The sequence below is a fragment of the Mixophyes fleayi genome, chromosome 4 (assembly GCF_038048845.1).
Source record: "Mixophyes fleayi isolate aMixFle1 chromosome 4, aMixFle1.hap1, whole genome shotgun sequence".
NCBI lineage: Eukaryota > Metazoa > Chordata > Amphibia > Anura > Limnodynastidae > Mixophyes > Mixophyes fleayi.
In genome coordinates this window covers 3,697,415-3,769,503 of record NC_134405.1, presented here as the reverse complement: position 1 = coordinate 3,769,503, position 72,089 = coordinate 3,697,415, and the positions used below count along the sequence as shown (strand labels likewise).

The window sequence follows — 72,089 nt, the reverse complement described above, 5'->3', positions numbered from 1 at the left end:
CATGATCATAATACAATTCTATTACACTATATACAGACATAGGACACTACACCCCAACATGACCTGATCACTGGACATGATCATAATAAAATTCTATTACACTCTATACATACATAGGACACTACATCCCCAACATGACCTGATCACTGGACATGATCATAATACAATTCTATTACACACTATACAGACATAGGACACTACACCCCCAACATGACCTGACCACTGGACATGATCATAATACAATTCTATTACTCTATACAGACATAGGACACTACACCCCAACATGACCTGACCACTGGACATGATCATAATACAATTCTATTACACTGTATACAGACATAGGACACTACACCCCAACATGACCTGACCACTGGACATGATCATAATACAATTCTATTACACTGTATACAGACATAGGACACTACACCTCCAACATGACCTGACCACTGGACATGATCATAATACAATTCTATTACACTGTATACAGACATAGGACACTACACCTCCAACATGACCTGACCACTGGACATGATCATAATACAATTCTATTACACTGTATACAGACATAGGACACTACACCCCCAACATGACCTGACCACTGGGCATGATCATAATACAATTCTATTACACTCTATACAGACATAGGACACTACACCCCCAACATGACCTGATCACTGGACATGATCATAATACAATTCTATTACACTGTATACAGACATAGGACACTACACCCCAACATGACCTGACCACTGGACATGATCATAACACAATTCTATTACACTGTATACAGACATAGGACACTACACCCCCAACATGACCTGACCACTGGACATGATCATAATACAATTCTATTATACTATATACATACATAGGACACTACACCCCCAACATGACCTGATCACTGGACATGATCATAATACAATTCTATTACACACTATACAGACATAGGACACTACACCTCCAACATGACCTGACCACTGGACATGATCATAATACAATTATATTACACTCTATACAGATATAGGACACTACACCCTCAACATGACCTGACCACTGGACATGATCATAATACAATTCTATTACACTATATACAGACATAAGACACTACACCCCCAACATGAACTGACCACTGGATATGATCATAATACAATTCTATTACACTCTATACAGACATAGGACACTACACCTCCAACATGACCTGACCACTGGACATGATCATAATACAATTCTATTACACTGTATACAGACATAGGACACTACACCCCCAACATGACCTGACCACTGGACATGATCATAATACAATTATATTACACTCTATACAGATATAGGACACTACACCCCCAACATGACCTGACCACTGGACATGATCATAATACAATTCTATTACACTATATACAGACATAAGACACTACACCCCCAACATGAACTGACCACTGGATATGATCATAATACAATTCTATTACACTCTATACAGACATAGGACACTACACCTCCAACATGACCTGACCACTGGACATGATCATAATACAATTCTATTACACTCTATACAGACATAGGACACTACACCCCCAACATGACCTGACCACTGGACATGATCATAATACAATTCTATTACACTATATACATAGGACACTACACCTCCAACATGACCTGATCACTGGACATGATCATAATACAATTCTATTACACTCTATACAGACATAGGAAACTACACCACCAACATGACCTGACCACTGGACATGATCATAATAAAATTATATTACACTGTATACAGACATAGGACACTACACCCCCAACATGACCTGACCACTGGACATGATCATAATACAATTCTATTACACTATATACAGACATAGGACACTACACCCCCACCATGAACTGACCACTGGACATGATCATAATAAAATTATATTACACTGTATACAGACATAGGACACTACACCCCCAACATGACCTGACCACTGGACATGATCATAATAAAATTATATTACACTGTATACAGACATAGGACACTACACCCCCAACATGACCTGACCACTGGACATGATCATAATAAAATTATATTACACTGTATACAGACATAGGACACTACACCCCCAACATGACCTGACCACTGGACATGATCATAATACAATTCTATTACACTATATACAGACATAGGACACTACACCCCCAACATGACCTGATCACTGGACATGATCATAATACAATTCTATTACACTATATACAGACATAGGACACTACACCCCCAACATGACCTGACCACTGGACATGATCATAATACAATTCTATTACACTGTATACAGACATAGGACACTACACCCCCAACATGAACTGACCACTGGACATGATCATAATACAATTCTATTACACTGTATACAGACATAGGACACTACACCCCCAACATGACCTGATCACTGGACATGATCATAATACAATTCTATTACACTGTATACAGACATAGGACACTACACCCCCAACATGACCTGACCACTGGACATGATCATAATACAATTCTATTACACTGTATACAGACATAGGACACTACACCTCCAACATGACCTGACCACTGGACATGATCATAATACAATTCTATTACACTGTATACAGACATAGGATACTACACCCCCAACATGACCTGACCACTGGACATGATCATAATACAATTCTATTACACTGTATACAGACATAGGATACTACACCTCCAACATGACCTGACCACTGGACATGATCATAATACAATTCTATTACACTGTATACAGACATAGGACACTACACCCCCAACATGACCTGACCACTGGACATGACCATAATATGATTCTACCCTTTTCCCTCTACTCGAAGGACTTATTACACCTCTGTGCACTGGGGCAGGGCTTAGGAATTTACAAAGTTTGCTTTGAACACCTGAATGGTGTATCCAGACTGAGACACAAGGAGTTTCTAGCATTTATTGTGATGGTCTCAGTCTGCACTTATGGAGCGTTGACCGAGAGATGATAAGACAGCAGTGGACGTGAAACTGCCCCACAGCAAGATGACCCTGGACTTTATTAAATGCCCCGAAACCAGTTTTACTGGCTCAGCTGGTGCAGAAAGAGATTCAGGATTTAATTTAGTAACATGAACAGGAAAATTAGCAGCTTAAATACAGGCTAATTACAACAATCGTTCTCCGGCCTCGGGGTGGTCATCTTGTCTTTACCAGCACTTAGAGATTCATGTCCTGGATGTCAATAGTGGTTGTAACAACTGCATTCTATGAAATCCCTCCTCGGCTTATACGAACATATACAGAAACCTCCATGGACATGTGCACTGCTTTGTAGGCTGTATAATAGGGATCTGCGGCTTCTATGGAGCCGATCTTACAGATGTTGCATCTATTTATGGCTCTATACACGAGCCTATTTCATGTTACTCACCAGCTTCAAAAATCATAATGTTACTACTATAGCTTGAGCCTCTTGCAAGGGAACTTTTAGACACCACTGTTCTATTTGCTCATAATTAGCGTTATTTGAAAATGTGCGTTTTTTATTTTTGGAATAAAGCGCAGGGGTCTTAGGGTCCCCTGTCTGTTATAATAGGACCTCTGGGATTACAAGGGGTCCCAACCATGTCAATGACCTAATCCCACAACCCAGAGTGCACTATACATAGTCAGTATTTATTACCGGGGGTGAGTGTGCCGGCTTCTCCCCTGAGAAATATGTTTTAAGCGATAAAAAATTATAAACAGTATTTTTTTTGTAGGATAACGTAGAAAATATTACTCGGTTAATAGCGGTGGTTCTACCGTGGGTGACGGTCGGACTCTGATGTCACATCTGTACCTTTCCACAGAGCAGCTCACCAAGATGTTTCTGCTTCTCCAGTGATTGCTCCCAAATGTGAGGATACATACAGACTGAGGTGTATGCAGCGGTCCGCTGAGGCGCATCGTTGCAAACCCAAGGTGTTTTTGTGGTTCGCATCAGGTGTTCTTTGTGACTTGTCAAGGTCAATAAATAGTGATTTTCTATCATCTAAACTAGGTGAAGCACTAGTTTAAGGAGTGATTCCTTAGGTGAGGCCCTAGACGGAGTGACTCTTCAGTTGAGGCTCTATAAGGAATGACTCAGGTTAGGTTCCATAAGTAGTGTTCCTCAGGTTCGGTTCTATAGGGAGAGAGACTACTCAGATGAGGCTCTGTAGGGAGTGACTCCTCAGATGAGGCTCGGTAGGGAGTGACTCCTCAGATGAGGCTCTGTAGGGAGTGACTCCTCAGTTGAGGCTCTGTAGGGAGTGACTCCTCAGTTGAGGCTCTGTAGGGAGTGACTCCTCAGTTGAGGCTCGGTAGGGAGTGACTCCTCAGTTGAGGCTCTGTAGGGAGTGACTCCTCAGTTGAGGTTCTGTGTAGAGTGACTCCTCAGGTGAGGCTCTGTAGGGAGTGACTCCTCAGTTGAGGCTCTGTAGGGAGTGACTCCTCAGTTGAGGCTCTGTAGGGAGTGACTCCTCAGATGAGGCTCTGTAGGGAGTGACTCCTCAGTTGAGGCTCTGTAGGGAGTGACTCCTCAGTTGAGGCTCTGTAGGGAGTGACTCCTCAGTTAAGGCTCTGTAGGGAGTGACTGCTCAGTTGAGGCTCTGTGTAGAGTGACTGCTCAGTTGAGGCTCTGTGTAGAGTGACTGCTCAGTTGAGGCTCTGTGTAGAGTGACTCCTCAGTTGAGGCTCTGTAGGGAGTGACTCCTCAGGTGAGGCTCTGTGTAGAGTGACTCCTCAGATGAGGCTCTGTAGGGAGTGACTCCTCAGATGAGGCTCTGTATGAAGTGACTCCTCAGATGAGGCTCTCTAGGCAGTGACTCCTCAGATGAGGCTCTGTGTGGAGTGACTGCTCAGTTGAGGCTCTGTGTAGAGTGACTGCTCAGTTGAGGCTCTGTGTAGAGTGACTGCTCAGTTGAGGCTCTGTAGGGAGTGACTGCTCAGTTGAGGTTCTGTGTAGAGTGACTCCTCAGTTGAGGCTCTGTGTAGAGTGACTGCTCAGTTGAGGCTCTGTAGGGAGTGACTCCTCAGTTGAGGTTCTGTGTAGAGTGACTGCTCAGTTGAGGCTCTGTAGGGAGTGACTCCTCAGTTAAGGCTCTGTAGGGAGTGACTCCTCAGTTAAGGCTCTGTAGGGAGTGACTCCTCAGTTAAGGCTCTGTAGGGAGTGACTCCTCAGGTGAGGCTCTGTAGGGAGTGACCCCTCAGATGAGGCTCCGTGTAGAGTGACTCCTCAGTTGAGGCTCTGTGTAGAGTGACTGCTCAGTTGAGGCTCTGTAGGGAGTGACTGCTCAGTTGAGGCTCTGTAGGGAGTGACTCCTCAGTTGAGGCTCTGTAGGGAGTGACCCCTCAGATGAGGCTCCGTGTAGAGTGACTCCTCAGTTGAGGCTCTGTAGGGAGTGACTCCTCAGTTAAGGTTCTGTGTAGAGTGACTGCTCAGTTGAGGCTCTGTAGGGAGTGACTGCTCAGTTGAGGCTCTGTGTAGAGTGACTCCTCAGGTGAGGCTCTGTAGGGAGTGACTCCTCAGGTGAGGCTCTGTATGAAGTGACTCCTCAGATGAGACTCTGTGTGGAGTGACTGCTCAGTTGAGGCTCTGTAGGGAGTGACTCCTCAGTTAAGGCTCTGTAGGGAGTGACTCCTCAGGTGAGGCTCTGTGTAGAGTGACTCCTCAGTTGAGGCTCTGTAGGGAGTGACTCCTCAGTTAAGGTTCTGTGTAGAGTGACTGCTCAGTTGAGGCTCTGTAGGGAGTGACTGCTCAGTTGAGGCTCTGTGTAGAGTGACTCCTCAGGTGAGGCTCTGTAGGGAGTGACTCCTCAGATGAGGCTCTGTGTGGAGTGACTGCTCAGTTGAGGCTCTGTAGGGAGTGACTCCTCAGTTAAGGCTCTGTAGGGAGTGACTCCTCAGTTAAGGCTCTGTGTAGAGTGACTGCTCAGTTGAGGCTCTGTGTAGAGTGACTCCTCAGGTGAGGCTCTGTAGGGAGTGACTCCTCAGATGAGGCTCTGTGTAGAGTGACTCCTCAGATGAGGCTCTGTGTAGAGTGACTCCTCAGGTGAGGCTCTGTAGGGAGTGACTCCTCAGTTAAGGCTCTGTAGGGAGTGACTGCTCAGTTGAGGCTCTGTGTAGAGTGACTGCTCAGTTGAGGCTCTGTAGGGAGTGACTCCTCAGTTAAGGCTCTGTAGGGAGTGACTCCTCAGTTAAGGCTCTGTGTAGAGTGACTGCTCAGTTGAGGCTCTGTGTAGAGTGACTCCTCAGATGAGGCTCTGTAGGGAGTGACTCCTCAGGTGAGGCTCTGTAGGGAGTGACTCCTCAGATGAGGCTCTGTGTAGAGTGACTCCTCAGGTGAGGCTCTGTAGGGAGTGACTCCTCAGTTAAGGCTCTGTAGGGAGTGACTGCTCAGTTGAGGCTCTGTGTAGAGTGACTGCTCAGTTGAGGCTCTGTAGGGAGTGACTCCTCAGGTGAGGCTCTGTAGGGAGTGACTAATTAGGTGAATAATATAATGTGTAACAAGGGGATCTGGTAACAAATGACCACCTGAGCGAGTGGATGGGTAAACATGGATGTATCTCTGTATAACACGTAGCCACTACCACCATTGTCCTGCTCAGCACTGGAGATAACACTGGAGCTAGTAGTATAGAATATTGTGTCACCTCCCGTGGATAGATTTGTCATGTGGTGTAAATGTCGGACACGACACCACGTATTTTACCATTACACGTAACCAGGCCACTGTATGACACGTCTCACTAATATACAGATAGACGGACGTGCACAGTACATTAGTGTCATGCACCCATTGTCTGAGCTTCCCGTGCCTCTCCTCAGGATGCGACCTCCCCACAGGCTGGAAAAACAACTCCCTTACACCGCTGCGGTCTGTGCACAAGTCAGCGAGCGGGGTGGAAGGACAATGAGGCGTCTCTGTCATGTGTGGTTATGTGACAGCCTGAACTATTGCTAGTGTAAATATTACATACACATGCGTGTAATTTATGTATGACGCTACACGTGTCCTGTCATTACCTGGCCTTTATGATTGGAGTCATTTCCAGCGTACATTGCACCATGGGACCTACATATATGTGTCCTTAAGACACTTCAGCATGGTCATGTAACGTAGTCATACGTATGGCGGTCATCATACGATTCATAAACTGTCCTCTGCAGTGATTGCAGCCACGGGATACTGGCATATGTGGGACATATGTGGTGGACTGTGTGCACGGACATATGTGGTGGACTGTGTGCACGGACATATGTGGTGGACTGTGTGCACGGACATATGTGGTGGACTGTGTGCACGGACATATGTGGTGGACTGTGTGCACGGACATATGTGGTGGACTGTGTGCACGGACATATGTGGTGGACTGTGTGCACAGACATACGCAGACGTGACGTCTGGTTTCCAACCAGCCCGTTAACCCGGTCAGAAGTTGTCTACACACAAAGGCAACCAGTGGTCATCTTCTGATAGAGTATTGATCCTGCTATCCAGTCCCATAGTCCCAGACAGGACCATACATCCCTAGGCTGAGTACACACTACAAGGTATTCAGAAGATTATCAGGCCAATCACATATAAACGACCGCTCGGCCCAATATCACATTAGTGTGTACACTGCACCGATGAACAATTATCGTTCCAAAGTTCATAGTATTGTTTCATTTGATATATAAACCGGACTACAACTCTTGTTCAACGATGGAACGGTGTTGTCCCAATCCTGCAGTGTCCATAGATCTCTACGGAGTGTGCAGAGTCACCATCTTTTCAGCAGATGGTGATGACAGATGAAGGGGACAGATCTGAAGGTCAATCTTGTAAAACGTGTATAGTGTGCACACAAGGATCGGCTGCTGATCGGGACTTTTGCTTTGGTCATTGGTAAAATCGTTAACAATATTTGCATTGGGAAAACTTTTCTTTAGTGTGTACCCAGCCTTACTCACAAAGCTTCATCTTCCCATTTACTTCACGATAGTCCCAGGGTTTGGGACTGTAGCTAAGGGTTGTGTGAACCTATGACTGAGATATATCTAAGGTCGTAAAGATTTGTCCAATGAACCTTTCATACCAAAGACCATATAGGGGACACAGACTCATCAGTTCGAGTGGAAGAAAGAATGTTTTTCCATAAGCCTTTGGAAAGGGTTCTTTACTGTAAGGGCATTAAAGATTCCTCTCCATATGAGGTGTTGATGGGAAATTCACCTGCTGAATGTAGAGATGGATTGAGTATAAGTAGAGGAGATTAGAGGAAGCTCTGCTATGTGGGGACTATAAGTTTCTGCCTGATACAAGATTATTGGTTGATATCACACAAGGGGCCAGTAGATGTGATTGTATCAGATGTCAGCAGTAACAGGCCAAAAACTGTCCCTCCCCAGTTTGTGAGCTGAAATGGAGTTATTGTGGAAGTGAGCACAGGATAAAAGACTAAAGGCTGTGATTTCACCCTGTGAATGAGGGTCCTGACAGCCAAACAAAACGTTAGACAAAGCTGGCAGGAAAATGCTAATCAGAGCGGCTGCCATCGTATCAAAGAGCGGCAGCAGGACAGGAAGACCGTCTCTCCTCATCAGTGTAGCAGCACAGAAGAAAGTGTTATCGCTCCTTTACACCCCTCACAGGGACCCTGGGCACCCACATGCGGGAATCTCTGCAGACCAGTTGAAGGGTGAGGACATTATATTTTAGGGGCCCAGAAATACGTCAAAGGGGCCCATTCTAGTCTGGATGAATAGAAGAGCACAATAAAATACCCCAAATACAATACTTAGAATTCAGCTTCTGTGTATATTACCTCTATTACAGACACATTACAGCTATTAGGCCTGTGTGCTTCGTTTGCGCAGCTATGACAAGAAATCCGGCAACGCAAGTTGGGTTAGAGGAGCAGAGTGGGGAGGAGCTTGGAGCTGGCGCTCCTCTGTACCTCGTTTTACGGAGCAGAAACCAGATATCACACAGAGATGATACTGAACCAGGATAAGGGGTGTAGAGAGCACGTGTTTACAGCGCTCCCGCGTTCTATGAGCTCCGAGGTGCTAACGCTCACTCTCTGCGCCATCCAGTTGCACTTTGGCGATAAAGCGCATTTGTCCGGCACAATAAATCATAATACAGCGTCTCGCTGTCACCTCACTCTCAGGATGATGATAACCGAGCAGTGTTTTAGGGGCATATGGAAATATCTAAAGCTGGGTACACACTACAGAATTTGCCAACAACTTTTTATGCCGAGCGATTTTACATGCGATCGATGGTCCGATCGCTCGGTCCATGGACTGCATACACACAGCCTTGTTTAGGACGATAAAGGGAAGAGCGGACGTCCCTATAGCGACTTTTTACAGCCATGTTGTCGTGAGCAATGACTGTAATTTCATACTCACTGTTGTGGATCGGTGGGAAGTTTATACACACTACACAGCGGAAACCAGATTGGAATGAAAATATTAAACGGTACGACCAACCAAATGAGGCGACAATCGTCCATTTGGGGAGACTTTCCACAATCGTGTCACTGTACACACTGACCCGACTTTTGAACGAGCGGTCGTATGTCGGCTGATTGAGCCGATTATTGTACGAAAACCCTGTAGTGTGTACCCAGCTTTACATGATGAAAGTAATGGTCCTAAACTGTCAGAAGGTTGCTGATGTAGTGACACAGGAATAGCAGAGAGGTGTACTGCAGGACAGAGATGTAGTCATACAGGAATAGCAGAGAGAGCTGTACTGTAGGACAGATGTAGTGATACAGGAATAGCAGAGAGAGCTGTACTGCAGGACAGAGATGTAGTGATACAGGAATAGTAGAGAGCTGTACTGTAGGACAGATGTAGTGACACAGGAATAGTAGAGAGAGCTGTACTGCAGGACAGATGTAGTGATACAGGAATACAGAGAGAGGTGTACTGTAGGACAGATGTAGTGATACAGGAATAGCAGAGAGAGGTGTACTGTAGGACAGATGTAGTGATACAGGAATAGCAGAGAGCTGTACTGTAGGACAGATGTAGTGATACAGGAATTGCAGAGAGAGGTGTACTGCAGGGCAGAGATGTAGTGATACAGGAATAGCAGAGCGAGCTGTACTGCAGGACAGATGTAGTGATACAGGAATAGCAGAGAAAGCTGTACTGCAGGACAGATGTAGTGATACAGGAATAGCAGAGAGATGTGTACTGCAGGACAGATGTAGTGATACAGGAATAGCAGAGAGAGGTGTACTGTAGGACAGATGTAGTGATACAGGAATAGCAGAGAGAGCTGTACTGCAGGACAGATGTAGTGATACAGGAATAGCAGAGAGCTGTACTGTAGGACAGAGATGTAGTTATACAGGAATAGCAGAGAGAGCTGTACTGCAGGACAGATGAAGTGATACAGGAATAGCAGAGAGATGTGTACTGCAGGACAGATGTAGTGATACAGGAATAGCAGAGAGAGCTGTACTGCAGGACAGATGTAGTGATACAGGAATAGTAGAGAGCTGTACTGTAGGACAGATGTAGTGATACAGGAATTACAGAGAGATGTGTACTGTAGGACAGAGATGTAGTGATACAGGAATAGCAGAGCGAGTTGTACTGTAGGACAGATGTAGTGATACAGGAATAGCAGAGAGAGCTGCACTGCAGGACAGAGATGTAGTGATACAGGAATAGCAGAGAGATGTGTACTGCAGGACAGAGATGTAGTGATACAGGAATAGCAGAGTGAGCTGCACTGCAGGACAGATGTAGTGATACAAGAATAGCAGAGAGATGTGTACTGCAGGACAGATGTAGTGATACAGGAATAGCAGAGAGAGCTGTACTGCAGGACAGATGTAGTGATACAGGAATAGCAGAGAGATGTGTACTGCAGGACAGAGATGTAGTGATACAGGAATAGCAGAGCGAGCTGTACTGCAGGACAGATGTAGTGATACAGGAATAGCAGAGAGAGGTGTACTGCAGGACAGAGATGTAGTGATACAGGAATAGCAGAGAGTTGTACAGTAGTTCAGAGATGTAGTGATACAGGAATAGCAGAGAGCTGCACTGCAGGATAGAGATGTAGTGATACAGGAATAGCAGAGCAAGCTGTAATGTAGGACAGATGTAGTGATACAGGAATAGCAGAGCAAGCTGTACTGTAGGACAGATGTAGTGATACAGGAATAGCAGAGAGATGTGTACTGCAGGACAGAGATGTAGTGATACAGGAATAGCAGAGAGATGTGTACTGTAGGACAGATGTAGTGATACAGGAATAGCAGAGCAAGCTGTAATGTAGGACAGATGTAGTGATACAGGAATAGCAGAGCGAGTTGTACTGTAGGACAGATGTAGTGATACAGGAATAGCAGAGCATGTGTACATTTATACAGTATATGAGAGGACAGATTATGTCATTGTTTCTCTCCTTCCCTTCGGTGGCCGCTGTCTCCCTGCTGGTTCCTGTCTGATTAGCTCATTTCACCAACACATTCCATGGATGACCCCTCTCACACTCTCTATCCTGCACCCTCTCCTCTAGGACTGGGACACACTGACACCTCTAGGACTGGGACACACTGACACCTCTAGGACTGGGACACACTGACACCTCTAGGACTGGTGCATACTGGCACCTCTAGGACTGGTGCACACTGACACCTCTAGGACTGGTGCACACTGACACCTCTAGGACTGGTGCACACTGGCACCTCTAGGACTGGGACACACTGACACCTCTAGGACTGGGACACACTGACACCTCTAGGACTGGTGCACACTGGCACCTCTAGGACTGGGACACACTGACACCTCTAGGACTGGGACACACTGACACCTCTAGGACTGGGACACACTGACACCTCTAGGACTGGTGCACACTGGCACCTCTAGGACTGGTGCACACTGACACCTCTAGGACTGGTGCACACTGACACCTCTAGGACTGGTGCACACTGGCACCTCTAGGACTGGTGCATACTGGCACCTCTAGGACTGGTGCACACTGACACCTCTAGGACTGGTGCACACTGACACCTCTAGGACTGGTGCACACTGGCACCTCTAGGACTGGTGCACACTGGCACCTCTAGGACTGGTGCATACTGGCACCTCTAGGACTGGTGCACACTGACACCTCTAGGACTGGGACACACTGACACCTCTAGGACTGGTGCACACTGGCACCTCTAGGACTGGTGCACACTGACACCTCTAGGACTGGTGCACACTGGCACCTCTAGGACTGGTGCACACTGGCACCTCTAGGATTGGTGCATACTGGCACCTCTAGGACTGGTGCACACTGGCACCTCTAGGATTGGTGCATACTGGCATCTCTAGGATTGGTGCACACTGACACCTCTAGGATTGGTGCACACTGGTACCTCTAGGATTGGTGCACACTGACACCTCTAGGACTGGTGCACACTGGCACCTCTAGGATTGGTGCACACTGGCACCTCTAGGACTGGGACACACTGGCACCTCTAGGACTGGGACAGCAGTTTGGGTCTCTAATAAAGAATAAGTGAAATCTGGAATGACTGAATAACTGTCACTGACACTGAATGACCCCAGGAAGCCTGTACGGTGCCCCCTCCCCTCACAGTGTCCGGACTCTGACATTCCAAATCCTGGGATTTCCTATCACACCACCCTGTGACATCCTGATCACTGACAGAGAGAGACAGAGAGGGATACAGAGATAGGGACTGAGGGACAGAGAGAAAGTCAGAGAGAGAGATAGAGAGGGACACAGAGATAGGGACTGAGGGACAGAGAGAGAGACAGAGAGAGAGATAGAGAGGGACAGAGACAGAGAGGGACACAGAGATAGGGACTGAGAGACAGACAGAGAGAGACAGAGAGAGAGGGACACAGATAGGGACTGAGGGACAGCAGAGAGAGACAGAGAGAGAGGGACACAGAGATAGGGACTGAGAGACAGACAGAGAGAGAGGGACACAGATAGGGACTGAGGGACAGACAGAGAGAGAGACACAGATAGGGACTGAGAGACAGACAGAGTGACAGACAGAGAGAGAGGGACACAGATAGGGACTGAGAGATAGACAGAGAGAGGACAGGAGATAGGGACTGAGGGACAGACAGAGAGGGGACAGGAGAATGGGACAGAGGGAAAGACAGAGAGAGGACAGGAGATAGGGACTGAGGGACAGACAGAGAGACAGAGAGAGGACAGGAGATAGGAACTGAAGGACAGACAGAGAGACAGAGAGAGGACAGGAGATAGGGACTGAGAGACAGACAGAGAGAGGGGGACACAGATAGGGACTGAGGGACAGACAGAGAGAGAGACACAGATAGGGACTGAGAGACAGACAGAGTGACAGACAGAGAGAGAGGGACACAGATAGGGACTGAGAGATAGACAGAGAGAGGACAGGAGATAGGGACTGAGGGACAGACAGAGAGGGGACAGGAGAATGGGACAGAGGGAAAGACAGAGAGAGGACAGGAGATAGGGACTGAGGGACAGACAGAGAAACAGAGAGAGGACTGAGCGACAGACAGAGAGAGGACAAGAGATAGGGACTGAGGGACAGACAGAGAGGGGACAGGAGAATGGGACTGAGGGACAGACAGACAGAGAGGGGACAGGAGATAGGGACTGAGGGAGAGACAGAGAGTGGAAAGGATATAGGGACTGAGGGACTGAAAGAGAGACAGAGAGAGGACAGGAGATATGGACTGAGGGACTGAGAGAGATGGAGAGAGGACAGGAGATAGGGACTGAGGGACAGACAGAGGGAGAACAGGAGATAGGGACTGAGGGATAGACAGAGAGAGGACAGGAGATAGAGACTGAGGGACAGACAGAGAGACAGAGAGAGGACAGGAGATAGGGACTGAGGGACAGGAAGAGAGGACAGGAGATAGTGGTTGAGGGACAGACAGAGAAGGGACAGGAGATAGGGACTGAGGGACAGACAGACAGAGAGAGGACAGGGGATAGGGACTGAGGGACTGAGAGAGAGACAGAGAGAGGACAGGATATAGGGACTGAGGGACAGACAGAGAGAGGACAGGATATAGGGACTGAGGGACAGACAGAAGGGACAGGAGATAGGGACTGAGGAACAGACAGAAAGAGGACAGGAGATAGGGACCGAGGAACTGAGAGAGAGACAGAGAGAGGACAGGAGATAGAGACTGAGGGACAGACAGAGAGGACAGGAGATAGGGACTGAGTGACAGAGAGACAGACAGACAGAGAGAGGACAGGAGATAGGGACTGAGGGACAGAGAGACAGAGAGAGGACAGGAGATAGGGACTGAGGGACAGACAGAGAGACAGAGAGAGGACAGGAGATAGGGACTGAGGGACTGAGAGATAGAGAGAGGACAGGAGATAGGGACTGAGGGACAGACAGAGAGACAGAGGGAGGACAGGAGGTAGGGACTGAGGATCAGACAGAGAGACAGAGAGAGGACAGGAGATAGGGACTGAGGGACAGACAGAGAGAGAGAGGACAGGAGAGAGTGACAGAGAGAGGACAGGAGATAGGGACTGAGGGACAGATAGAGAGATGACAGGAGATAGGGACTGAGGGACAGAGAGAGAGAGAGAGAGTGGACAGGAGATAGGGACTGAGGGACAGACAGAGAGAGGACAGGAGATAGGGCCTGAGGGACAGAGAGAGAGACAGAGAGAGGACAGGAGATAGGGACTGAGGGACAGACAGAGAGACAGTGAGAGGACAGGAGATAGGGACTGAGGGACAGACAGAGAGACAGTGAGAGGACAGGAGATAGGGACTGAGGGACAAGAAGAGAGAGACAGAGAGAGGACAGGAGATAGGGACTGAGGGACAGACAGAGAGACAGAGAGAGGACAGGAGATAGGGACTGAGGGACTGAGAGATAGAGAGAGGACAGGAGATAGGGACTGAGGGACAGACAGAGAGACAGAGAGAGGACAGGAGATAGGGACTGAGGGACAGACAGAGAGACAGAGAGAGGACAGGAGATAGGGACTGAGGGACTGAGAGATAGAGAGAGGACAGGAGATAAGGACTGAGGGACAGACAGAGAGACAGAGGGAGGACAGGAGGTAGGGACTGAGGATCAGACAGAGAGACAGAGAGAGGACAGGAGATAGGGACTGAGAGACAGACAGAGAGAGAGAGGACAGGAGAGAGTGACAGAGAGAGGTCAGGAGATAGGGACTGAGGGACAGATAGAGAGATGACAGGAGATAGGGACTGAGGGACAGAGAGAGAGAGGACAGGAGATAGGGCCTGAGGGACAGAGAGAGAGACAGTGAGAGGACAGGAGATAGGGACTGAGGGACAGGAAGAGGAGACAGAGAGAGGACAGGAGATAGGGACTGAGGGACAGACAGAGAGAGGACAGGAGATAGGGACTGAGGGACAGACAGGGAGACAGTGAGAGGACAGGAGATCGGGACTGAGGGACAGACAGAGAGACAGTGAGAGGACAGGAGATAGGGACTGAGGGACAAGAAGAGAGAGACAGAGAGGACAGGAGATAGGGACTGAGGGACAGGAAGAGAGAGACAGAGAGAGGACAGGAGATAGGGACTGAGGGACAGACAGAGAGAGGACAGGAGATAGGGACTGAGGGACAGACAGAGAGACAGAGAGAGGACATGAGATAGGGACTGAGGGACAGACAGAGGGACAGAGAGAGGACAGGAGATAGGGACTGAGGGACAGACAGAGAGAGGACAGGAGATAGGGACTGAGGGACTGAGAGATAGAGAGAGGACAGGAGATAGGGACTGAGGGACAGACAGAGAGACAGAGAGAGGACAGGAGATAGGGACTGAGGGACAGACAGAGAGACAGAGAGAGGACAGGAGATAGGGACTGAGGGACTGAGAGATAGAGAGAGGACAGGAGATAGGGACTGAGGGACAGACAGAGAGACAGAGGGAGGACAGGAGGTAGGGACTGAGGATCAGACAGAGAGACAGAGAGTGGACAGGAGATAGGGACTGAGAGACAGACAGAGAGAGAGAAGACAGGAGAGAGTGACAGAGAGAGGACAGGAGATAGGGACTGAGGGACAGATAGAGAGATGACAGGAGATAGGGACTGAGGGACAGAGAGAGAGAGAGAGTGGACAGGAGATAGGGACTGAGGGACAGACAGAGAGAGGACAGGAGATAGGGACTGAGGGACAGAGAGACAGAGAGAGGACAGGAGATAGGGACTGAGGGACAGAGAGACAGAGAGAGGACAGGATATAGAGATTGAGGGACAGAGAGAGGACAGGAGATAGGGACTGAGGGACAGCCAGAGAGAGGATAGGAGATAGGGACTGAGGGACAGCCAGAGAGAGGATAGGAGATAGGGACTGAGGGACAGACAGAGAGGGGACAGGAGATAGGGAATGAGGGACAGACAGAGAGAGGACAGGAGATAGGGACTGAGGGACAGAGAGACAGGGAGAGGACAGGATATAGAGATTGAGTGACAGAGAGACAGAGAGAGGACAGGAGATAGGGACTGAGGGACAGCCAGAGAGACAGAGAGAGGACAGGAGATAGGGACTGAGGGACCGTCAGAGTGACAGAGAGAGAGGACAGGAGATAGGGATTGAGGGACAGGAAGAGAGAGACAGAGAGGACAGGAGATAGGGACTGAGGGACCGTCAGAGAGACAGAGAGAGAGGACAGGAGATAGGGACTGAGGGACAGGAAGAGAGAGACAGAGAGGACAGGAGATAGGGACTGAGGGACAGGAAGAGAGAGACAGAGAGGACAGGAGATAGGGACTGAGGGACAGGAAGAGAGAGACAGAGAGGACAGGAGATAGGGACTGAGGGACAGCCAGAGAGAGGATAGGAGATAGGGACTGAGGGACAGACAGAGAGGGGACAGGAGATAGGGACTGAGGGACAGGAAGAGAGAGACAGAGAGGACAGGAGATAGGGACTGAGGGACAGGAAGAGAGAGACAGAGAGGACAGGAGATAGGGACTGAGGGACAGCCAGAGAGAGGATAGGAGATAGGGACTGAGGGACAGACAGAGAGGGGACAGGAGATAGGGAATGAGGGACAGACAGAGAGAGGACAGGAGATAGGGACTGAGGGACAGAGAGAGGACAGGAGATAGGGACTGAGGGACAGAGAGACAGGGAGAGGACAGGATATAGAGATTGAGTGACAGAGAGACAGAGAGAGGACAGGAGATAGGGACTGAAGGACAGACAGAGAGGGGACAGGAGGTAGGGACTGAGGGACAGACAGAGAGAGGACAGGAGATAGGGACTGAGGGACAGAGAGACAGAGAGAGGACAGGAGATAGGGACTGAGGGACAGAGAGACAGAGAGAGGACAGGAGATAGAGATTGAGGGACAGAGAGAGGACAGGAGATAGGGACTGAAGGACAGCCAGAGAGACAGAGAGAGGACAGGAGATAGGGACTGAGGGACAGTCAGAGAGACAGAGAGAGAGGACAGGAGATAGGGACTGAGGGACAGACAGAGAGACAGAGAGAGGACAGGAGATAGGGACTGAGGGACAGTCAGAGAGACAGAGAGAGAGAGGACAGGAGATAGGGACTGAGGGACAGACAGAGAGACAGAGAGAGGACAGGATAGGGACTGAAGGACAGACAGAGAGACAGAGAGAGAGGACAGGAGATAGGGACTGAGGGACAGACAGAGAGACAGAGAGAGGACAGGATAGGGACTGAAGGACAGACAGAGAGACAGAGAGAGAGGACAGGAGATAGGGACTGAGAGAAAGACCGAGAGAGGACAGGAGATAGATGGACTGAGGGCAGAGAGTGCGGGACAGGATGTACAGAGAGAGGCTCAGGGTAGACAGACACAAACTAGGGGAGAGGGGTAGTGCTGCACCTGCAGTGTGTATAATGTCCAGTAGGAGGCTCTGTGTACACGTCTGACAGCACAGGGATGAGGAAGACATTTTGTGTTTTCTTAATATAACATCTAGCTCTCTTACTGGCATACTTTACTATACTGTTACCCCAGCTCTCACCCACCATCCCTCTCCTGTACCCCTGGACCCCTCTATCTCCTATACACCCTGCACCCCTCCTCCTCCTGCACCCCTCTATCTCCTATACCCCCTGCACCCCTCCTCCTCCTGCACCCCTCTATCTCCTATACCCAGGGGAGGGCTGGCAAAGTTTAGCAGCCCGAGGGGCAAAACTCGACTCAGCAGCCTATTTTAAAGAGAAAAAAATGCAGGTGGCCCAGTGACCCAGCCCAAGTTAGACCACTAAGGGAGCGGCCCGGGGGGGCAGATGCCCCCTTGCCCCCCAGCCCAGCCTGCCTCTGCCTATACCTCCTGCACCCCTCCTCCTTCTGTACCCATGTACCCCTCTGTCTTCTCCACCCTTCCTTCTCCTGTACCCCTCTATCTCCTGTACCCCCTGTACCCCTCCTCCTATGATACCCCTGCACCCCTCCTCCTCCTGTACCCCCTGTACCCCTCCTCCTATGATACCCCTGCACCCCTCTATCTCCTATACCTCCTGCACCTTCCTCCTCCTGTACCCCTCTATCTCCTGTACCCCCTGCACCCCTCCTCCGATACCCCTGCACCCCTCTTTATCCAGTTTTATCTATCTCTCAGCAGTAGCCCCCGTCTGCCTAGATAGTAAGCTCTGCAGGATAGACAGTACCATGTATATATTTCTGGAATCCGTGTTAGGAGCTGTAGGACGGACTCCAGTCCAGGGATCAGGAATGTCATACCCAGTATATTGTTATAGGCCTCAACTCGTTCATACGCCCCATGGGGGTGTCTGATTAGTGACACAGTGAGCCCCCAATCCACCTCAGCTACTGAGAATGTAACCAGAATACTATTAAGTGACACAGTTTAAAATCAATTAGTGTTTGAAGCCTGGGGGGGCCGTGTCATGGTGTGACATGTAAAATAACCCTACACCCCCCGTGTACACCTGGCCCACCGTGACCAAGTGGTACAGACTGACCAGCTCCCCCGATGGGCCGAACTGTAAAAGGAAACCTCCCAAATCAGCCAGACCAGACCCACCGAGACAAGTGACAAGTCTTTAACGATGGGGCGCCCCTCTCCCCTGCAAAACACACAGTAAAATGAGCTTACACAAATATCCAGAGGGATCGCATGAAACACAACTGACTAATCCGGAACATGTCTCTAAAGGCCGTTCCCAGGGTCCCGCTCACCCCCGCATGTTCTACCAGAACCTGCCCCAGTCCCGATAGACTCGCCAATCGCTTCCAGGACAGTTATATAGGACCCCCCAAGTATCACTGCTCCCCTCAGTGATAGGAATACTCTCAGTGACAGAACAGGCCGTCAGCTACATGATATATTTATAATACACCTAACGCCTGTGGCTGCAGAGCTCACACTCAAACGCTATAAATCTGCAGGCACAACAGCTTGATAAACACTGAGTCAGTGTGGTCCCAACTCCCAGCACCTATCATACAACATGGTGCCAGTTACATGTATATAAACCCCTGTAAATTATAGCTGCACAGTCGGTGAGCGCTGATAACGAGTGTATTATAAGGAATAAGGCGCCATCTAGCGCATATTATATATGGGCATTATAAGTCACCTCCGTGACCTGTATAGAGGGTCTCCCCCTACTCCTTGGTGATGTCTAATAACCATATAATGTACAGTAGGGAACGCATTACCTGGATATTATATTACAGAGTCACCTAGTCTGCGGCACAGGCGCTGAACAGATATATTAGATTTGTGGCCACACGACTGTTGTGTAATGTTCTGCAAAAATGTGGAAAATGTCACCTCACTGAGTTTCCCACCAGATCTAGGCTCATGTTACGCACGTTTCAGGCGTATTCCTCTTTGTGTCATTGCTGCAGAAATCTCAGCGTCCCCTCTAAGCTGAGCGGCCTGGACAGGACAGAGTTAAAAGCTCAGTCCGCAGAGGACCCCCGATGGGGGCTGCACTCACAATCTGCAGGGTTTGCCCAGCAAGCTCCATGTTTAACACTCTCATCTCCAGATGGCTCAGCTTAGAGGGGCACTTACAGTAGGAGCACATGTTAGATATTGTGTGTGCCTTTGTGAGGTACCACTCTGCACTCTCATGTCTCCTGGTGACAGCCGGTTTCCTTCCCCCCAGTGTGCACTCCCCCGAGATGGAAGCCTTACCTGAAACAGGTTCTTGTAATGTCCCTAACAGCCTACACTTTAAGTTGTGTGGCTGTAACAGTTCATAAGTACACAGCAGAGTTTATAGAAGTTTATGATAAAAAAGAATTGCTGATGACAGCACACAGGTCTGTGGCCTGTCCTGCTCCCCAGTTGCGTTATTGCCTGTCCTGTTCCTCTGTTGTATAATTGCTGGTCCTGCTCCTCGGTTATGTATTCACCTGTTCTTCTCCCCAGTTGTGTAGCCCTCTGTACTGCTCCTCAGTTGGGTAATCGCCTGCCCTGCTCTATAGTGATGTAATGGCCTGTCCTGCTTCCTAAGGGTGTATTCGCCTGTCCTGCTTCTCAGTTGTGTAATCACCTAGTCTGCTCCCTAGTAATGTAATCTCTTGTGCTGCTTCCCAGAGGTATATAATCGCCTGTTCTGTACCCCAGTTGTTTAGTTGCCTGTCCTGCCCCTCAGTTATGTAATCTCCTGCCCCGCCCCTCAGTAGTATAATCGCCTGTCCTGCTCCCCAGTGGTAAAATCATCTGTCCTGCTCCCCAGTGGTGTAATCGCATGTCCTGCTCCCCAGTGGTGTAATCGCCTGTCCTGCTCCCCAGTGGTGTAATCGCCTGTCCTGCTCCCCAGTGGTGTAATCGCATGTCCTGCTCCCCAGTGGTGTAATCTCCTGCCCTGCCCCTCAGTAATATAATCGCCTGTCCTGCTCCCCAGTGGTGTAATCGCCTGTCCTGCTCCCCAGTGGTGTAATCGCCTGTCCTGCTCCCCAGTGGTGTAATCGCCTGTCCTGCTCCCCAGTGGTGTAATCGCCTGTCCTGCTCCCCAGTGGTGTAATCGCCTGTCCTGCTTCCCAGTTGTATAATTGCCTGTCGGGCTCCCCAGTCATGTAATCGCTTGTCCTGCTCTTCCGTTGTGTAATCGCCTGTCCTGATCACCAATTGTGTAATCACCTATACTGCTCCCTAGTGGTGTAATCTCCTCAGGTGTATAACTGCCTGTCCTGCTCCCCAGATGTGTAGTCACCTATACTGCTCCCTAGTGGTGTAATCTCCTCAGGTGTATAACTGCCTGTCCTGCTCCCCAGATGTGTAGTCACCTATACTGCTCCCTAGTGGTGTAATCTCCTCAGGTGTATAACCGCCTGTCCTGCTCCCCAGATGTGTAATCACCTATACTGCTCCCTAGTGGTGTAATCTCCTCAGGTGTATAACCGCCTGTCCTGCTCCCCAGATGTGTAGTCACCTATACTGCTCCCTAGTGGTGTAATCTCCTGAGCTGTATAACTGCCTGTCCTGCTCCCCAGATGTGTAGTCACCTATACTGCTCCCTAGTGGTGTAATCTCCTCAGGTGTATAACCGCCTGTCCTGCTCCCTAAATGTGTAGTCACCTATACTGCTCCCTAGTGGTGTAATCTCCTCAAGTGTATAACCGCCTGTCCTGCTCCTCTACCTCACACCAGCTCTGTAGATTCCATGAGAGCACCTGTCCCATATGAGGTCCTCACACAGAGGTGGATACAGAGCTGGACTGACTGGCAGGGTCTCAGTATCAGGATATGAGAGCTGGGTGGGGCAATGTCATGACATAGACAGAGGGAGAGGTTGGAGCACTGTGGGATGGTCTGTCTTATAGTATTCACACACAGGGCATGCTGGTACCTGTAGTTCCCCTGGACACAGTATATATAGTGTATACACAATGTTATACAGGGAACATGCACAGGGTATGCTGGTACCTGTAGTTCTCCTGCACACAGTATATATAAGTGGTATACAGAGTTATAGAAGGACCATACACAAGGCATGCTGGTACCTGTAGTTCCCCTGAGGGGTACACACACAGGACATGCTGGTACCTGTAGTTCCCCTGAGGGGTACACACACAGGACATGCTGGTACCTGTAGTTCCCCTGAGGGGTACACACACAGGGCATGCTGGTACCTGTAGTTCCCCTGAGGGGTATACACACACACACACACACACACAGCATCCTGGTACCTGTAGTTCCCCTGAGGGGAACACACACAGGACATGCTGGTACCTGTAGTTCCCCTGAGGGGTACACACACACACACACACACACACACACACAGGACATGCTGGTACCTGTAGTTCCCCTGAGGGGTACACACACAGGGCATGCTGGTACCTGTAGTTCCCTTGAGGGGTACACACACAGGACATGCTGGTACCTGTAGTTCCCCTGAGGGGTACACACACAGGACATGCTGGTAGCTGTAGTTCCCCTGAGGGGTACACACACAGGACATGCTGGTACCTGTAGTTCTCCTGCACACAGTATATATGAGGGGTATACAGAGTTATAGAAGCACCATACACAGGGCATGCTGGTACCTGTAGTTCCCCTGGAGACAGTACATATGAGGGTTATACAGAGTTATACAGGGACCATACACAGGGCATGCTGGTACCTGTAGTTCCCCTGAGGGGTACACACACAGGGCATGCTGGTACCTGTAGTTCTCCTGCACACAGTACATATGAGGGTTATACAGAGTTATACAGGGACCATACACAGGGCATGCTGGTACCTGTAGTTCCCCTGAGGGGTACACACACAGGGCATGCTGGTACCTGTAGTTACCCTGGACACAGTACATATGAGGGGTATACAGAGTTATAGAATGACCATACACAGGACTTGCTGGTACCTGTAGTTCCCCTGAGGGGTACACACACAGGACTTGCTGGTACCTGTAGTTCCCCTGAGGGGTACACACACAGGACTTGCTAGTACCTGTAGTTCCCCTGAGGGGTACACACACAGGACTTGCTGGTACCTGTAGTTCCCCTGAGGGGTACACACACAGGGCATGCTGGTACCTGTAGTTCTCCTGCACACAGTATATATGAGGGGTATACAGAGTTATAGAAGCACCATACACAGGGCATGCTGGTACCTGTAGTTCCCCTGAGGGGTACACACACACAGGACATGCTGGTACCTGTAGTTCCCCTGAGGGGTACACACACAGGACTTGCTGGTACCTGTAGTTCCCCTGAGGGGTACACACACAGAGCTGACACTGTACCATGAATGAAGCTGCAGCCAATCAGCGGCGGGGGCGGGGCCTGCAGGGGGTGCACAGACTTATGCAGGATGAGTGCAGCGAGTTCTCACATCCAGGAAAGTTTCTTCCAGGAGTCCCGGGGCCCCCACTGACCACCTCGGGACCCCAGCTGCCCCCCAGGGCCACAGTGCAGCCCCCCAGTCCCAGGAAGGCGCCCCCCAGCGGCCAGGACAGGACCCTCACACCGGCTCCTTTGTCTGTACTCAGGGGCCCCGGAGTTACTGTGCCGGGGGCCCCCGGATTACTGGATGTGTAATGTGTCTGCGGGTGTTACTGGTGTGGGTGCCCCTGAGCCTGGGGCTGGAAGGTCAGTGTGATATATATATATATAATATAATATATAATATAATGTATAATATAATATAATGTGTATAATATAATGTGTATAATATAATGTATAATATAATGTGCGCATCGCTGGAAGGGAACAGGGTGATACAGTATCATGTGTATGATATAAAGTATACAGCGCTGGATACAATGTATACATAATATATATATTATAATGTACACAGTACAGGGCATAGATCGCAGCCTGCTGCTTCCATAGCTGCTTATGTGACTCATATATAATGTCTGTAACAATAATAATAATAATAATATATAATATATACACTTTCTCTATAACTATTATATATTGCGTTATATATATATATATATATATATATATATATATATATATATATATATATATATATATATATAGTGTCTGTAACTCTTAAATACACAGTCTATAACACATATATACACTGTTTCTATAACTCTTATATATACTGTGTCTATAACTGTTATATATACACTATGTGTATAAGTACAGTTGTTATATATACAGTGTGTATAATTGTTATACTGTCTGTATACTATAGAGATAGCTGCTTACACTGGGTATATAGTATAGATGTATTGGGGTATAGTTTGGGAGGTGGGAGAGAGAAGTAGCCAAAATCTGGGAGACTCCCCAAGTTCCCTCTACTGCTCCCACTGGAGTACTGCAATTGTTTATGTGTGTGTGTATATAATGTATGTGTGTATGTAGGGGGTATATATAAATACACACATATATATATATATATATATATATATATATATATATATATATATCTATATCTATATCTCCTGTCCCCTTTCACCACATTCTCATCACTGGACTTGTTACCCATTCTGCCCCTTTGTCCTCTGTCTACCAGTTCCCGTCACCTGTCCATCATCTCCTCTGCTTACCTGTGACCCCGTCCCCTATGCCCTATTCCTTGTCTCTACCTGGGTCTCCCCAATTCCTGCCACATCTGAGTGTCCTGTATCCAAGTAACAATGTCTGAGTCTGGCTCCCAATAATCATTCACTTCCTAAACCTGTACCCCCAGCCCCTCACCTCCTCCTTCCCTCAAATCATTCACCCCTATACCTGTACCCCCAGCCCCTCACCCCCCCCCCTCAAATCATTCAATCCTTGGCCCTATTATACCACACTCCCCCTAACTCCTCCATCTGCCCCTGCCCCTATATTTCTGTGTCCCCCACCTCCCCATATAACTGTTCCCCACTTCTAGTATCCCTCTCTGACTCTCTTCCAGTGCCAGCTAAGTGTAAGCTCTGCAGTCCAGCCCTCCTTTGTACACAGCTATTAATATCTTATATACAAGAGCTTTGCCTCTCAGGATTGTTTAAAAACAATGGCAGTCTCTCCTCTCCCCTCCTTCCTGTCTCCCCCTCCCTTCCTCCCCCCTTTCCTCACTCTCCCTCCCCCCTCTCTTTCATCTTCCTCTCTCCTTTCACTTTCTCCTCCCCCCATTCCTAACTTTTTTCCAGTCTTCCCTCTCTGCCTCCTTAATCTGGCCGAGTTCTGCGATCCTTTCCACCCCACGTTGTCCCCACAGCCCCCCATGTCTGCCCCTGCACCCCCCCTTACCGGGGGCATACTGCAGAGAGCTGAACGTTTGTATCCAGGTGGCTAATTACAGTGTGATATTGTACAAGGCTGTTACTGCTGAATGTCACCCTCTCTCCCTGCACACCCTACCCTTATCGTGCTATGCCCGGCTTCTGCTTTTCCCACTTATTTTTTTACCAACCTGAGCTGAGCTAATCACTGTAAAGTCTACCCCCTATCTGACCCGGGCACCGGGTGCTGCCCGTTTTTCTGAGCCATTTACATGCTGTGTGTATATATGGCATGGTGTAGCAGAGCCTGCATACATGTCATGCTATAGTAGTATATGTACTGGTTGCTATGTATATATGGCATGGTGTAGTAGTGTCTGTATACGGGCAGCACGGTGGCTAAGTGGTTAGCACTTCTATCTTACAGCACTGGGATCATGAGTTCTATTTCTGACCATGGCCTTATCTGTGAGGAGTTTGTATGTTCGCCCCGTGTTTGCGTGGGTTTCCTCATATTGGCAGGTTAATTGGCTGCTATCAAAAATGGACCCTAGTCTCTCTCTCTCTCTCTCTCTCTCTCTCTCTCTCTCTCTCTCTGTATGTTAGGGAATTTAGACTGTAAGCTTCAATGAGTGAGTTCTCTGTACAGCGCTGTGGAATTAGTGGTGCTATATAAATAAATGGTGATAATGATGTATACATGTCATGCTATAGTAGTATATGTACTGGTCGCTGTGTATATATGGCATGGTGTAGTAGTGTCTGTAATGGGCTGTGTGTATATATGGCATTGTGTAGTAGTGTCTATTTACATGTCATGTTATAGAAGTATATATAATGGGCACTGTGTATATATGGCATGGTGTAGTAGTGTCTGTTTCTGTACTGGTTGCAGTTTATATATGTCTGGCTGTGTGTATGACATAGTGTAGTAGTGTCTGTTTTCTTGTCATGGTATAGTAGCATATGTAATAGGTGCTGTGTATATATGGCATGGGGTAGTAGTGTCTGTTCTGGGAGCTGTGTATATATGGCATGATGTAGTAGTGTCTGTTCTGGGAGGTGTGTATATATGGCATGGTCTAGTAGTGTCTGTTTACATGTCATGTTATAGAAGTATATATAATGGGCACTGTGTATATATGGCATGGTGTAGTGTGGTCTGTACTGGGCGCTGTGTATATATTGTAGTAGTGTCTGTACTGGGCGCTGTGTATATATGTCATAGTGCAGTAGTGTCTGTACTGGGAGCTGTGTATATATGGCATGGTGTAGGAGTGTCTGTATACAGATGTCATTGTGTCCTGGTAAATTAGAGAAGGGGGTTGGCGCTGTTATATTAACTGAACCTTATAACGTGTTAGAGTACTTCTCCTCCCATTCAATTTGCCCCCTGGGTGAAGTCACACCCCCGCCCCTCTCAGGGGATTTCCCATTCACAAAGGATTAAGGCGAGATCAGACATAAGCCCCCCTCAGACTCTGTCCTCCCCCCCTGCACAGTGGCCGGTGTGTTCTGCTTCAGCCACTAAGTTAATGACCCCCCCACTGAGGTGGTCACCTAACCTGCCAGGTGCCTCTCTGCTCCTCACTGCGTCATGAAACGGCGGTACTCCAGCTGGTGGGAGTCCTGGAATGTCCCTAATATCTGATACCCCCCTGTCGTTCTCAGCGCCCCAGGCTGCCCATTGTACCCGCCGTACCACTGAAAGCCGAGCCGGTAACACAACTCCTTGGTATCGTCTGTGTGAAAGTTCTCAGTAAAACGACACTGGAGCCGCACTGAGAACAATTCACTTCTTCTTACTTAAAGAATAGTCGCTCGTACAAGTACCAGGGCGTAGACCCGGCTCTGTTACCCGCAGCCCAACCGTTTGTCCTAAACTTGCCCTTCCCATGTATGTGTCTGTTGGAGAAGTGATAGCATCTGTCAGATAACTGAGGTTACAGCCTTGTTTCCTCACGTCTGTGGAGGTGTCCAGGTACCGTGACTAGCCGTGTGCCAATGGGGCCGCCTTTATACGGCCCTTCAATTCACCGAGGACCTGGTGCCTCGTGCCTCAGAGTACACCAATATATGATGATGGCTTAGTCTCTCTGTCTGCACCCAGGGCCCAGCAATCCCAGGCTCCTTCTCACCCCAGTGTGTTCATTCATCCTCATAATCTAGCAGCTGGGACTTGTAGTTCTACAGCCTGTGGTGAGCCCAGCTTGGTCTAAAACAAGGGGGTGAGGGGCAGGAAATATTACTGAGGGTAGTAGTGGGTGCCTGCCCCCAGCAGGACATTCTGTGAATGAACCATTGGAGATTATAGTATTCCTCCCTGGTAGATATAAGGGGGTGGCGTTGTATTGGTGCTGGGAGAAGCCCCCGGGGGGGATGGGGTGGTCTTTATACGTTGCTATCAGTGTTTACATGGGAATATGAAGCATTATCACTGTTTACATTAAACGTTGTGACATTCCTGGACCTTTGAGCGCAGTCCCAGTAACGCTCTGTAATATGGGGGGGGGGATATAATGTGGTCATCGGGGGGGTCACACTTCCTATGTTACTGTGCGGCTTCCACACAAACAAAGATATATTCTCCTGGCTGCTTCCTGGGAATCCACATAAGGAGCATATAGTACTGCTGTACTATTACACTGGGGGCTTCCCTTCCCCCGTCCTGTGATATACAGAGTACAGTGATATACAGAGTACAGTGATGTACAGCCAGAGTACAGTGATGTACAGCCGGAATACAGTGATGTATAGCCGGAATACAGTGATGTACAGTGATATACAGTGAGGTACATAGTACAGTAATGTACAGCCGGAATACAGTGATATACAGAGTACAGTGATGTATAAAGGGGGTACTGTGATATAGAGAGTAAAGTGATGTATAGCCGGAATACAGCGATGTACAGAGTACAGTGATATAAAGTGATGTAGCGCCTTGTGGTGGTGCCCCCGGGTGTAGCTCCTTGTGGTGGTGCGCCCGGGTGTAGCGCCTTGCGGTGGTGCCCCCGGGTGTAGCGCCTTGTGGTGGTGCCCCCGGGTGTAGCGCCTTGCGGTGGTGCCCCCGGGTGTAGCGCCTTGCGGTGGTGCCCCCGGGTGTAGCGCCTTGCGGTGGTGCCCAGGGTGTAGCGCCTTGTGGTGGTGCCCCTGGGTGTAGCGCCTTGTGGTGGTGCCCCTGGGTGTAGCGCCTTGTGGTGGTGCCCCTGGGTGTAGCGCCTTGTGGTGGTGCCCAGGGTGTAGCACCTTGCAGCGGAGCAGCGAGGACATGTCTGATCCTGCAGGTTAAATGAAGGGACTGGTTCCTGTGTCTTACAGAGGACGGGGTGTCATTAGGCCCCTGCACCCCTGGGGCGATCTCCATGTAAAGTAACTCTAGAACCTGCGCTGTGCTGAGCTATGCGGACTGACTTCCCCTCCCGTCATGTCTGTCCTCACCCCCTCCAGCGCCCTCCGTGGTTCTACATTCCTGTGTATTCCCATCACCTGTCTGCGGCCCGGGGCTGTCTGACATCAGACATGACCTGTCCTTCCTCATGAGCTGGCACATGTAATGTATTCTGCTTCTCCCACTTGTTTTCCATCTGCACTAACCTGGGTGGAGATTATTAGCTGAATGAAAACACTTTATTTTTAACACCATTGAACTGTTTCAGCCGAGTTATTGTGGTTGGAAAATAAGTGGGAAAAGCAGTTAATAACACAACTTATCTCAGCCTGTATAGGTGCTCTGCTCCTGACCATCATCATCATCATCACCATCACCATTTATTTATATAGCGCCACTGATTCCGCAGCGCTGTACAGAGAACTCCCTCACATCAGTCCCTGCCCCATTGGAGCTTACAGTCTAAATCCCCTAATATATACACACACACAGAGACAGACAGAGAGAGAGACTAGGGTCAATTATTTATTTTTGAGAGCAGCCAACTAACCTAGTAGTATATTTTGGAGTGTGGGAGGAAACCGGAGCACCCGGAGGAAACCCACGCAAACACGGGGAGAACATACAAACTCCACACAGATAAGGCCAAGGTCGGGAATTGAACTCATGACCCCAGCGCTGTGAGGCAGAAGTGCTAGCCACTTCGCCACCGTGCTGCTCATTAGTCCCTACAGCAGTTACCACACTCATCAGTTAGGTCAGACCAGGTTCTTGATAACTGTGAAAATCAGGATCAGGCTGAACGTTTGGTTGTGGTAACAGATGTCTGGTCGCTGTTGGTGACTGCGCACCCTGATGAGTATTATCTAACGTCTGAGCACCGAGTCTGGGCCGTATTAGCTGCTGGAGGAAATCTGCTCTCCTGGTTATGGATAAAATTAGGGAATTTACTCAGCGCTTCTGGATGCAGTCATGTTCCTGTTATGTGGTTATCAATAATTATCTTATGGGGCAACGTAATCATTATGTTAATAATCTGTATGGTTCAGATGTCTCTCGAATCGTAAAGGAGGTCTCTAAATGTTAATAATTGCGGTGGAATCTCCATTTACAAACATTTGTGATACAAGATGTGTCGTTCTGAAGAGCTGGGTGACTACAAGCGTGGTACTGTGATAGAATGTGTGGTACTGTGATAGGATGTGTGGTACTGTGATAGGATGTGTGGTACTGTGATAGGATGTGTGGTACTGTGATAGGATGTGTGGTACTGTGATAGGATGTGTGGTACTGTGATAGAATGTGTGGTACTGTGATAGGATGTGTGGTACTGTGGTACTGTGATAGGATGTGTGGTACTGTGGTACTGTGATAGAATGTGTGGTACTGGGATAGGATGTGTGGTACTGTGATAGGATGTGTGGTGCTGTGATAGGATGTGTGGTACTGTGATAGGATGTGCGATACTGTGATAGGATGTGCGGTACTGTGATAGGATGTGCGGTACTGTGATAGGATGTGCGGTACTGTGATAGGATGTGTGGTACTGTGATAGGATATGTGGTACTGTGATAGGATGTGTGATACTGTGATAGGATGTGTGGTACTGTGATAGGATGTGTGATACTGTGATAGGATGTGCGGTACTGTGATAGGATGTGTGGTACTGTGGTACTGTGATAGGATGTGTGGTACTGTGGTACTGTGATAGAATGTGTGGTACTGGGATAGGATGTGTGGTACTGTGATAGGATGTGTGGTGCTGTGATAGGATGTGTGGTACTGTGATAGGATGTGCGATACTGTGATAGGATGTGCGGTACTGTGATAGGATGTGCGGTACTGTGATAGGATGTGCGGTACTGTGATAGGATGTGTGGTACTGTGATAGGATGTGTGGTACTGTGATAGGATGTGTGATACTGTGATAGGATGTGTGGTACTGTGATAGGATGTGTGATACTGTGATAGGATGTGCGGTACTGTGATAGGATGTGTGGTACTGTGATAGGATGTGTGGTACTGTGATAGGATGTGCGGTACTGTGATAGGATGTGCGGTACTGTGATAAGATGTGCGGTGCTGTGATAGGATGTGCGGTGCTGTGATAGGATGTGTGGTACTGTGATAGGATGTGTGGTACTGTGATAGGATGTGTGGTACTGTGATAGGATGTGTGGTACTGTGATAGGATGTGTGGTGCTGTGATAGGATGTGTGGTACTGTGATAGGATGTGTGGTACTGTGATAGGATGTGTGATACTGTGATAGGATGTGTGGTACTGTGATAGGATGTGTGGTACTGTGATAGGATGTGTGGTACTGTGATAGGATGTGTGGTACTGTGATAGGATGTGCGGTGCTGTGATAGGATGTGCGGTGCTGTGATAGGATGTGCGGTGCTGTGATAGGATGTGTGGTACTGTGATAGGATGTGCGGTACTGTGATAGGATGTGCGGTGCTGTGATAGGATGTGCGGTACTGTGATAGGATGTGTGGTACTGTGATAGGATGTGCGGTGCTGTGATAGGATGTGCGGTGCTGTGATAGGATGTGCGGTGCTGTGATAGGATGTGCGGTACTGTGATAGATGCCACCTCTGTAATAAGACTGTTCGTGATATTTCATCCCTGCTGGATATTCCACGGTCACCTGTAAGTGATATTATTAGACAGTGGAAGCGTTTAGGAACAACAACAACTCAGCCATGAAGCAGAAGACCACGTAAAATCACAGAGCGGGGTCAACGACTGCTAAGGCGCATGGCGTGTAAAAGTCACCAACGATCTGCTGATTCCATAGCTGAAGAGTTCTGAACTTCCACTGACATTAATGTAAGCACAAAAACTGTGCGGCGGGGGGGTAATGGATGGGTTTCCATGGCCGAGCAGCTGCATGCAGCCTCACATCACCAAGACCAATGCCCAGCGTCGGATGGAGTGGTGTAAAGCACACCGACACTGGACTGTGGAGCAGTGGAAACGTGTTCTGTGGAGTGATGAATCCCACTTCTCTGTTTAGCAGTCAGATGGGCGAGTCTGGCGGATTCCGGGAGGACGTTACCTGCCTGACTGCATTATGCCAACTGTGAAGTTCGGTGGAGGAGGGTAATGGTATGGGGCTGTTTTTCAGGGTTTGGGCTAGGCCCCTTATCTCCACTGAAGGGCAATCTTAATGCTTCAGCACCAAGTCATGGACAATGCTATGCTTCCAACTTTGTGAAAACAGTTTGGGGAATTCCAACATGACTGTGCCCCGGTGCACAAAGCAAGGACTACAAAGACAGGGTTTGATGAGTTCGGTGTGGTAGAACTTGACTGACCCGTACAAAGCCCTGACCTCAACCCCATCAAATACCTTGGAGATGAATTGGAACGGATATTGCGTGCCAGACCTACTCGTCCAACATCAGTCTCTGACCTCATAAATGCTCTACAGAATGAATGGAATGAAATTCCCACAGAAACACTCCAACATCTTGTGGAGCCTTCCAGGAAGAGTGGAAGCTGTTATCGCTGCAATAGGGGGACCAACTCCATATTACAGTATATGTATTTGTATACAATGTCATTACAGTCCCTGTTGGTGTACTGGTCAAGCGTCTGAATACTTTTGTCCACATAGAGTGGATGTATGTATTTATTTGTATATATACATATATAATTTATTTATATAGCGCCAGCAAAATCCATAGTGCTTTACAATTGGGGACAAACGCAATAATAATCAAACTGGGTAAAACAGACCAGGAGGACCCTGCTCGCAGCTTACAGTCTATGATGTTTATAATAAAACTTGCTGCAAATATAGTCTAGGGTCACTGACGTAATCCGATAGTACCAGGTATGAAACCTATGTGTCATGAGAACATATAAATACAACAATGAAGTATAATGTTGTATTTTGTCACTATGAGTTGTATGTCGTTGAAGTTAAATGTATCGGGTGACTTTTGTCCCAGAACTGGTTTCATGTCGATATTACGGCGCTTTGGTGACTTGAAGCTATAAATCCAGCTTATGTCTTCTGTTTATGTTTCTCAGTTCTTGTCCAGCTGTGTGTTTGCTTGAAACTTAAAACCCTTCAGGGTGACGTTCATGTGACTGGTTGAAGTGTTGTGATACGTTTTGTGTAAGGGGTAACCCTTAGTTGTGTTGTGTACAAGTTCACTACTTCTCCTCTCTCATCTTATGATAGTCCATCCTACGTACTGCAGATTGCTCAGGGATTACAACAGATATATAACGTTGGTCACATGTGCGAAATTGTGGAATAATGATTTAATTGTTGGTTGCATTTGATTTGAATTTGTGAATGGGTTTCGTGCTTGTATAGCCCAATTTCCTGCAACGGATACATTTCCCATAGTAGTAGAACCACTTTGCTTTTGTCCAACGTCTATCCAGGTGTTTGTGTTATGTCTTATTGGAATATGGTTTTGGATACATTTTGAGGTTAATTTGGGAGCTTTTCTGAACACTCTTTTGGGTTGTGGTTGAGTATGTGCCAGTGTTCCTAGAGAATTTTGGTCATCTGGTTTTCTACTGTAGAGTATTGTGTAATATACATCGGTGTGTTCATCTCTCTTGTTCCTGGTTTTGTAGGTAAGGATTGTTGTGCTCTCTCTCTCTCCACTTATTTTTAATAAGTCTTTATTGCTATTTTGTTTTTGTCTATGTAGATGTTCAGATCTAGAAATTCTATGTGTTCCCTGCTAATTTTGGTGGTGAATATGAGATTCCTATCATTGCCATTGAGATATGTCAGAAGGCTCTGCAATGAATCTTGGTCCCCTCTCCAAATAGAGAGGATGTTGTCTATATACCTTCTCCATAGCACTAGATTCGCCCCGAGATTGCAACCAGTCCAGTCTTCCTGCCATTTGCTTGTGAACAGACTGGCATAAGTCGGTGCAAGTCTAGTGCCCATTGCTGTCCCGCATTTTTGCAAGCAGTATTGGCCCTCAAATCACATGTAACTGTGATCAAGAACGAATTTAATTCCTTTAAGTATGAAGTTAACGGTGGAATTCAATTGGCTGCATTACTGTAAAAAGTAACCCGGCCTGCGCACTATTACCGGTATTACGGTAGTTTCAACGCTGGCTTTTTGCTCGCAGCAGAAAGCTGGGTTAATAACGGTAATAGGTTTAGCGCGGCGATACTCTGGGGAGAATTCAATTCCCCCCAATCTGTTTGTTTTCTAGTGTTAGACTTCCCATCTCGTGATCAGTTATTGTGTACAAGGATGTGACGTCGCTCGATGCTAACCACATTCTCCACACTCATTCTTCAGTGTCTTCATCGCTTCTGTCTCCTCTTTTTTTAATCCGTTCTCTCTAGTTCGTTGGTGACATTTTTTCAAATGTTTCTATGACATCTTTTATCTGCCACGGGTATAAGATGGTTGTCTTAAGTCTGAGTGTTTGTGTTTAATGTTGGGTGGATTGTTGAGATTGTGACAATATATTGTTTTATACAGATTTTCCTGCTGACATTCTGAACATCTCGGTATGTTTTGAACTTATTAAGCCGGCGAGTTCTAAATGTTTCTGATACAAGAGATCCGCGATTAACCCCTCGTCCTCCTAACTAGTTGTCGTGTAGCTGAGCTGATAATAACATGACCGGGGATGAGTCACAGATATGTTAATTACCCGTCTTCCTAATGGCAGCGTTATGTATCTGCATAAGGTATTCCCAGCTCTGTACAGACAACAGGGTAATAACCTGGGATACCTGGTATTGTGCCATGAACACAGATCCAGGTTGTTAGTGAAAGTTACCTGTCTGCTCCGTCACAGTCACTCAATCCAACCCCCCGGGGGCAATGCTCTCATCGCCTGCCAAGCCTGTAATTACCCTGCCTCCTCCTCCGCTGCTCCCCAGGCACCTGGAAACAGACACACCCGGACTGTGTCATGTCCTTTGTCTGCTCATCATCCGAGAGAGCGAAATTCAGGGTCACTCAGCACGTCTGCCCCCCATCCCCCCTCGTGGAGCATCTGTCCCCCCTCGTGGAGCGGCGTCTGTCCTCCGTTCCCCCTTGTGGAGCGGCGTCTGTCCCCCGTCCCCCCTCATGTAGCAGCGTCTGTCCCCCGTCCCCCCTCGTGGAGCGGCGTCTGTCCTCCGTCCCCTCTCATGTAGCAGCGTCTGTCCCCCGTCCCCTCTCATGTAGCAGCGTCTGTCCCCCGTCCCCCCTCGTGGAGCGGCGTCTGTCCCCCCTCGTGGAGCATCTGTCCCCCCTCGTGGAGCGGTGTCTGTCCCCCGTCCCCCCTCGTGGAGCGGCGTCTGTCCCCCCTCGTGGATCGGCGTCTGTCCCCCGTCTCCCCTCGTGGAGCGGCGTCTGTCCCCTGTCCCCCCTCGTGGAGCATCTGTCTCCCCTCGTGGATCGGCGTCTGTCCCCCGTCCCCCCTCATGTAGCGGCGTCTGGCCCCCTTTTCCCCATCGTGGAGCGGCCTCTGTCCCCCGTTCCCCCATCGCGCAGCGGCTTCTGGCCCCCGTCCCCCATCGTGGAGCGGCCTCTGTCCGCCGCCCCCCCTCGTGGAGCGGCGTCTTTCTCCCATCTCCCCTCGTGGAGCGGCGTCTGTCTCCTGTCCTCCCTCATGCAGCGGCGTCTGTCTCCCGTTCCCCCATCGTGGAGCAGCGTCTGGCCCCCATCCCCCCTCGTGGAGAGGCGTCTGGCCCCCATCCCCCCTCGTGGAGAGGCGTCTGGCCCCCGTCCCCCCTCGTGGAGAGGCATCTGGCCCCCGTCCCCCCTCGTGGAGCGGAGTCTGTCCCCTGTCCTCCCTCGTGGAGCGGCGTCTGTCTCCCGTTCCCCCATCTTGGAGCGGCGTCTGGCCCCCATCCCCCCTCGTGGAGAGGCGTCTGGCCCCCATCCCCCCTCGTGGAGAGGCATCTGGCCCCCGGACCCCTCCTGGGCTCACACTTACTCGTAATGGGGAAGATGAATTGGCGGCAAAATGGGGATAAATTATTTTAAATGTAAAAAAAAAGGGCACAGAATAGTCTACGGAGCTCTCCACCCTACAAACTGAAATCCTCTTGTCCCGTCTTCTACTCTCTACACTTGTGTGCAGCGCAGAGTAAGGTCCTCCCTGTCTATGCAGGTGGTGTGAGGTACCATGTACCTCATATCCTGAAGCGTATATGGATCTAATAACTCTCCCACACTACAGGTGGAGCAGACTTTGTTACAGTATGGTTACACGTCTGCCTTGTGTACCCTGGCCACTCTCCCATCTGATACCAGTTACACGGGACAGTCTCCCCCACACCTGCTGTGTTTATATACCGGCAGATAACACAGCCGCGTCACCCCTGTGCCCTCTCTCTGCCCTCAGCAGACACGCTGGCATTCACAAGTCAATATGTACCCACCCGGGATATCTCCGCTTTCCATTACTTATCACTCTATATACACATCCAGTGCACTCTGCTGCACTGCGCTTACTGCGACTCTGCCATACCACTCACTAATATTCAGTTGTACCGCGCTCCCTGCGTCCCTGCTGGGCCGCGCTCCCTGCCTCCCTGCTGGGCCGCACTCTCTGCCTTCTTGCTGGGCCGCTCTCCCTGCCTCCCTGCTGGGCCGCTCTCCCTACGTCCCTGCTGGGCAGCGCTCCCTGCGTCCCTGCTGGGCCGCGCTCCCTGCCTCCCTGCTGGGCCGCGCTCCCTGCCTTCTTGCTGGGCCGCACTCTCTGCCTTCTTGCTGGGCCGCTCTCCCTACGTCCCTGCTGGGCCGCGCTCCCTGCTGGGCCGCGCTCCCTGCCTCCCTGCTGGGCCGCGCTCCCTGCCTTCTTGCTGGGCCGCTCTCCCTACGTCCCTGCTGGGCAGCGCTCCCTGCCTCCCTGCTGGGCCGCGCTCCCTGCCTCCCTGCTGGGCCGCACTCTCTGCCTTCTTGCTGGGCCGCTCTCCCTACGTCCCTGCTGGGCCGCGCTCCCTGCTGGGCCGCGCTCCCTGCCTCCCTGCTGGGCCGCGCTCCCTGCTGGGCAGCGCTCCCTGCGTCCCTGCTGGGCCGCGCTCCCTGCCTCCCTGCTGGGCAGCGCTCCCTGCGTCCCTGCTGGGCCGCGCTCCCTGCCTCCCTGCTGGGCAGCGCTCCCTGCCTCCCTGCTGGGCAGCGCTCCCTGCCTCCTAGCTGGGCCGCACTCCCTGAGTCCCTGCTGGGCAGCGCTCCCTGCCTCCCTGCTGGGCCGCGCTCCCTGAGTCCCTGTGGGCCGCGCTCCCTGATTCCCTGCTGGGCCGCGCTCCCTGCCTCCCTGCTGGGCAGCGCTCCCTGCCTCCCTGCTGGGCAGCGCTCCCTGCCTCCCTGCTGGGCCGCGCTCCCTGAGTCCCTGTGGGCCGCGCTCCCTGATTCCCTGCTGGGCCGCGCTCCCTGCCTCCCTGCTGGGCAGCGCTCCCTGCCTCCCTGCTGGGCCGCGCTCCCTGCCTCCCTGCTGGGCCGCGCTCCCTGCCTCCCTGCTGGGCCGCGCTCCCTGCCTCCCTGCTGGGCCGCGCTCCCTGCGTCCCTGCTGGGCCGCGCTCCCTGCCTCCCTGCTGGGCCGCGCTCCCTGCCTCCCTGCTGGGCCGCGCTCCCTGCCTCCCTGCTGGGCCGCGCTCCCTGCCTCCCTGCTGGGCCGCGCTCCCTGCCTCCCTGCTGGGCCGCGCTCCCTGCCTCCCTGCTGGGCAGCGCTCCCTGCGTCCCTGCTGGGCAGCGCTCCCTGCGTCCTAGCTGGGCCGCACTCCCTGCCTCCCTGCTGGGCCGCGCTCCCTGCCTCCCTGCTGGGCCGCGCTCCCTGAGTCCCTGCTGGGCCGCGCTCCCTGCCTCCTAGCTGGGCCGCACTCCCTGCCTCCCTGCTGGGCAGCGCTCCCTGCGTCCCTGCTGGGCCGCGCTCCCTGCCTCCCTGCTGGGCAGCGCTCCCTGCCTCCCTGCTGGGCAGCGCTCCCTGCCTCCTAGCTGGGCCGCACTCCCTGAGTCCCTGCTGGGCAGCGCTCCCTGCCTCCCTGCTGGGCCGCGCTCCCTGAGTCCCTGTGGGCCGCGCTCCCTGATTCCCTGCTGGGCCGCGCTCCCTGCCTCCCTGCTGGGCAGCGCTCCCTGCCTCCCTGCTGGGCCGCGCTCCCTGAGTCCCTGTGGGCCGCGCTCCCTGATTCCCTGCTGGGCCGCGCTCCCTGCCTCCCTGCTGGGCAGCGCTCCCTGCCTCCCTGCTGGGCAGCGCTCCCTGCCTCCCTGCTGGGCAGCGCTCCCTGCCTCCCTGCTGGGCCGCGCTCCCTGCCTCCCTGCTGGGCCGCGCTCCCTGCCTCCCTGCTGGGCCGCGCTCCCTGCCTCCCTGCTGGGCCGCGCTCCCTGCGTCCCTGCTGGGCCGCGCTCCCTGCCTCCCTGCTGGGCCGCGCTCCCTGCCTCCCTGCTGGGCCGCGCTCCCTGCCTCCCTGCTGGGCCGCGCTCCCTGCCTCCCTGCTGGGCCGCGCTCCCTGCCTCCCTGCTGGGCCGCGCTCCCTGCCTCCCTGCTGGGCAGCGCTCCCTGCGTCCCTGCTGGGCAGCGCTCCCTGCGTCCCAGCTGGGCCGCGCTCCCTGCCTCCCTGCTGGGCCGCGCTCCCTGCCTCCCTGCTGGGCCGCGCTCCCTGCCTCCCTGCTGGGCAGCGCTCCCTGCGTCCCTGCTGGGCAGCGCTCCCTGCGTCCTAGCTGGGCCGCGCTCCCTGCCTCCCTGCTGGGCCGCGCTCCCTGCCTCCCTGCTGGGCCGCGCTCCCTGCCTCCCTGCTGGGCCGCGCTCCCTGAGTCCCTGCTGGGCCGCGCTCCCTGAGTCCCTGCTGGGCCGCGCTCCCTGCGTCTGTGCTACACCACACTGATACCAAGCACTCAATGTATTGTTATCATGGGGTATTCTATATGTAGCACCCCTTACTCCTGCTAAGGGTGAAAATGTAAAATCGTTGTGTGCTTATCACTTACTTCGTCATGCGCTGTGGCGTCATTAGTCTTCTTAGTCTGGGTATGTATGGAGGTGGATGTAATGACCACCAGGGGCGACATGGGGACCCCCTGTAACCACACCCACTTCCCTGCTACCACACATTATAAGATGGGTCTTATATATAAAAATATTTACTTTGGAAATATATTTTTTAAATATAAATTTATATCTATTTGTACATCTATTTACAATATACATTTTAAATAGATGCATAATTAGGGAATAAATAATAATCAAAATCACAAACACTTGTATGAGGTTGAGTATTAGACTCACTAGAGATATATCAATACATTTAGATGTTATAACATCAATGTAATTTTGATATTATATTATTTCTAATAGACTACAAAATTCCCTGTATAAACTAATCCTAACTCACTATAAAATATCGCTATGCCAAACACACACACACACACACACACACACACACACATCTATATATATATATATATTATATATATATATATATATATATATATATATATATATATATATATATATATAGATCATATCACACTGACTATATTGAATATATCCGTCTCTGAAATAAATATTAATACTGATGCAGGTGTTAAATCTATATCTCTCTTTCACTTCAGGTTTATATGATATAAGGATATGATAGTTTCTCAGGTTTACTCACAAGAACCAGGGTTTGATTATACCAATATCACTGTTTCTTATCCCAGAGGGCTGTTTGCTTCAAAATGATGTTTTTCCTCACAGATGCTTTGGCTTCATAAATAATTATCTTTACATGTATTACAGATGATTTTTCTTAAATGCCGTTCTCCACAAATACAGCCTTTTACATATACATCTCTCATTAGATCAATCACATTAATATATCTCTGTCCTCTCACAGATCTGTCTCAGTTCTCTCCTCTCTCCCTCACCCGGGTGTTATTACTGCTCTCTTCACTGTGACCGGTCAGTTGTGGTGTGATTCTGGGATATGTAGTCCAAGCCAGCGCCGTCTTCTGTATTTATTTCAGCACTGCAGTATATGTAGGTGATATAAGCTGTAGTGAGCGGGGTCCTCTCACCTTCTGTATCACTGTATGTTCCTGTACTGTTATCATGGTATAATCTATATGTCTCCTTATTGTACAGCACTGCAGTATATGTGGGTGATATAGTGATATTGGACGTGGTGGATACTGTGCTGAAGTTGGTAACATTCCTGGATATTTCCCGCTATAATGATTCTCACTCTGTGTCTCCTCAGTAACACTTATGAACACGAAGCTGGAAACCTCTGATCTTCGGTGGACAACGTTTCCCAAATCAGACAGCCAGGTAGCGTCTATTGTCTGTATATCTGTTCTCCAGCCGTTCCTTCCTTGGAATGGAATTCTAATAACTGGGCAAATTCTCATCCTCCGTAATGGTTCTCTGCATTTTCCCATCCAGTTATTTCCACACTTACGTCCCAGTTATTTCGTCCCCGTTATGTGGCGCCCTCCGTCCCCGTTATGTGGCTGCGTCCATCCCGTTATGTGGCCGCGTCCGTCCCCGTTATGTGGCCACGTCCGTCCCCATAATGTGGCCCCCTCCGTCCCCGTTATGTGGCCACATGTGGCTCCCTCCGTCCCTGTTATGTGGCTGCGTCCGTCCCTGTTATGTGGCTGCGTCCGTCCCTGTTATGTGGGCCCCTTCATCCCCGTTATGTGGCCCCCTCCATTCCCATTATGTGGCCATTTGTGGCCCCCTCCATCCCCGTTATGTGGCCCCCTCCGCCCCCAATATGATTTCTATCCTTCCCTGTTATTACAGTTAAGTTCTTACTTTGTTTCCAGTTTTATCATTCCTTCCTTTGCAGTTTTCCTTGCTTCCCACTTAAGCTCTCTCTTTTTCTCGTTCCTTCCTCACTTCTGTTCCAGTCATTTCCTTCATTCCTCCCCGGTCTTCCTTGTTTCTTTCCCAGTCGTACTTGTGTTCTTCCCAGTCTTCCTTGTGTGCCTCCTAGTCTTCCTTCTTTCCTTCCCAGTCTTCCTTGTTTCCTTCCCAGTCTTCCTTGTTTCCTTCCCAGTCTTCCTTCTTTCTTTCCCAGTCTTCCTTGTGTGCCTCCTAGTCTTCCTTCTTTCCTTCCCAGTCTTCCTTGTTTCCTTCCCAGTCTTCCTTCTTTCCTTCCCAGTCTTCCTTCTTTCTTTCCCAGTCTTCCTTGTGTGCCTCCTAGTCTTCCTTCTTTCCTTCCCAGTCTTCCTTCTTTCCTTCCCAGTCTTCCTTCTTTCCTTCCCAGTCTTCCTTCTTTCCTTACCAGTCATCTTTGTGTTTTTCCCAGTTGTTCTAGTTTTTGTCAGCTCCTCTTTGTTATCTAGGAGTGACCCCACCATAACTGCTTCTACTCACTAGTCTTCTCTTTCTCCTGCAGTGGGACGAAACCTCTGGCCTGGATGAGGAACAGACCCCGGTCCGTACCTATGAAATCTGCAATGCTCACCTTTCCGCTCAGAACAACTGGCTGCGGACTAATTACATCCGACGGGGCCCTGCACAACACGCCTACATACAGATAACGTTTACAATGATGGAGTGCGCATCCATATCCCGAGCTGGTCGTTCATGCAAAGAGACTTTCAATCTCTACTATTACCCGGCCAACTCAGACTTGGCTAACGACAACTTCCCTCCTTGGCTGGAGAACCCATGGATGAAAGCGGACACGGTGGCAGCTGACACTCTGGGAAGGCCGTCTGTACGTGGGAGTGGAAGCTCAATAAGGTCCAACGTCAAGATTTTGCGTTTGATTTCTTTGACCACCACTGGTTTCTACCTAGCGTTCCAAGATCAAGGGGCCTGTATGGCGCTGCTTGCTGTCCGTGTCTTCTATCGGTTATGCCCAGCTGTTGTTGCTTCACTGGCGAGCTTCCCCGAGACGGTGTCGGAGGGTCTGGTGGTGTCAGCTGAGGGCAGCTGTGTGGAGGGAGCTGAGGGCTCTCTCGGGAGACGTCCCACCATGTACTGCCGGGAGGATGGGGAGTGGGCCAAACCGGCCACGGGAGAATGTGTCTGTGCGGCAGGAAGGGAGGAGAAAGACGGCCGGACCAAATGTGAAGGTGGGATACCAGGAAAACTGAGGGCGTATTTATTGTGTCACTCTTACACTCTCCATGTCAGAGGTCCCACACTCACCCATGTCTAGTACACGCACACACTGTGAGGTGCAGTGATTAGTCAACATTGATCATGTGTGGAGTTAGTGGTGAGGTTCAGGTGATGGTGTGTAGGACGTTCCCTGTTATGAGGGTCTCTGCTCTGCACACTGTACAGCAACAGGAGGTGGGGGAGGGGATGGCTGCCCCCTGTCAGTGCTCTTGGCTCAGAGGTGTCACAGACAAAAGGAAGCTGGAATGTCAGGTATGTGTGTGAGGAGGGGGAGGTAAGGGAGGGGGCAGGAAGCATGAAAGGGGGGGGGGGGGGGAATTATACCAGAGGCTTATTTAACCCTTCTCTATCCAGCCCAAACAGACCACCACTCATTTAACCCTTCTCCTGCCAGCATTATAGAGACCATCACTCATTTATCCCCTCTACTGCCAGCACTAGAGAGACAACCAATCATTTATCCCCTCTACTGCCGGCACTAGAGACCACCACTCATTTATCCCCTCTACTGCCAGCACTAGAGAGACCACCACTCATTTATCCCCTCTACTGCCAGCACTAGAGACCACCACTCATTTATCCCCTCTACTGCCAGCACTAGAGAGACCACCACTCATTTATCCCCTCTACTGCCAGCACTAGAGAGACCACCACTCATTTATCCCCTCTACTGCCAGCACTAGAGACCACCACTCATTTATCCCTTCTACTGCCAGCACCAGAGACCACCACTCATTTATCCTCTCTACTGCCAGCACTAGAGACCACCACTCATTTATCCTCTCTACTGCCAGCACTAGAGACCACCACTCATTTATCCTCTCTACTGCCAGCACTAGAGACCACCACTCATTTATCCCCTCTACTGCCAGCACTAGAGACCACCACTCATTTATCCCCTCTACTGCCAGCACTAGAGACCACCACTCATTTATCCCCTCTACTGCCAGCACTAGAGAGACCACCACTCATTTATCCCCTCTACTGCCAGCACTAGAGACCACCACTCATTTATCCCTTCTACTGCCAGCACCAGAGACCACCACTCATTTATCCTCTCTACTGCCAGCACTAGAGACCACCACTCATTTATCCTCTCTACTGCCAGCACTAGAGACCACCACTCATTTATCCCCTCTACTGCCAGCACTAGAGACCACCACTCATTTATCCCCTCTACTGCCAGCACTAGAGACCACCACTCATTTATCCCCTCTACTGCCAGCACTAGAGAGACCACCACTCATTTATCCCCTCTACTGCCAGCACTAGAGAGACCACCACTCATTTATCCCCTCTACTGCCAGCACTAGAGAGACTACCACTCATTTATCCCCTCTACTGCCAGCATTAGAGACCACCACTCATTTATCCCCTCTACTGCCAGCACTAGAGAGACCACCACTCATTTATCCCCTCTACTGCCAGCACTAGAGACCACCACTCATTTATCCCCTCTACTGCCAGCACTAGAGAGACCACCACTCATTTATCCCCTCTACTGCCAGCACTAGAGAGACAACCAATCATTTATCCCCTCTACTGCCGGCACTAGAGAGACAACCAATCATTTATCCCCTCTACTGCCGGCACTAGAGACCACCACTCATTTATCCCCTCTACTGCCAGCACTAGAGACCACCACTCATTTATCCCCTCTACTGCCAGCACTAGAGAGACAACCAATCATTTATCCCCTCTACTGCCGGCACTAGAGACCACCACTCATTTATCCCCTCTACTGCCGGCACTAGAGACCACCACTCATTTATCCCCTCTACTGCCAGCACTAGAGACCACCACTCATTTATTCCCTCTACTGCCAGCACTAGAGAGACCACCACTCATTTATCCCCTCTACTGCCAGCACTAGAGACCACCACTCATTTATCCCCTCTACTGCCAGCACTAGAGAGATCACCACTCATTTATCCCCTCTACTGCCTGTTTCCAGCAAACATTAAACTCCTCCTCTTCTCCTAGTACCCAGGAAACACAGGAGATCAAATATTTCAACACCATGAGCTAAAGAGCTTGCACTCTAATGTGTTTCTCTTTGATTTTGCAGCATGCCCTCCTGGATTTTTTAAGCCCAGCGTTGGGGAGATGCCGTGCCAACTCTGCCCTCAGAACAGCCTCTCTGGTAGTCCTGGTGCCACCGCATGTAACTGCAGAGTAGGATTTTACCGGGTTCCCGGAGACCCTGTGACTGCCCCCTGCACAGGTAAGTGGTCCCGTTTACACATGGCATTAGGGAACTAGGTTTCCCTGCTTATTAATAAGTCTGGGAGCTGCCGTGTTCATTACTTGCTGCAGTGTAACAGCGCCTCCCAGTGGCTAAATATCAAATGCCTGAATGTTTAATCTCAGTATCTCTGAAAGTGGGGCGTATACAGTGCTCCATTCTTTAGTGCCAAATTGAAAAACAGGGTACGATATATAGCAGGGTTGCATTAGGAAAAGGTGATTTATAATGAATGAATATGTATTAATGCTCAGTGGGAGGAGTGTAGAATTTAGAGTTGGTCTTTATATAATACAATGTTCCTGTCCTCTAGCCACTCCGTCTGCCCCTCGCAGTATCGTAGCCAACGTGAATGGATCCATGGTGGACCTAGAGTGGAGTGAACCCTTGGATTCTGGCGGGCGATCGGACTTGTACTATGAGGTGCAGTGTACAGAGTGTGCCGGCGGTGGCAGCTGCACCCCTTGCACCCGTCTCTCCTTCTCTCCCCACCCTCAAAAGCTGATGGATAGCAAACTCCAAGTCTCCGGGCTCCGCCCCCGAGTTACCTACACCTTCCGAGTCCTGGCCCTTAACGGCGTGTCCGAACATAGCGGAGTTCCCGCAGAGGGCGAGGAGTACAGCGTCACCACAGACCGTGACCGTGAGTTGGCCAGTGATACTCATGTCTGGATTTGGAGACCTCTTGGACCAGAGGATTAATCTTGTGTCTTCTTTCTATCTAGTACCTCTTCCTGTGACTGGCATCCACCAAATTGCCGCATCCGATTCCTCCTTATCCCTACGATGGAACCCTCCGCACCCGCAGCAGTCACCCAACAGGGGCAACATTCTGGACTATGAAGTCAAGTACTACGAGAAGGTGAGAGGTGGCAGAGGTTGGTTCTAGGGGACTCCTCATTTTCCAAGGGGGCAAGAAAGAGCGAAGGTTAATACCGATCTCTAAACAGGATCAAGAGAAGCCCTTGATAATGTTTCTGAAGACCCCGGGCAGTGAGGCCGAGCTGAAAGAACTCCGCGCGGGGGTTGTGTATGTGGTTCAGGTGCGAGCCAGGACCGAGGCCGGATATGGGGCGTTCAGCGGAGACACCCTATTCCAGACTCTGCCGTTGGGTAAGTGAAGGGTGAGCTGGGGGTAGGTTACCTTTCTGCCTTCGCTTTATACTCACATGTACATCTCTTGCCCCAGACCCAGAGAAGGCCCAGCCACAGGTGGAATTAATCGCTGGGACGGCCGGAGTTGGGGCGGTGCTGGTGCTCGCAGTTATCATCGTTGCTGTGGTGTGTGTGAGGTGAGACCACTCTGAATCCAGTCTAATAATCTTCTGGGGTCTAGCTGCTGCCAGGGGCAGGCTGGGCATCTGCCCCCCAGGCCGGTCCCATAGTGGGCTACTTTGGGCCAGGTCACTGGGCCCCCTGCATTTTTGTTTCCTTTAAAATGTTCCTAATAGGCTGCTGAGTCAGCCCTCCCCTGCCGCCTGCCCTCCTGTCCATTGTAGGGACAACAAAAGAATGGCAGAGGGTCGGCCACTAGCCCACCACCATAGTAATGGCAGAGGGTCGGCCACTAGCCCACCACCATAGTAATGGGGAGGTGCAGACGTTGTATGGCAAGGACCTTCACTCTCTGAAACCCCCCTGTCTGCCTGTCTGTCCACACAGGAAGCATGGGGGTAACAAGGAACCGGAGTATTGCGACAAGCCGGGGCAGTACCTCATCGGACACAGTGAGTGTTTGGTCGTTGTGTTGAAGATATTACTGGTTATCGGGGATTTATTACCATATGGGGTTCAGACTTTTATGGTGACTTATCTGCCCTGTGTGATATAATTTAAGTCTTATAAAGAATATGATGTCATCAAGGCTTTATTTGATGGCTCATATGTAGCCGGAGATCTTTGAGCTGCCTTGTAATATGTTTATAATATTGACTTTAGTATGTGTATAAATATCTCTTTATTACATGCCTCATAGAACATCCCGTCTGGTGTCTTTTATGTAGTCGGCGAATGCCCTGACAATATATAATAATCTTATCATTTACACAAGTGAATTTACACTGGTTGTGCCTCCGTATGTCTGTTAATTGTGTTGTCCCGCTCTAGACACCAAGTTGTACATCGATCCTTTCACCTACGAAGACCCTAACGAGGCTGTGAGAGAATTCGCTAAAGAGATTGACGTGTCCTATGTGAAAATTGAGGAGGTCATAGGAGCTGGTGAGGAACAAATATGGGGAAAGTGGATGAAACTTCGTAGGAGACTTTATGAGGGGAAGGAATCATTATAAGTATGGAGAAGTGGGCTGAGAAAACAAACTGAAGATCACGATATAGAATTAGTTGAAGAAAGGAGGATAGGTGAAGGGTTATGACCTTGGTTTGAAGGGGAAGGTGGGATATTTGACCATGTCACAGGACTTGTAATCTATATTACCAGCATGCCGGAGGTTAGTTTCATAATTACCTGTTTCTCCCACAGGTGAATTTGGTGAAGTGTGTCGGGGGCGTCTCAAGGTCCCAGGGAAGAAGGAAAACTATGTGGCCATCAAAACTTTGAAAGGTGGCTACACTGAGCGTCTGCGGCGGGAGTTCCTGAGTGAGGCCAGCATCATGGGGCAGTTTCAGCATCCTAACATCATCCACTTGGAGGGAGTAATTACAAACAACTGCCCCGTTATGATTATTACCGAGTACATGGAAAACGGGGCCCTGGACTCATTTCTCAGAGTGAGTGTGTTGCTTGTGTATTTCTAAGGCAGATTATTCTTATGTCCACTTGGAAATATAGCATGTTTTGTGGCTACATTTGTTAAGAGAAGTTAAATATTAATTTTAATGAAAATACAGGAGATCTGATAAAGAAGGGTCTACTGGCGAATAGTTTGATGGCACATGGTCTCACATTTGTGAAATAAGGTTTGACTTATACCACCATGTATGACTGAGGATGGTTTGATGGAGCATTGTTTGATAGAACAGGGTCTGACAGAGGATGGTTTTACGGTACTGGGTCTGGTGGAGGGTGATTTTGATGGCACAGGGTCTGGAGGTTGGTTTTATGGACCAGTGTCTGACAATCTAGGGTCTGACAGACGGTGGTTTTATACAACCATGTATGACAAAGGATGGTTTTATGGAACATCGTCTGACGGAGGGTGCTTTTATGGAATAGGGTCCCCCGGCGGGTACTTTAATAGAATAATATCTGATGGAGGGTGGTGTGATGGCACAGGGTCTGAAGGAGGGTGGTTTCATAGAGCAATGTTTTACAGAGGATGGTTGGATGGCACAGGGTTTGATGGAGTATTGTTTGATTATGGAACGGTCTGAAGGAGGGTGGTTTTATGGAGTAATGTTTGACGCAGGGTGGTTTCATAGAACAATGTTTGACGCAGGGTGGTTTCATAGAACAATGTTTGACGCAGGGTGGTTTCATAGAAAAATGTTTGACGCAGGGTGGTTTCATAGAACAATGTTTGACGCAGGGTGGTTTCATAGAACAATGTTTGACGCAGGGTGGTTTCATGGAACAATGTTTGACAGAGGGTGGTTTCATAGAACAATGTTTGATGCAGGGTGGTTTCATAGAACAATGTTTGACCCAGGGTGGTTTCATGGAACAATGTTTGACGCAGGGTGGTTTCATAGAACAATGTTTGACCCAGGGTGGTTTCATAGAACAATGTTTGACGCAGGGTGGTTTTATAGAACAATGTTTGACCCAGGGTGGTTTCATGGAACAATGTTTAACGCAGAGTGGTTTCATGGAAGAATGTTTCAGGCAGGGTGGTTTCATGGAACAAGGTCTGATGCAGGGTGGTTTCATAGAACAATGTTTGAAGCAATGTGGTTTCATAGAACAATGTTTGATGCAGGGTGGTTTTTATACAACAATGTTTTGCGCAACGTTGTTTCATAGAACAATGTTTAACGCAGGGTGGTTTAAGGGAACAATGTTTGACAGAGGGTGGTTTCATAGAACAATGTTTGACGCAGGGTGGTTTCATGGAACAATGTTTGACGCAGGGTGGTTTCATGGAACAAGGTCTGACGCAGGGTGGTTTCATGGAACAATGTTTGACGCAAGGTGGTTTCATGGAACAATGTTTGACAGAGGGTGGTTTCATGGAACAATGTTTGACCCAGGGTGGTTTCATGGAACAATGTTTGATGAAGGGTGGTTTCATAGAACAATGTTTGACGCACGGTGGTTTCATGGAACTATGTTTGATGCAGGGTGGTTTCATAGAACAATGTGTGATGCAGGGTGGTTTCATGGAACAATGTTTGACAGAGGGTGGTTTCATAGAACAATGTTTGACGCAGGATGGTTTCATAGAACAATGTTTGACGCAATGTGGTTTCATGGAACAATGTTTGACGCAGGGTGGTTTCATGGAACAATGTTTGACGCAGGGTGGTTTCATGGAACAATGTTTGACGCAGGGTGGTTTCATAGAACAATGTTTGACGCAGGGTGGTTTCATAGAACAATGTTTGACCCAGGGTGGTTTCATGGAACAATGTTTGACCCAGGGTGGTTTCATGAAACAATGTTTGACGCAGGGTGGTTTCATATAACAATGTTTGACGTACAGTGGTTTCATGGAACAATGTTTGACGCAGGGTGGTTTCATAGAACAATGTTTGACGCAGGGTGGTTTCATGGAACAATGTTTGATGCAGGGTGGTTTCATGGAACAAGGTCTGACGCAGGGTGGTTTCATGGAACAATGTTTGACGCAGGGTGGTTTCATGGAACAATGTTTGACAGACGGTGGTTTCATAAAACAATGTTTGACGTACAGTGGTTTCATGGAACAATGTTTGACGCAGGGTGGTTTCATGGAACAATGTTTGACACAGGGTGGTTTCATAGAACAATGTTTGACGCAGGGTGGTTTCATGGAACAATGTTTGACGAAGGGTGGTTTCATGGAACAATGTTTGACCCAGGGTGGTTTCATGGAACAATGTTTGATGAAGGGTGGTTTCATAGAACAATGTTTGACGCACGGTGGTTTCATGGAACTATGTTTGATGCAGGGTGGTTTCATAGAACAATGTGTGATGCAGGGTGGTTTCATGGAACAATGTTTGACAGAGGGTGGTTCCATAGAACAATGTTTGACGCAGGATGGTTTAAGGGAACAATGTTTGACCCAGGGTGGTTTCATGAAACAATGTTTGACAGAGGGTGGTTTCATAGAACAATGTTTGACGCAGGGTGGTTTCATGGAACAATGTTTGACGCACGGTGGTTTCATGGAACAATGTTTGACGCAGGGTGGTTTCATGGAACAAGGTCTGACGCAGGGTGGTTTCATGGAACAATGTTTGACGCAGGGTGGTTTCATGGAACAATGTTTGACAGAGGGTGGTTTCATGGAACAATGTTTGACCCAGGGTGGTTTCATGGAACAATGTTTGATGAAGGGTGGTTTCATAGAACAATGTTTGACGCACGGTGGTTTCATGGAACTATGTTTGATGCAGGGTGGTTTCATGGAACAATGTTTGACAGAGGGTGGTTTCATAGAACAATGTTTGACGCAGGGTGGTTTCATAGAACAATGTTTGACGCAGGGTGGTTTCATAGAAAAATGTTTGACGCAGGGTGGTTTCATAGAACAATGTTTGACGCAGGGTGGTTTCATAGAACAATGTTTGACGCAGGGTGGTTTCATGGAACAATGTTTGACAGAGGGTGGTTTCATAGAACAATGTTTGATGCAGGGTGGTTTCATAGAACAATGTTTGACCCAGGGTGGTTTCATGGAACAATGTTTGACGCAGGGTGGTTTCATAGAACAATGTTTGACCCAGGGTGGTTTCATAGAACAATGTTTGACGCAGGGTGGTTTTATAGAACAATGTTTGACCCAGGGTGGTTTCATGGAACAATGTTTAACGCAGAGTGGTTTCATGGAAGAATGTTTCAGGCAGGGTGGTTTCATGGAACAAGGTCTGATGCAGGGTGGTTTCATAGAACAATGTTTGAAGCAATGTGGTTTCATAGAACAATGTTTGATGCAGGGTGGTTTTTATACAACAATGTTTTGCGCAACGTTGTTTCATAGAACAATGTTTAACGCAGGGTGGTTTAAGGGAACAATGTTTGACAGAGGGTGGTTTCATAGAACAATGTTTGACGCAGGGTGGTTTCATGGAACAATGTTTGACGCACGGTGGTTTCATGGAACAATGTTTGACGCAGGGTGGTTTCATGGAACAAGGTCTGACGCAGGGTGGTTTCATGGAACAATGTTTGACGCAAGGTGGTTTCATGGAACAATGTTTGACAGAGGGTGGTTTCATGGAACAATGTTTGACCCAGGGTGGTTTCATGGAACAATGTTTGATGAAGGGTGGTTTCATAGAACAATGTTTGACGCACGGTGGTTTCATGGAACTATGTTTGATGCAGGGTGGTTTCATAGAACAATGTGTGATGCAGGGTGGTTTCATGGAACAATGTTTGACAGAGGGTGGTTTCATAGAACAATGTTTGACGCAGGATGGTTTCATAGAACAATGTTTGACGCAATGTGGTTTCATGGAACAATGTTTGACGCAGGGTGGTTTCATGGAACAATGTTTGACGCAGGGTGGTTTCATGGAACAATGTTTGACGCAGGGTGGTTTCATAGAACAATGTTTGACGCAGGGTGGTTTCATAGAACAATGTTTGACCCAGGGTGGTTTCATGGAACAATGTTTGACCCAGGGTGGTTTCATGAAACAATGTTTGACGCAGGGTGGTTTCATATAACAATGTTTGACGTACAGTGGTTTCATGGAACAATGTTTGACGCAGGGTGGTTTCATAGAACAATGTTTGACGCAGGGTGGTTTCATGGAACAATGTTTGATGCAGGGTGGTTTCATGGAACAAGGTCTGACGCAGGGTGGTTTCATGGAACAATGTTTGACGCAGGGTGGTTTCATGGAACAATGTTTGACAGACGGTGGTTTCATAAAACAATGTTTGACGTACAGTGGTTTCATGGAACAATGTTTGACGCAGGGTGGTTTCATGGAACAATGTTTGACACAGGGTGGTTTCATAGAACAATGTTTGACGCAGGGTGGTTTCATGGAACAATGTTTGACGAAGGGTGGTTTCATGGAACAATGTTTGACCCAGGGTGGTTTCATGGAACAATGTTTGATGAAGGGTGGTTTCATAGAACAATGTTTGACGCACGGTGGTTTCATGGAACTATGTTTGATGCAGGGTGGTTTCATAGAACAATGTGTGATGCAGGGTGGTTTCATGGAACAATGTTTGACAGAGGGTGGTTTCATAGAACAATGTTTGACGCAGGATGGTTTAAGGGAACAATGTTTGACCCAGGGTGGTTTCATGAAACATTGTTTGACAGAGGGTGGTTTCATAGAACAATGTTTGACGCAGGGTGGTTTCATGGAACTATGTTTGATGCAGGGTGGTTTCATGGAACAATGTTTGACAGAGGGTGGTTTCATAGAACAATGTTTGACGCAGGATGGTTTCATAGAACAATGTTTGACGCAATGTGGTTTCATGGAACAATGTTTGACGCAGGGTGGTTTCATGGAACAATGTTTGACGCAGGGTGGTTTCATAGAACAATGTTTGACGCAGGGTGGTTTCATAGAACAATGTTTGACCCAGGGTGGTTTCATGGAACAATGTTTGACCCAGGGTGGTTTCATGGAACAATGTTTGACGCAGGGTGGTTTCATATAACAATGTTTGACGTACAGTGGTTTCATGGAACAATGTTTGACGCAGGGTGGTTTCATAGAACAATGTTTGACGCAGGGTGGTTTCATGGAACAATGTTTGATGCAGGGTGGTTTCATGGAACAAGGTCTGACGCAGGGTGGTTTCATGGAACAATGTTTGATGCAGGGTGGTTTCATGGAACAATGTTTGACAGAGGGTGGTTTCATAAAACAATGTTTGACGTACAGTGGTTTCATGGAACAATGTTTGACGCAGGGTGGTTTCATGGAACAATGTTTGACACAGGGTGGTTTCATAGAACAATGTTTGACGCAGGGTGGTTTCATGGAACAATGTTTGACGAAGGGTGGTTTCATGGAACAATGTTTGACCCAGGGTGGTTTCATGGAACAATGTTTGATGAAGGGTGGTTTCATAGAACAATGTTTGACGCACGGTGGTTTCATGGAACTATGTTTGATGCAGGGTGGTTTCATAGAACAATGTGTGATGCAGGGTGGTTTCATGGAACAATGTTTGACAGAGGGTGGTTTCATAGAACAATGTTTGACGCAGGATGGTTTCATAGAACAATGTTTGACGCAATGTGGTTTCATGGAACAATGTTTGACGCAGGGTGGTTTCATGGAACAATGTTTGACGCAGGGTGGTTTCATAGAACAATGTTTGACGCAGGGTGGTTTCATAGAACAATGTTTGACGCAGGGTGGTTTCATAGAACAATGTTTGACCCAGGGTGGTTTCATGGAACAATGTTTGACCCAGGGTGGTTTCATGGAACAATGTTTGACGCAGGGTGGTTTCATATAACAATGTTTGACCCAGGGTGGTTTCATAGAATAATGTTTGACCCAGGGTGGTTTCATAGAACAATGTTTGACCCAGGGTGGTTTCATAGAACAATGTTTGACCCAGGGTGGTTTCATAGAACAATGTTTGACAGAGGATGGTTTCATAGAACAATGTTTGACGGAGGATGGTTTCATAGAACAATGTTTGACGCAGGGTGGTTTCATAGAACAATGTTTGACGGAGGGTGGTTTCATGGAACAATGTTTGATGCAGGGTTGTTTCATAGAACAATGTTTGATGCAGTGTGGTTTCATAGAACAATGTTTGATGCAGGGTGGTTTCATGGAACAATGTTTGACAGAGGGTGGTTTCATGGAACAATGTTTGACGCAGGATGGTTTCATAGAACAATGTTTGACGCAATGTGGTTTCATGGAACAATGTTTGACGCAGGGTGGTTTCATGGAACAATGTTTGACCCAGGGTGGTTTCATAGAACAATGTTTGATGCAGGGTGGTTTCATAGAATAATGTTTGACCCAGGGTGGTTTCATAGAACAATGTTTGACCCAAGGTGGTTTCATAGAACAATGTTTGACCCAGGGTGGTTTCATAGAATAATGTTTGATGCAGGGTGGTTTCATAGAACAATGTTTGACGCAGGGTGGTTTCATAGAACAATGTTTAACGCAAGGTGGTTTTATGGAACAAATGTTTCAGGCAGGGTGGTTTCATGGAACAATGTTTGACAGAGGGTGGTTTCATAGAACAATGTTTGACGCAGGATGGTTTCATAGAACAATGTTTGACGCAAGGTGGTTTCATGGAACAAGGTCTGACGCAGGGTGGTTTCATGGAACAATGTTTGACGCAGGGTGGTTTTATGAAACAATGTTTGACGCAGGGTGGTTTCATAGAACAATGTTTGACGCAGGGTTGTTTCATAGAACAATGTTTGATGCAGGATGGTTTCATAGAACAATGTTTGACGCAGGATGGTTTCATAGAACAATGTTTGATGCAGGGTGTTTTTTATAGAACAATGTTTTGCGCAACGTTGTTTTATAGAACAATGTTTGACGCAGGGTGGTTTCATGGAACAATGTTTGACGCAGGATGGTTTCATAGAACAATGTTTGATGCAGGATGTTTTTTATAGAACAATGTTTTGCGCAACATTGTTTTATAGAACAATGTTTGACGCAGGGTGGTTTCATGGAACAATGTTTGATGCAGGGTGGTTTCATAGAACAATGTTTGATGCAGGGTGGTTTCATGGAACAATGTTTGACGCAGGGTGGTTTCATAGAACAATGTTTGATGCAGGGTGTTTTTTATAGAACAATGTTTGACGCAGGGTGGTTTCATGGAACAATGTTTGACCGAGGGAGGTTTCATGGAACAATGTTTGACAGAGGGTGGTTTCATAGAACAATGTTTGACACAGGGTGGTTTCATGGAACAATGTTTGACGCAGGGTGGTTTTATAGAACAATGTTTGACGCAGGGTGGTTTCATAGAACAATGTTTGACGGAGAGTGGTTTCATAGAACAATGTTTGACGCAGTTTGGTTTCATAGAACAATGTTTGACAGAGAGTGGTTTCATGGAACAGTGTTTTACGTAGGGTGGTTTCATGGAATTATGTTTGACTTAGGGTGATATCATGGAACAATGTTTGACCCAGGGTGGTATCATGGAACAGTGTCTTATAGATGATGGTTTGATGGCACAGGGTTTGATGGAGTATTGTTTGATTGAACAGTGCCTGATGTAGAGTGGTTTTTATGAAATAGGGCCTGTCGCGTGGTGGTTTTATGGAGCAGGGTCTGAAGGAGGGTGGTTTCTTAGAACAATGTTTGAAGCAGGGTGGTTTCATAGAACAATGTTTGACGGAGGGTGATATCATGGAACAATGTTTGACGGAGGGTGGTTTGATGGCTCAGAATCTGATGGATGATGGTTTTAAAACGTTTCTGGCGGAAGTTTTTTTTTTATATAACGGCCTAACAGAAGGCGGTTTAATAAAACAAGGTCTGGTGTAGGATGGTTTGGTGAAGCAAAGTTTTCATGACAAGGTTTGTTAGAAGCATGGACTGATGGAAGATGTTCTGATTTTTGCTTCCACTGTGGCTTCATAGTGTAGTTGTTCTTGCTGTAGCAGCTCTCCTGAGCCTAGGACCAGGGCCGGCGCTACCATTGGGTGAACCTAGACAATTTCCAACCAGTAACACTCTGTAATATTTTATAAAAGTGAAAATGTAAATGTTCGAGCTTTCTAACCTGTCTGCTTGTGCTGGCAGCAAAACGATGGGCAGTTTACACCAATCCAGCTGGTCGGAATGTTACGAGGAATCGCCTCCGGCATGCGGTACCTGGCGGAGATGAATTACGTTCACCGGGACCTGGCTGCACGCAACATTTTGGTGAACAGTAACTTGGTCTGCAAAGTGTCAGACTTTGGCTTGTCGAGGTTCTTACAAGAAGGATCAACCGACCCTACGTACACATCTTGTTTGGTAAGGAGAGGCCTGAGAACGAGGGAGGGGGTTGTGGGGGGATAATGGATGAGAATGATACTGAGTGAAGGCCCCAGGGTTGGAAGATGATATTGGTATGTGAGTATTAGTAAATGTAGATAGATGAAGCTTCCAGGGTTGGGCGTAGCCAATGCAGAAATTCCAGAAAGTTAGAGGTGAAGATTGAGGAGACCACTAAGGAAAGTTAGAAGAAGTCCGGGAGATGGGACATGAAGAACAGAGTATTATATTGTCTGCAGAGATACTTTTATGGCTATAGCCTAATAAATGTGACTGTGGCACTCATTATACCCTTTTTATCTTCTCAGGGTGGTAAAATTCCAATCCGATGGACAGCTCCTGAAGCCATCGCCTTCCGCAAGTTTACTTCAGCCAGTGATGTGTGGGGTTATGGCATAGTCATGTGGGAGGTCATGTCCTTCGGAGAGCGGCCATACTGGGACATGTCAAATCAAGATGTGAGTTCTCTTCTAGAATGTATGCTTCCTGGATGGTCCACTCTCTAGTGACTGAAGTGTTCATCCAGAATTCCCTCTTTCTCGATTCAGGTGATAAACGCCATAGAGCAGGATTACCGTCTACCCGCACCGCCGGACTGTCCGTCGGCACTGCACCAACTGATGCTGGACTGCTGGCAGCGAGATCGAGCATCCCGGCCTCGCTTCACAGAAATTGTTAGCGCTCTGGACAAGCTCATCCGCAATCCTGCCAGCCTGAAGATTACCACACGGGAACAGCCAGGGTATGAGTGAGACTCTTCTCCTCTGTAGAAATGCTGCAGGCCTCTGGTGGGGAACGGGTTAAGGGGATTTCTGCACAGTGGAGACAAAAAAAGGCCTTACTGAGGCGTGTGCAGAGGAAGGGGTTAAGTGGGGCTTAGTAGAGGAAGTGAGTATTGGTCTGCAGAGACTGTGGAATGGAGGAATGCTCTGCAGGTCACATGTGAGGTCATAGTTCAAGGTTAGTTGGCAGCGGAGGAAGTTACAAATTAAAGAGTGGGCGTAGTATAGAGAGATAATGGCTCCATTGTATCATGTACACAGCTCCTGACTTTCCCTGTTCTTCTCTCCACGCAGGTCCTCGCAGCCTCTGCTAGACCAGCGCACTCCTCACTATTCCTCCTTCTCTTCGGTGGGCGAGTGGCTGCACGCAATCAAAATGGGGAGATACGAGGAGGGCTTTAGGACGGCCGGTTTTACAACGTTCAACCGAGTACGGCAGATAAACACAGAGTACGTAACAGTAATACGAGACCAGGGGGCAGTACAGAGGGGCTGGGTGTAAATAGTGTATTTTACATATAATAGATAAGGGGGCAGTATAGGAGAGTCGGGAGTAGATAGTCTAGTTTGAGAAAGCTTGGCATGGGGCAGACGTTGGGGGAAATTGACGTAAGAGGGTAGTTTAGCGGGCAGCAGCTTAGGATGGTGGCATGATATGGAGTTCTACATGAAGCAGACCCGCATGGGGAAGAGTAGTGACTGGGTGGGTAGTTGGAAGCATCAGACAAGATCTTTGGGTGGTGTTGCACATATGACTAAATACAGTGTCCCTTGTTACCTTAGAGACCTCCTACGGATTGGGATCACTCTGGCCGGTCATCAGAAGAAGATTCTCTCGAGTCTACAGCAGATTATTCCACCCGAGAAGGTCCCGGCAGGATCTGCCCCGTGCTACTAAGTCTTCCTATAATCGACCATTGGACCTTGCTTGTTTCCACGACCACTGCAACAGCTGACCAACTGGCTGCAATACTAGGACTTGCAGCCAACCGTTAGACTGTAACCTCATGTCTACAGACGGCCATCAACCTTCCACCCCATATCTAGACAATCTCCCACCTCATGCCCATGGCCAACCAAGAGACTGCAACACTAGGCCTTGCAGCCAACAATTAGACTGTAACCTCGTGTTTACAGACGGCCATCAACCTTCAACCCCATATCGAGACAATCTCCCACCTCATGCCTACGGCTGACCAAGAGACTGCAACACTAGGCCTTGCAGCCAACCATTAGACTGTAACCTCGTGTCTACAGACGGCCATCAACCTTCAACCCCATATCGAGACAATCTCCCACCTCATGCCTACGGCTGACCAAGAGACTGCAACACTAGGCCTTGCAGCCAACCATTAAACTGTAACCTCGTGTCTACAGACGGCATCAACCTTCAACCCTGTATTGAGACAATCTGCCACCTCATGTCCACGGCCGACCAAGAGAATAGAACACTAGGCCTCGCGGCTGGCGGTTAAATTGTTACCTCTTGTCTACAAATAACCATAAAACTGCAACACTTGGCCCTGAGTCTTTAGACTGTGACCTTTGCACTTCAGCCTTTGTTTTTGGTCACAGTCCACCGTTACGAGAGACTTCTGCTAAACAGAGACCTACGAGAACGTTTAGCGCCTGTGATGTCATATGTGATGTCACCGATGCTGGATACAGTGCAGGGACGTATTATATAGACTGATATATACGGTAAATGGGGAGTCTGGATTTACAGTACATGTGTATGTAACATACACAGACTGACGTAACCCTCTCCCCACCCCTTGTGTGTTCTACAGCACATTCCTATATAGCACTGTGAAGACCCTGGTTACATAGAATTGTATGTAATGTGTATATTTATATATATATGCATTGTGAATCTTTTTTGTTCCATTTTTATATTAAATTATTTGATAATAAAAGAACTGGAAAATTAGCTTATTGGCTGCCTGGAATAAGTGTGGTCTACAGCTCTGTTTCTTAAACCCGGTCCTCAGGACCCCTAACAGTGCATGTTTTCCATATTTCCTTGCTTTAGCACAGGTGTATTCGTTACTGACTGACACAGATCCACAGGTGATATAATTATTTCTCTTGTCATCTGGAAAACCTGTCCTGTTAGGGGTCCTGAGGACTGGGTTTGAGAAACACTGATCTAGAGCAGAGGTGTCCAAACTCATTCCTCAAGGGCTACCAACAGGTCATGATTTCAGGATTTCTTTAATCACGCACAGGTGAGTTAATCTTTTTGGCTGGGCCAGTAATTATCACACTGGTTACTACCGACAGAAATCCAGAAAACCTGAACTGTTGGCAGCTCTTGAGGACCGGGTTTAGACACCTCTGGTCTAGAGCTATCGCGACGCGTTTCACTGGCATGACTAGTCTCACTTCACCTACCACATGCACACACAACGTGACGTGAATCCATACACTGTAGTCTGGCACCAAACACCACTTCACATACAATATGGACTATTGGACTGCAGCATAAACACTGCAACAGAGGCAACTGTAATTAATATCTTCATTTACACCCATTATGCCAAAATCCTAATTCTATCATAGTGGCCACGTCTTAATGGCCAAGGAACGACTTGATTTATGTGGGAAAAAGAGCTGTTTATCATCCTCATTTTGTACAGTAGGTCGGTAGATTATTGAACGTACGTTGGTGTGACCTAGCACTATGGACTAACGCAAACAGAATGAGGTCTTGTTTGGTGCTTGATGATGAAGTGATAGATTTTTAAGACTAGGTTGCCTTGGCTGATGCTTTCTTCCTTGTTAGCTCTTTGGACAAATATCTGTGCTATCCCTTTCAGTCTCTGCTCTGTGTCCCCACCGCAGCCGGCTTGGCAGAGTCCATTCAAAGTGACACTTGGGTGGAACCTACAAGGAGAAGACTGTTCGACTCTCTAGGTCTAGTATATATGTCTGTTTCAATTAGGGCTCAACACCTTAATTTCAAAATAAATGCATTGATAACTTATCAAAATATTAAGTGAATTTCAAGGAAAGATGAGGCTTACCTTGGAAACATCATCCAAGTAATGAGTCATTAATGTACTGAGAAACAGAGTTGTTATCAAAAAGTATTTCTGTTCTGCAAATATCTGATTGATTGAAAGTGTTGAATTCCTTCCGACTTCCACGCGCCACAGATCTGCTGTCCTTGTATTACCACCGCAAGACGTGTGGAAAGGGGTATGGTGCGTCTGTATATACATGATCAGCTGTGTCGTCATCTACATTTATTTATATAGCGCCAGCAAATTCCGTAGCGCGTTAAAATTGGGATTATCTCACTTCTGTTTATTCCTTTGTAGAATATCCTTCTTAATGTATCAATTTTGGCAGAAATATAGCAGTAACAGTTAAATTCCAATTATCAGCAAATCCACAGCTCCAATTTAAAGTTTAAAGTCTACGGAAGAAGAAGCCAGAAGTGGCTGTACTGGGGCCTGATATTCCTCTTGGCGGCCCTGAGTACCAGTGTTAAGTGTTCTGTTGTTACTGGCAATACTAGTGTAAGAAGCAAGCCGTCAGTAGGATTTTTTGGTTTTGTCCCCCCTGAGCAGGGAAGACTTACCTTCGTACGTCCCCTATCTGTGAGCTACAGGTCTAGAGGAGATAGGCAGGATTTTATGACATGGGAAATGATGAAATATAAGGCAGGAACAGATGTGGTCCATTCCCATACCATAAATATTCTATATAATCAATGCAGTGTAGACCAGTTTGGATTCCGTGCACATCACATGGTGCTGTGGAACTACTACCACCAGCATAACCTACCAGACACCCACCACGTCATTAATCTAGACAATAACCTCCCAGCACAATGGTTTTTACCAGGATAATACATTAAATAGTCCTGCTTGTGTCCGTATTTATCCCATATGTGTGTGTAGGTTTAGCAATCCGTCAATCATTCCCTGTCCACCCCCAGCCCTCGCCCCTTTTATCTCCTGACTCCTCTCCTGCTGACACTTCCTCCGTGTCCCAGGCTCCATTCACAGGGCTGACGGATGGACGACTGGGGCTAATTATTCACCATACTTTGCTGAAAGTGGAACAGATTTCCACTCTATTCATCAAACGGCTGAGCTGGATTAAAAGTTCGAGGGGTCAGCGAGGATTAACCTGCAAATACAAATCTCATTAAAGGACATTTATTAAAAAAAAGAAGAAAAAAAGAAACCAATAAAATCCACAGTCGGAATGTGTGGAAACGACCTGTGTTCCCATAGTCTCCTCTGTGAGTCAGTCTGCGCCTGTATAGAGTTTGTATAATTACTGTCACCTTCATAGACGGACAGTTTCTATACCACCAGACCTGAAAACAGCACAAATACAGAATAACAACAAATACTGAGATGTATTCCCAGAACAGGAGTAAGTGTGTAGTCATACATAGATCACATACTGAGAATTGCATCTAACATACAGGACAAGATAAGTGTCCATATATAGTTATATTTGTACTATATAAATGAAATAGGACCTGCAGAGGGCTGAAGTGAGGAAAAATAATAGTTAAACCACATGCTCCGTATAAAAGCTGGGATCCATCTGGGTAATAATCTTTTTCACCCATTTCCACAGAGCTCCGTTATTCCTTGATTCACCTCCCAAATAAGCTGCCAATTAACACTTAAATGTATGAGTTTTTAATCTGTATTTATTAAAGCGATCTTTTGTATTAAGTCACATTAAAACGTCTCTTCAACGCGTGAAGGTCTGGCTATCAAGGCCTACTTTTGCACTCCCATCTCTTGAGCCTTTTCCAGCTGAATTTCATAATTAATGTTAGCACTCATGAAGCCATACACAGAGTTGTCACTTTCTAATTTTCCCCTTTTCTTTAGCGCAAAGCCCATTGTTTCAGCCTGCAGTATTCACATATGAGTTGTTTAGAATCATCAGACCATCTGGCTAAACACGGCATTTGATAAACATGACAAATTCATGAGACAACAGGCACAAACAAATATCTATGTACCATAAAATTTTCTGTCTTTAGAGCCTCTAACGAAGGGAACAAGCTCTACTATTCATCCAGACGCAAATTTAATATCTACTATATTAGCAACATTCCAATTGAGGCACCTTAACCGACCACCGTATAGCATGATGCCATACTGCATTCTGGGTAATCTAGCCCTAAACTAAGATGCCTCATTGCATTGAGTGTAATTCTAAATAACAGGTTCTTGACCTGTCTGTTAGTAACTATAGTCAATTCTTTGCTACACAAATAAAAGACTATCCCTGGTAGGAGCTTAAATCTTATATGCAGGGTCTTATTATAAAGTGGAGCACTTAGGTCCCTATAGAGAAGGACAATGACTATTTCCAGCTGATCGGGTCCCATTGTTTACAAAGCAAATTAAGCCAGTAACAGAAGTGGCTAATTACAGAAAACCAGTTTTGTTAAATGCCTCATCTTAAGCCAGGTACACACCTATGTAATCTTACTTCAGATGTGATTTCTGTAATGATTTTTTACCAAGGACAGAAAGTCCCGATGAGCATGTAGATTCATGTGTACACACCTACACGATTTACCATCAGATCTGTGATCTTCATGATCATCATTTATTTATATAGCGCCAACATATTCCGTACGCTTTACAATTGGGGACAAACATAATATACTAATAAACAAACTGGGTAAAACAGACAAAGAGGTGAGAAGTCCCTGCTCGCAAGCTTACAATCTATGGGACAATGGGAGATTGACACATGAGGTTAAGTCTACATTTTGCATTTTGGCCCAGCCAGACTGCAAAGGTAAAAGTGACTCATAAGCTTAATGATCCCGTCACACAACAATGTTGGTCAGGGGGTAGTTGTCTTGTGTGAAATTGTGTAACGAATGGTAATAGGGTAATGTAGTGAGGTTAAGAGGGTGGTTGAGGAATATTATAAGCTTGTCTGAAGAGGTGGCTTTTCAGAGACCGCCTGAAAGTTTGTAAGACCAGAGGAGAGTCTTACTGTGCGAGGGAGAGAATTCCATAGAGTGGGTGCAGCCCGGAAAAAGTTCTGTAACCGGGAATGGGATGATGTGATGAGGGTGGACGAGAGGCGCAGATCTTGTGCAGATTTTCATCTCTCATCATAACCATCTGCTGCAAAGATCCTGACTCTGTAAACTCTATGGAGATCTGCCTACACCGCTGGTGGTGAGTGCGTGCACACTGCCACATGTACTCGATATCGTTCCCTCGTTGATTGTGATTTTTAGGAAGTTTATAAAACTAAATCAACAGTTGCCATGTGTTTTGGTACAATAAAACATATATTTCAACATATACTAATAGTGTCTTTCTATAGAAAAATACCCAAAACACATCACCGCAAAACAATCACATATGAGGACATGAAATTGAGGAAATAACAGTGGTGAGTTTTCAGACACACGGAGCACCTATGTAGTATAAAGAATGGGCTGATCATGCTGATTGTTATGATAGGGAAGCTTGCCGAATAAATATTAGTATTGCGGTGATGTGTTTATGGTATTATTCTATAGAAAGCCGCTATCAGTATATGTTGAAATATCCGTTTTATTTGGAGGGCAGTTTTCTACTTAAATCGCTCAGGATACACAGGTAACAATCAGGCAGTGATTGATCAGCGGGAGTTTAAGTAGAGGAAATGGTCATAGCCCCTCAGCCTTGACAAATATATCAGTAGCGAAACGCGTTAGTAGGGTGCACTCCCAATACAGGATAGCTCTTCCCCTGGAGTCTGTGACAGTGGATTGAGCCGGCTCTCCATCTGTAATATCTGTTTACCATCTGCTCTAGGGTAAGAGTCCATCCAGTACGGGATGAGCCGAGAATACATATATTTATTTGCATGTTTTTATGGTTGTATTTTATTTGTGTCATTGTGCTGGAAGTGTGACAATAAATCGTTACTGTGAGTGCTTGTTTTTATATACAATCATGCACGGATCCTTGTGAACCAGAGAAGAGAAGAAGGAGGAGAAACGATCATAAAGAAGAGTTTAATACTACATGACCATGATCAAGAGTTATTGCTATAAGTGCATATCCTAAGGGGGAAGGAATCACCCGGTGATATCAGCTGCTGCATGTTAGGATACACGAGGGATGAGAATACACATTGTACATACATCAGTCTGCACTGTGATCCTTCGTCTGTGATCTCTCTTTTCTCCTACATATCATCACGGGAATACATGAAAAGAAAAATTGACCGATCATCGTCTCTAGTTGTGGTTATCGTCTGATCAGCATTTGCACCATCGCTGTAGGACTATTTCTGGTGATTTTTTTCATTCCCTTCATTGTGTTGCATTTATAGCAGAAATATCTCGTAAGAGACGGTATATTCAGTGTGAATATATATATATATATATAGTATATTCAGAAAAGTGTTTTGATTTGCACTGCTAGTCCCTAATTGGACTTGCTATCAGCGCCCGTCCTGTGTATATGTTGTTTATTGTATTCTTAGTAATGTAACTCGGTGGATCGGAGATTTAACATCGGTGGCTGCAGATATATTTTATGTTGGCGCTGTGATACCATCCACATTATTTTGAACCTCTGGAAGATTACTCTATAAACAGATTGTCCAAGTAAACAGGACAGGCGCCATTGTTATACCTCCCTTAGAAAGGTAAGGAATCTGAACCCATCTGCAACAGTTAGTTTTGTTGAGGGTCTTAGCATATTGATGCAGGGAAGCAGGATTTAAGGATTGGAATAAGACCCTGGCAATAATAGTCTACCAACCCCCGGGAGGCCAACAATGTGCAATTCCTTTATAGTGGAAAATCCTCTTCACACCTCGTTACAAATCCTCTCTTCACTTCTGGGCATCAAAGGCCGCAGCGTCTTCCATGGGAGGGAGGATCGGGGACTTTACTTTGTTCCCTGTTTTTCACAAACCACGGACCGTCCTTTCCTCTTTACCGATGGGTCTTAGGAGAACCCTAAGGTTCTGGGGGATCTTCGGGTTTCTCGATGCCCGGCACAGGATTCCTGTATGTTGTGCATCTTATCAGGCTGTGTAACATTCTTTCTGCACATCTCTGCCCTTCAGTATGTCGTTCTGTCTGTACCTGAGACCGGTAGATAGTGAGGACATTTCCGCTTCATCAGATTCCTAGATTCTCTGGTTAATAAAGTGGATGCATCAGACTGAGTTGATGTTCAAAGTTACGCCAAACCCAGGGGCAAAACACAACATTACCGGGACCCTCAAATATGGGATCTGTTTATCAGTGTTCTCCTAGGCGGGGGCTGTGGTACTTCCTGTGTCTCTTACCCACATTAGATACACGACAGATGGGATATTAGTAGTATGAGACAGGTGGTGGTATTGGCCAGGTGGTGGTATTGGCCAGGTGGTGGTATTGGTGAGATGGTGGTATTGGTCAGATGGAGGTATTGGCCAGGTAGTGGTATTGGCCAGGTGGAGGTATTGCCATATGGAGGTATTGGTCAGGTGGTGGTATTGGCCAGGTGGTGGTATTGGCCAGGTGGTGATATTGGCCAGGTTGGGGTATTGGTCAGATGGAGGCATTGGCCAGGTGGTGGTATTGGCCAGGTGGTGGTATTGGCCAAGTGGAGGAATAGTTATTGGTATTGGGAGCTGATGACAGGGTGCAGTAGATGATGTATACTGGGAATATTCCCAGCCTGTTGAACACAGGACAATACTCGGGGGTTCGTGAGATCCAGCGCAGGACGCGTTCCCCATCTGGAAGTAGAGAGCGGAGTTTATTTAAGGCCAGGGAATAATTAGTAAAGTTTGTGTAAAGCTGTCTGCCTGTCTTGGAAGTGGGAGGGGGGGAGTCTTGAGCCGTACTCAGGAAATGGAACACGACATGTTTACATTGGGCTAATTAGGGTAATTATTATAAATTGAGGGCTTTTTAATGACTTTCCCCCCTCCTCTTCCCTGGGTGTTCTCTGCGTGTGTCCTTCTAATATATACAGTCCTAGAGGAATCAGACTTCCTGCAGTACTAGAGGTGCCCAAGGAGCTATCATGGTGCAGTCCTGGAGGGCTGCAGTCTTCCCCTCTGGAGGTCCCTACTCTAATTAGAGTCAGGGGTCATGCTGGATGCAGTGGGAATGTCTACAACAGTCTATTTGTCACAGGACAGGATTTATTGCAAATATATATTACTATACAGCGACATCTCTCAGCCAGCGAGAACACAGTCTGTGGTTCTTGTACCTGTAACACTTGGACCGAATGCCCACCGAGGTCCCAGGGAGCCGATAGCTGAGTGCAGAGCATTGAAAACTATACAAACTAGGATGTCCGAGGAGTCGGAAGAGAAGTGGTGGCAGAGTTTGCCAGTAGTGAGAAGTTTGGCGCCAGAGAAGAAGCGCAGAAGTTCGGCCAGGGAGGAAGGATATTGTGGCCATTGCTGTGGGTGCAGCTTTTTAGGAGAGATATGCCAGGGAAAGAGAAGCTGCCAATGTAAGAGTGTCTGTCAGTGAGCCCTGCACCAGCCAGTGGGAGAGAGAGTAACGAGGGAGGAGAGACTGCAGAGAGGGGCACAGTCAGAGGGGAACTGGCAGAGGGAATGCCACTATTATAGAGAATGGCCAGTGTCATAGACAGAGCTGCCAATATCAGAGTGAGAGCTGACAGTATCATATAGAGATCTGCCAATTTCAGATGGGACAATGCTAGCCCCTATTCCCTCCCATCAATTCCGCATGCACCTGTCAAGGGTACTCACAACATTGAAAGGGCATCATTGAGTGGGGCCTATCTTCCAAATGTCATTGAATCCGGAAGATGGGACAGTCCCCTCAGACCATACTGTCCCACCTTTCTGGGCAGTTGAAAAGTACAAGTCTAGGTCCTGTCCAGATCTGGTTTAGGTGTCCAGAAGGACTGGACAGGTCCTTTCCAGAAGTTTGGTTCTGGTGTCTAGACAGAATCCAGATCCAGCTACCAGAGGGAGTCCAGGCACCCAGAGAAGGTACAGATCCAGTCTAGATGTCCATAGGGAGCCTAGGTTCAATCTAGGTATTCAGATCCTGTCAAGGCATGCAGAGGGAGTCCAGGTTTCCAGAGTGAATCCAGGGGCTGTCCAATGGTCAGAGGGTGTCCAGGTCCTGTCCGAGTGTCCAGAGTGAATCCAGGTCCTGTCCGAGTGTCCAGAGTGAATCCAGGTCCTGTCCGAGTGTCTAGAGTGAATCCAGGTTGGGGCCAAGTGTTCAGAGGGAGTCCAGGTCCTGTCCAGGTTCTCAGAGGGAGTCTAGGTCCTGTCCAGGATTTCAGAGGGAATCTATAAGTTATTTTTGCTTGCTAGGTGCCCTGACTGGTTCCAGATACCTACCTTTGCTACTGCTTATATTGTTTGACCGAGTGAGAAGAGCCATTAGTGACCCATCAAGGATTTGATTCCTATTTCAGCTGCCCACCAGGTCTCAGAACTGGCCCATGTCCACGGTGAGTGTGAGTAACCCTATAGCTGCTAAATTTTCCAGGTTGGCCTCCAGGAGTCTGGGGGGGGGGGGGGGCTCAGCGAATTGCGTCATTTTGGCCTCACCCCCCCTTGACGTAATTGTGAAAACCCGTATAGATGCAATTCCTGTAGAGTCGCATCATGAAGGCTCAAAATCTCCCCACTTCACAGAAAGTGGCAGATGCTGGAGAATTGCCAGCTCTCCCGGGTGTCCGGGAGACCTACCCAGAATTCGGGAGTCTCTTGGACATTCCGGAAGAGTTGGCCAGTATGAGTAATCCTATGCTGCACCATGCACAGGGCTGAGCTCCAGGATAGCCTGGACTAGAGGCCTTGATCTGAGTCATACAGCCGGCACACATTTATTATAATTAATATTATTGTTGGGACTGCTCACTCCATCATCTGCTTCCATAGAGAGACACAGCCCCTATTTACTAATGCATGCAATGTATGAACAATAGTTTTCAATCCTCATCGTATAGATAAGGATTAAACTTTTGTTCATATTTATTAAAAAACCTCTACAGGAACAACGTCTGTTCCTGTAAGGTCCAGAACTCACTTCTCCCATGTGACGATGTTTCCTGCTTTCATTTTTAAATGAATTAAACTGACAATATACACGGAAATACATGGACTGTGTTATTTAATCCAGGGAGCGCTGGTCTTTTGCAGAGTGTTTATGGTTGTATATCAGTGCAACACCACGGACCGGAGAACGTGGGTCATGTGACAGGCAGGGATCGCATGATCCCTCCACACATGCGCTGTGAAGATCTGCTCTTCGGAGCAGAGCTGAACAAAGCTTCACACACGAAAATACACCCTGTACGCCGGCGTACATCAAGATTAGGAAATCCCGAAAATTGGGCACGTTCCAAATTTGATAAATTGCTTTAGGGAGCAGACCCCATACACTTTTTGGGGGGAAAATGAGCTACATGCATAGTAGCAGATATTTACAATCTTAGATTTGCTGGGATTTTAGATGGTAAAAATGATTTATAGATAGGCCCACAGAACCCTTAAACAGAACTAGAACTTCAAAACGAACAAACAGATCGGCGTAGCGAAGGCGAGAAAGAATACGGCACGTTGTTCACCCTCCGTAGGGATCGATGATCCCTTTTAAAGATACGTTGGAGCTGCCTTCTGCTCAGAGCGGCAGCAGCTGAGTAGGATGCATTTATATATTACTTTAACATACTTTTATCTTGTGGTTTAAAAGTTCTGTGTGACTTGTGCATGTGAGATGTTATCTGCCGCCCTTGATGGGTCATTAGGGAGCTCCTGTAGAATTACACAAACCTTGACTTACAATCTAATCTCCGTCTTGTCAGAGTTCAGTTGTTAGAGTTAAGTTTGTTTTCCCGCTAGTTTATTGAGGTCCTATAGGTTGTATTGTGCACAGATGTGAGAGGGGGCAGTCACCCAGCGCACACCTGCTAACAGTATGTGTGATGCATGTGTAGCCTGGAGGTGTATGTACACAGACAGTGAGTGACGTGTTCCTACGCGTGTTACAGACACAACAAGACTCTGCATTATATACCCATATAATAACCCATTAGGCAGCCACCATCTTCCCGTGGTAACAGGAGGGTTACACTGCTCCATCTACCCCCTGACAGGTACATAGTGATATATTATGCAGATTATTACATTACTGACCTCTCTAGAGATCTGCAGAACATTGCTCTGTTCCCTCTACCCCCTGACAGATACATAGTGATATATCCTGCAGATTATTACATTACTGACCTCTCTAGAGATCTGCAGAACATTGCTCTGCTCCATCTACCTCCTGACAGATACATACTGATATACTCTGCAGATTATTACATTACTGATCTCTCTAGAGATCTGCAGAACATTGCTCTGTTCCATCTACCCCCTAACAGATACATAGTGATATATTCTGCAGATTATTACATTACTGACCTCTCTAGAGATCTGCAGAACATTGCTCTGCTCCATCTACCCCCTGACAGATACATAGTGATATATTCTGCAGATTATTACATTACTGACCTCTCTAGAGATCTGCAGAACATTGCTCTGTCCATCTACCCCTGACAGATACATAGTGATATATTCTGCAGATTATTACATTACTGACCTCTCTAGAGATCTGCAGAACATTGCTCTGTCCCATCCACCCCCTGACAGATACATAGTGATATATTCTGCAGATTATTACATTACTGACCTCTCTAGAGATCTGCAGAACATTGTTCTGTCCCATCCACCCCCTGACAGATACATAGTGATATATTCTGCAGATTATTACATTACTGACCTCTCTAGAGATCTGCAGAACATTCCTCTGTCCCATCTACCCCCTGACAGATACATAGTGATATATTCTGCAGATTATTATATTACTGATCTCTCTAGAGATCTGCAGAACATTGCTCTGTCCCATCTACCCCCTGACAGATACATAGTGATATATTCTGCAGATTATTACATTACTGACCTCTCTAGAGATCTGCAGAACATTGCTCTGTCCCATCCACCCCCTGACAGATACATAGTGATATATTCTGCAGATTATTACATTACTGACCTCTCTAGAGATCTGCAGAACATTGTTCTGTCCCATCCACCCCCTGACAGATACATAGTGATATATTCTGCAGATTATTACATTACTGACCTCTATAGAGATCTGCAGAACATTGCTCTGTCCCATCCACCCCCTGACAGATACATAGTGATATATTCTACATAACATGTCAAACTTTGAGATCTGGTATAACCACAAATGTAGATTATATAAAATTTTAATTCAAAATTTGTCAGCTGTAAACTGAACTATGGGTCTGATTCATTAAGGAAAGTTAAGCAAAAAGTTTTCTGAACAAAACCATGTTGCAATACAAGGGGTGCAAATTAGTTTATAATTTTGCACATAAAGAAAATACTGTCTGTTATTTCATGTAGCTCACATATACTTGATAGCTTATTTGTATACTGAAATTTAAAGTTGATCTAGGACATGCCCTACCCCAAATATAAATCTGTCCCCACATTTTAAATTTACCTCCCCCTCCAATGCAACATGGCTTTGCCTTACTTACTTTTGCTTAACTTCCTCAATGAATCAGTGCCATCATGTACAGGAGTTTATACATTATATTGTTTCATCTTGTGCATTATAATTATATTAGTAACTGTCACAGCTAGAAGCAGAGATTAAGGGCCAGCACATGATTGCCCCTCGGGGCTCTTCTATCAGTTCACTCGTCGCCCCCCTCTCTCCATCTGGCTCACCTGTCTGGTATGTTAATGATAGTTTTAACATGCCACCCAAATCCTTGCTTAATCCCACTGGCTTTACATACCTCCTCCCAGTCACTGGGAAGAGGGAAACACAGAGCGTTCCTGTCTGAAGATCAGGAGTAATCCCAGAACGGGAAGAGTTAATACCAGGGTGTCCAGTAGTTGAGGAGTTAATGGGGGTCTCTGGCAGGAGAAGAGTTAATTGCACTGTTTCCTGCAGAGGAGGAGTTAATTGGGAGGGTCTCTGGCAATGATTGAGTTACCTGTGATGTGTAACAGATTACAATAACAGTAAATAAATGTTTTATCTTTAAGAAGTTTTCCCAACTTGGGGCTGTCAGTCCCTCTCTGCCTATGTGAGCAGCTTGGCATTATATATTTGTTACACTGCATGGATAAGGGATATCCTTATCGCCATGATAAGATATAACGCAGTTTTGTGACGATGGGATCTGTGATCAGTTGGGTGATACATGGTCGGTCAGATTTCATGTATCCAGTCGTCTCAGCACCAAACGTAGGGACGCGATCGCTCCTCACCATGTGGTACCACACTGCTCTATGGGGGCCGCTAGCTGGGCCAACCACCACTGATTCCAGCCCAGTCCACAGACTGTGCGATTGTCTGTAAAATGGCCAAAACTGACCAGATCGGACGACTAACTCTCCCTGTGTGACCGGAGTAGGAGACGGCGGCACCAGCGCAGGACAGTGACCCTCACACATATATTTTACAGTGCTGAGGACTTTATGTGACCTTTACAGCAGCCTCCTGACACTGTGCTGCTCTCCAGCTTAGCTCTGCTAATGTACCTAAGCTGATCTACAATTCTCCAATTATACCCCACATAAATGTTACCACGGCCTAATGCCTAACCCTAAATATATTGAACATTGTCGCTAAACTTTTTCCTCTTTTTATTCTTACATTATTTAGGGGTGATAGAGTTTGTTATCGCGAAGTTAACTCTTACTGCTCAAGGCTGCTAACGCTATTTTAACTTATAGTTTCTTTGTTAAATTGAGGCGTCAGCCGACATTTGTTTTCCGTTTAAATGTGATACAAATCAAACATTTCTATAGTCAAATGCGCTGCGTAGGTCAGGAAAACAAGACTGAACACACACATGTGAATAAGCCCTAACCGACCTTAGCTCCCTCAGCACACGTGGGTGGAGAGTCTTGTGTCTAGACTCGTTATGAACCTTCATCTTGTTAAGACTCTGTCCTGTGTCGGACTAGTCATATTGAGGGTGTGGTTGGGATATGATGATACAATATAACAAGAATAAACTGATGTATTTACATAGGGGGGGGGGGGGGGGGGGGGGTTGGACTATGTAACTCAACTGTTACACTTTTTCTCACATATTTTGTTGCGTTCTTCGCATTTACTTATTGACCTCTTGTTCTTCTGAGTTTTTACAATCGCACCACAATCTGGTCAGTTAAACACAATCTGACACTGTCCGGCTGGACTCATCGCTATTAGGAAACCTTCCTGGTTGGGGCTGGAGGTTACTGCTGTCAGCTCTCAGGAAACTGCAGCGACAATGTGACTTAGACCCCGAGGTCCTGGGGGGAGAGGAATGTTCTGCAGATTCCACTACCCTATCAGCCCCCCTCCACCTCGGACATCAGCAACAGAGAGCGGGATACAGGACATTAGATTGTAATCTCTGTGGTGCACAGTGCTGAGCATAAGTGTCTCTTCAGCTCAATAACCGGGCAGGCCAGGGGTTAAAGCGTGGGTGTTCTGGCAGAGAAGGGGTTAAGGCGTCGGTGCTCCGGCAGAGAAGGGGTTAAGGCGTCGGTGCTCCGGCAGAGAAGGGGTTAAGGCGTCGGTGCTCCGGCAGAGAAGGGGTTAAGGTGGTGATGGCTGGAAGGGCAGGGGTTAAAGCGTGGGTGCTCTGACAGAGAAGGGGTTAAGGCGTCAGTGCTCTGGCAGGGCAGGGGTTAAGGCGGTGATGCTGGCAGGGCAGGGGTTAAGGCGTCAGTGCTCTGGCAGGGCAGAGGTTAAGGCGTCAGTGCTCTGGCAGGGCAGGGGTTAAGGCGGTGATGCTGGCAGGGCAGGGGTTAAGGCGTCAGTGCTCTGGCAGGGCAGGGGTTAAGGCGGTGCTGCTGGCAGGGCAGGGTTTAAGGCGTCGGTGCTCTGGCAGGGCAGGGGTTAAGGCGGTGATGCTGGCAGGGCAGGGTTTAAGGCGTCGGTGCTCTGGCAGGGCAGGGTTAAGGCGGTGATGCTGGCAGGGCAGGGGTTAAGGCGTCAGTGCTCTGGCAGGGCAGGGGTTAAGGCGGTGATGCTGGGCAGGGCAGGGGTTAAGGCAATTGGGGCTCTGGCAGGGCAGGGGTTAAGGCGGTGATGCTGGCGCTGCGCCTGGTCTCTCCATGTGTAACCAGTTAGCTCTCAGCGCTGGGACATGTGGGACCAGTTAGAGGAGGGGGAGGGGAGGTAGGAAATGAATAATTGCAGTGTAATTAGAGCCCGGCGCTGTTTACAGAAGGGTCTATATATATATATATACACACACACTATACCTATGTACACCTGCCCCCTCCTCTCCCAGGGTCACACTGCTCCGGGGATTATCATAATCTAATCTCTCCCCACAGGCAGCTAGAGGAGCTGTTCACAAGAGCTTACAATCTATAAGGAGGATCAGGGATG

General features: G+C 48.0%; 1 protein-coding gene across 1 annotated transcript; it reads left to right on the top strand.

Annotated features, from left to right (window-relative positions):
• Positions 1-23,256: 23,256 nt before the first annotated feature.
• On the top strand, positions 23,257-57,604 carry EPHB4 (EPH receptor B4). The gene is made up of 16 exons (XM_075206163.1): positions 23,257-23,555; positions 39,696-39,766; positions 40,842-41,526; positions 43,644-43,799; positions 44,134-44,463; positions 44,546-44,682; positions 44,771-44,933; positions 45,010-45,112; positions 45,483-45,547; positions 45,927-46,040; positions 46,303-46,550; positions 54,651-54,866; positions 55,196-55,345; positions 55,436-55,629; positions 55,964-56,119; positions 56,453-57,604. The coding sequence occupies exons 1-16, from the start codon at positions 23,504-23,506 to the stop codon at positions 56,565-56,567; spliced, it is 2,955 nt and encodes a 984-aa protein (XP_075062264.1). The 5' UTR covers positions 23,257-23,503; the 3' UTR covers positions 56,568-57,604.
• Positions 57,605-72,089: the final 14,485 nt, after the last annotated feature.

Bases quoted from the DNA above. Each gene is read 5' to 3' on its own strand.
- EPHB4 (XM_075206163.1), top strand. From the start codon at position 23,504: ATGTGTCTGCGGGTGTTACTGGTGTGGGTGCCCCTGAGCCTGGGGCTG. The intron at 39,767-40,841 runs GTAGCGTCTATT...TTTCTCCTGCAG, and splicing joins TTCCCAAATCAGACAGCCAG to TGGGACGAAACCTCTGGCCT. The intron at 43,800-44,133 runs GTAAGTGGTCCC...CCTGTCCTCTAG, and splicing joins TGTGACTGCCCCCTGCACAG to CCACTCCGTCTGCCCCTCGC.